Source organism: Scleropages formosus, chromosome 20 (genome assembly GCF_900964775.1).
Source record: "Scleropages formosus chromosome 20, fSclFor1.1, whole genome shotgun sequence".
Taxonomy (NCBI): domain Eukaryota; kingdom Metazoa; phylum Chordata; class Actinopteri; order Osteoglossiformes; family Osteoglossidae; genus Scleropages; species Scleropages formosus.
The window spans coordinates 15,060,997-15,114,754 of NC_041825.1; the positions used below are offsets into that span (position 1 = coordinate 15,060,997).

General features: G+C 40.0%; 2 protein-coding genes across 4 annotated transcripts; one reads left to right on the forward strand and one right to left on the reverse strand.

Moving 5' to 3' along the window:
• Positions 1–2,011: 2,011 nt before the first annotated feature.
• cox11 (cytochrome c oxidase assembly homolog 11 (yeast)) lies at positions 2,012–5,054 on the reverse strand. 2 transcript variants are annotated; one of them, XM_018762182.1, is made up of 5 exons: positions 4,856–5,054; positions 4,037–4,415; positions 3,486–3,641; positions 2,920–3,045; positions 2,012–2,249 (listed from the first exon to the last, which is right to left on the reverse strand). In XM_018762182.1, the coding sequence occupies exons 2-5, from the start codon at positions 4,367–4,369 to the stop codon at positions 2,067–2,069; spliced, it is 798 nt and encodes a 265-aa protein (XP_018617698.1). In that variant the 5' UTR covers positions 4,370–4,415; positions 4,856–5,054; the 3' UTR covers positions 2,012–2,066. The 2 variants fall into 2 exon arrangements, with proteins under 2 accessions (XP_018617698.1, XP_018617699.1); XM_018762183.1 differs by having other exon boundaries at positions 4,962–5,053.
• Positions 5,055–5,081: 27 nt separating this feature from the next.
• On the forward strand, positions 5,082–48,123 carry stxbp4 (syntaxin binding protein 4). 2 transcript variants are annotated; one of them, XM_018762180.2, is made up of 22 exons: positions 5,082–7,119; positions 7,827–7,943; positions 8,844–8,982; positions 13,431–13,504; positions 13,600–13,695; positions 13,780–13,849; positions 14,543–14,617; positions 17,777–17,865; positions 18,346–18,478; positions 18,766–18,898; positions 19,942–20,048; positions 22,512–22,716; positions 22,942–23,020; positions 29,027–29,124; positions 29,687–29,783; positions 29,962–30,095; positions 30,801–30,890; positions 31,797–31,862; positions 43,013–43,189; positions 44,368–44,484; positions 44,851–44,900; positions 46,610–48,123. In XM_018762180.2, the coding sequence occupies exons 4-22, from the start codon at positions 13,438–13,440 to the stop codon at positions 46,755–46,757; spliced, it is 2,031 nt and encodes a 676-aa protein (XP_018617696.1). In that variant the 5' UTR covers positions 5,082–7,119; positions 7,827–7,943; positions 8,844–8,982; positions 13,431–13,437; the 3' UTR covers positions 46,758–48,123. The 2 variants fall into 2 exon arrangements, with proteins under 2 accessions (XP_018617696.1, XP_018617697.1); XM_018762181.2 differs by lacking the exon at positions 5,082–7,119 and having other exon boundaries at positions 7,709–7,943; positions 29,962–30,086.
• Positions 48,124–53,758: the final 5,635 nt, after the last annotated feature.

Here is a 53,758-nt window from a genome sequence, read left to right on the forward strand (position 1 = left end):
TCCGCAATGCCACTCTAGGGCCTGTTAGCTACTCATCACAGTGATGCAGGGCAATACATTAAGTACCTTGCGCCAATGCACTGATTTAGTCTCTTTTCAGTAATCTCAATTACTTTTCTCCTGGGAAAATCAACTGGTAATGCTGATTTTGTCATTTTTTTTTTTTAATTTCATCATTATTTTTGACATTATAGCTGCACTTTGTTATGGGCTATGTTCAGCTGCTATGTGTGAAGTTATGTGCAGGAGTTAAAGTATTATCCTATCTCATTCAGGGTCACTAACTATACCTGAGGAACATCACATGAAGACGAGGAAGGCGAACCCGAAGACAGGAAGACCCCATTATCAAAGCTTTTACTCAAGCATCATGTGTGTACATGCAAACTTCTCCTTCTTTTGGTGTAATGCATTTTTTTGTATTGTTCCCTGAGATGTGTATCACTTTGCAGAAAAACATCTGTTGAATGAATAAAGATAAGTATAAACATATATGGAGAAGGACTCCTTAAGAGAAGGAGCCAGGGCATGGCTGAGACCTGCAGCCTTGGAGAAATCCAGACTGAAAGCACAGGTCTGCTGGGGGATCATAGGGTCCCCACACTAGTAACTAGGGGCAGGGTGATAAATCCATCCAAACAAGCAGAAAACCTTCTCATCTCACCACATTTTAAAAAGATGTAATTAAGTGATGGAAAACCATTTTGCCCCGTGTGCAGTAGCTTTCCAACTTCGTAAACCAACCTCATTTTAATGCATTTGATTGCACTGAATGCTGGATTATACTATCAAATTGTTCTTAAATACAGGTTAAAACATCACAAAACAGGAAGAAAAAATGTTGTTGCTGTTGGGCTGGGCTTAGACCCATCCAGGGCCAGATTTGAGCCCCCTGCTGTGGGTATCAAAAATAAAGAGCTCACCATGCCCCCTAGGGAGGTGGCAGGACAGCCAAGGGAAGGGCTCCTTGGAATAAAGCACATTCTGAGGTGACTGTCAGCCTAATCACAGATATCCTGTCCTTCCAGCACACTCTCTCCACAGGTGGTGTGGTGGATAAGGATGTTGAGTTCTGACCAAAGGATTCCCGGCTCACATCCTTGGAGAGGGAGTGTTATCTTGAAACTGACTAAAGCCTGTTGCAAGAAAATTTGCATTGAAACTGTAAGCTATGTATATATGAAGGGTAACTGGTAAAAGAAAATATGAAGATCAGGCAAAAAGTTGCAAAAGTAGCAAGATTAAAAATCTGATCAAATGCAAATTGTTGCAGATATTTTTCAATTATCCTTATACATTTAGACCTGAAAAGCTACAGCAGTACATCGCAGGCAACAGGTTTTTTTTTTTTCCCATGTAATACAGCATACGACAAATTATTGGTATCGGTTCTTCTCAGTTGATCAATCTGTAGACATACTAGGTTTCCAAGAACTGATCCATTCTATTAAATGTTTCAGGGTCTTCAGAAGTACATTTTCCTTTTAAATTCACAGAGCACCTCCTATTGGACAGTTGCGACTTAAAATAACCCATGAAAGACGTCTGAACAGGGACATGAGGATGACTGTTTGTGTAACATGGATAAACTGGACTGACAGCACTGTGATGACAATGGAAATTCATCAGCACCTGCAGCCCTGGTTAGAGACAGGTCCTCTTGGAGTGTCCCATGACTGACCAGCACTGTCACCAGGACACAAGAACAACAATGCACAAATGTGTGATCCTTGGAATGTTTATGCCCTTAATTAAGCAGTTTAATTAAACATAACTGGTCCAGCTCTAACAATATTTACACCAGCTGATTTACAGAATGTGTGGTAAAGAAGATGTTACTAACGTATTCAGTTCCAAGTTAAAAGACAAGGCTTTTCTAGTAAAAAAAAAAAAAAACAAATTAAAACTAGGAATTTTTTTAGAACTTTATCAAATTACTGAATAAACATCTAGGGGAGACATGCCATTTCATAATTGTAATTTTATTAAACAATATTAAACAAAAACTTTAAATGAACATCTCAGTTTTTTTCAGTGTTCACGTCCACTGCTCAGATTCTGGGTGGTCAGCTGTACCCAGGAAGGGGAAGTTTTTGTCCTTCCTTGGCTTCAAAAAAAGTGTAGGAGAGAGTGATAGTGTCCACCCTGGCCATCCTGGGATCCTCGTCGAACTCGGGATCAATGTAGAAGAAGACAGGCATATCCACTTCCTCTTGAGGATTCAGCCTCTGCTCCTCAAAGCAGAAACACTGAGGCACAAAGTACACATCTATTCATTACATTACCCTGTGCAATTTTGTTTGGGGATTAGAAAAAGGATACGTCCATTTATCCATCCATCCATCCATCTACCTACATTTATGTGCAAAGGCATTTTATTAATAATGTAAATAGTACTTTAAAAATCATGTAAAATTGCAGGGAAAGTTACTGTGCAAGAGTGGCAATCTGATCAACTTTTTTCACACAAACAGCTCATACTGAATATTTGCTAGATGTTTTCTGATAATTTACATTCAGATATATCCGTTTTTTATGGACAATAAGTAGAGGTTTGTAGCAACTGCCTCATTTTCCACAGCCCTTAAGGATGATTACTATGCATGCTTAAAAAGGTTAAAATAGACTCATCCAGTCACTGCTGATCCTTAAGTCAGCTGCAGGTCTGCAATGTTCCTTAAAGGCACCCTACACATCTTGCTTTTTGGTATGAGAGGCTGGTGGGGATGTTATTACACTTACAACAATATTACTTCTCTTAAAAACTAATTCTGAAAATTGTACACAGACACAAAAATGCAGTTTACTTGTCAGAGGGATGGCTAACTAGCAACTGACGAGGCCCGAAACAAATGTATCTAGAGAAACAGCTGAGATTGGCCCATTTTATAGAAAGAAATCTGAATTTAATGTTCATACCTGAATTTTATTGAAGTATTGTCCAGCTTCAAAGGGCACAACATTGTATGTTGAGATTCCAATGACAGGTTTATCTGTAGGATTCTTCGCTTTATAAAATGCCAGGGCAGTTTCTCCAGGTACCACCTAAAAAGAAACAAACATTATAGTGAGAGGTTACAGCATGCTTCAGTTATAATACACCTTTATTTTAATGTAAAAAGTGCATATTTAAGAATTTACATTTACAATTATATTAAAAAAAAAACTGGTAAGAAAAAGCTGAAAGCCTGACAGAAACATTCATAACAGCTGATTAAAAAAGTATTGATCCACTGAAATGTTTCCTTGAAAACATACATCTTTCTACAATAATTTGGAACTCAATTTAAGATTATTATACAACATCAAAACAAATAACTGAGGAAAAACATGTATTTTAATATTGCTATATTAAAATACCCTCTTTTTATTTATCTGAAAAACAAATAATAGAAATGTATCACTGGTGTGTTAATCGGGCCAGTGGAAGCTAGGATTCCGCTGCCCCTGTAGCTACTTCTGGGTTCACAAATCAAGTGCATTACGTATATCTCCGATTGCTGCGGTCTGAAGTTCCATTGCATGCTGGCATGCACGTCGGCATTGAAGGTGATCTTGATTACACGGTCCTTCACAGGGGTCATTGTCTCCACTTGATCTGAATCGTGACCGGACACAGCAGTCCCACCGAGCCCTGTGGTCTAGGATAAAGAAAGCTACTTTACACAACTTTTACCACTAAAATTATCGCAAAAAGAAGAAGAGGAACTGTACCAATACTGGATGAATAGCAGAGTAAAACTTCTATAATGGAAAGGAACTACTTTAAAAAGTACTATGATCTTAAAAAAAACTAATCACCACCGTGTTCACACTAGAGAATGTTTGGCATTTCTGCTGAACACTAAATTATTTGATGCAGCGAGAAAAGAGCTCACAAATATTAAAGTAAAAATAAAAACAGCTACTTTTGAATTGCCCTTTTTTTTTTAAAGGTTAGCGATGTTTTTCAAATCCCACACTAGAAGACAGTCGCCATCAGTTACAAAGTGGCAATTTTCTGGTTTAAAGGAAGCACTGGGTGCTTATAACACACCTGGCAGTACAACCTGTACAGGGGCACGGCTGCGTAGGAGAGGCCGATCATGCCAACTCCTGCCGCAGCAATGTATGTCAGGACAGTCTTGTTTCTCCTCCTCCACTCTTCGTCCTGCTTCTCCGTGTAGGGGTTCCTGCGGTACTTCATCCCTCGTACCTGGACACTTAAGCACTGGGAGGGCTTGTAGGAGAGCAACTGGTCCACACAGCGGTGCAGGCCTCTGGAGTTAACCAGGCTCGGTAGACCCTTACTACGGACATGTATGCTGGCGGTCTTTACCCAGCACACTGCGTCACGGAAGAACATGGGAAACATTGTGATGACTGGCATTCATGAACAAACTCCTGCAGGTACTTTGTGTCCAAAGCGTGCTCACCTGGAGTAGAAAATAAGAAACAAATCATCAGCGCTGACATTGTACCCTCAGCACATCCATTTATACTATGCATGAACTTCCACTATATCAATACCTTTATTGTTCCTATACATACAGAATGTTTAATTTTACATGTACACACACACACAGACACACTCTTGTGAGACCACATGCCGCAATTCAGTCTCCAGTCCTCCTGAAACACACGTCATTACCACTGTCATACTATAGACTATAGTATAATTATTTTAAAAATTAGGTTGCATTGCGTTAAAATCTAAATGTTAACTGTACCATTAAAATGAAGGTGACTAAACAGGTGAAAATAACCATGAAGCAGTTTATTAATACAAAAAATACACACACAAACACGTCACAACAAGAGTCTTGAAGTCTACATGAGCTCCTCAGACAAACATCTATTAAGACACACTACTAACCGAGATAAAACACTTGAAATGTCCACTAAGATGAGGAGTTTTAAAGTGTTCCTACGAAGAAATTTTAATATAAAACCAACAAAACTGAACATGGTGAAATACTAACATCTCACTTTGATTGAGCTAAATACCCTTCAGACCCATGTCAACGAACAGACACGGATATCCCACACATCAGCGTCCTACGTCGTTATTGTTCCGCCGAGGAAACGGGCTGCGACTCACAAAGGTTCCGGCGCGCTCACAGTCTTCTCAGTCACACGTTGAGCATCCTGAGGCATCGCGGGGTAACCGATTCACCACATAAACCATATGATATGGCATGTTTTTTTCCGTAAATTCGAGTTTACACAAAATAGTAAAAGTTAATACCCTCAGGGAAAATACTACGCGTGTTTCTGAAAAATTGTGTAAGTACCCATTAGAGAGTGGAACGAGATTGTGACGTCACACGACGCGAATTTCACACATACCTACATTATAATATCATCATGTGAACTGTACAAAACGGCAGTATTTTTACTCTGCAGTATTTGCTGAGTATAGTATGTACAGCAGTAACAGAGTACGTAGGGACAGAGAAACCTCTCGAAACCCTTTTACACTTTATTTACAAAAAAAAAAAAAAAAAAAACTTTTCAGCTTCTGTCACTGAGATGCGCTTCAAATGCACTGTAATCTGAAAGGAAAAAAAAAGTGTCCCGTAGACTAAAACGAGAGAAGTCAGGCCGTTCCACATGCAAGAGAAGTGTTCGTGTTGCAGCGCTAAGCTCGGACGGGGACAAGAACGACTCGTGGACTCCGTTCATTGCGGACTTTACTGGAACACTACAAGAAAATACTGTCGTCCGGAGTCCCTTCTTCAAAGACCTACACGCCAGTCAATCGTCGATTGGCGACCTTTCTCCGTTCACAGTCACCCTATTTATATTCCCTGTAAATCCCCGCAGTGGTTGAATACCTAATTCCATTTTTACCCACAACACAAATATTTACAATAAACTCGTTTTCCCGCTCAAACTCCAGTAACGCGGGTCGTTACAATATTAATTTAGACATTCCATTTCGCGTTTTCCTGCTGAACATTTTTTTTTTTCAATTATTGCTCTCTATATTTTTGATTAACTCATTTTAGAAAACAATTTCCAAGGCCACAACGGGGAACGGCACATTTTTCATCCAAGGCAACAAAAATGTTAAGCCGGACTACCAATCGCATAGTAAGCAGAATACAAATATTTCTCTTTTTTTCCCCACAAAACGCTTTAATCAAAACGGAGTGGTCGCTATTCTTCATACTGTGCGTTTAGGCAGTCCACAGGACACCGTCTGGAAATATGAAGTAAAATATCAATTTATAAAGCAATTCTATTTAAAGTGCATTCAGTGTAGTGTGTAAAAGGCGGGAAGAATACTGGCACACCATTGGTCGGAACATAATCAATTCCCTCGTCAGTATATGGCGCTTTTGCGCTTGCTTTTATATATACAAGCATTTTATATTAAATAATATTCATATATTTATATATGTAACGTTTTTTAGTCCGTTACAAGTAGCAAGCAAAAAGCGTCAGTTGTGACTTAGCAGCGCTTCACTTGCCGCAGCCTGACGTGCAAAGCTGCAAGGGCTCCGATTTTATTGACAAAGTCACACATTTGTTTGCACAGCGCCGCGGCTGCAAACGAGTAGATTATGCCCTGTTAGCTGCAGTATCAGAAACTAAACGAAATATTATGCGTTCAAAAGAGGTATGTCATACATTCAGTTCACTTTTTCATTTTCAGTAGCACCGGCTTTTCTTGCGGAATTTAACGACTGAGTTACCTACTAGCTACCGCCACGTAGTAGAAGTAAAGAAAACTTGGAGGAAAAATGTAATGTATTGAGGTGACTTTTCGATGTATTGTAGATATGTGGATTTCCCTTCCATCTGAACAATTACAATAAGCGAGAAGTGTGGCTTCCCAGTAACATAAAGCCTTTTGTCGAAAAAAAGCTCAGTTCAGTGCATCGCCTCAGGTACATAAAGCTGCAGGATTTTTACTGAAAAATTGGAAAGGGATTTTTGTTGTATTTATTTTGTTATAGTTATTCAGCAGGTATTTTTTAATATGATTTGATCTTGATTTTTTTTATGAAAAGACTAGTAAGAAACAGTGATTTGGGGCCATGGGGGACATTCTTTCAGGCCCCTGAATGTTGAGAAACATAGCTGCTTGTAACCCACCCAGTCTGTGTCTGATCCAGCAACATAGAAGATAAGGTATGACCAGCTCAACTGTGTTCACTGACCACTTTAACCACATTGCATGTGTGCGAGGTGCCGAGTCGGAGCCAACCCACGTGGTTTCCAAGGCAAGACAAGGGGGGAACAGAGGTGGGTTGCCAGGTCCTCCCTCTGCATGGAGGGAAGGCAAACACAGGGGCACTGCACACCCCAAGCAGGACTCGAACCCTAGACCCACCCCACAGCAAGGCATCGCCCAAACCCACCCCACCCTCTGTGCCCACCTTAACCAGCTCTAAATTCAAGGTGGTGCAACACAGGTTTCCAGCAGGGAAGAAAAGTACTGTTGCTTCCCAGGATTTGAACCTGTAACCGTACCAATTAGGCACTTCCAACATTTGCTTAATTTAGGCTATAATAAATAAATCGGATAAAATAATAGAGAGAAACAAATTAGAGAAATTACTTAAATTAGCACGAAAACTGAACATTTATTTGTTTAGCTAACACTTTTCTCCAAAGCAACTTACATGTGTAGGTTATTTACCCATTTATGCATCGAGGTAAATTTACTGGAGCAATTTTAAGGTAAGTACCTTGATCAAGGGTACTACAGCAAGAAGTGGGGATTGAATGTACAACTTTTGGATCCAGAGGCAGTAGCGCTAACCACTACATTAGCAGCTGTCCCCCAACTTCAGCAGGATGCACAAGCTGGGTGTTTGCTTGATCTGTTCTTCAAGAGCAGCTTTAGGTGCAAAGCCTGACAACCTGGAGTGGTCCCACCAGACCTGAACCAGTGACCTGTGGGCTCTGGTTAGAGCAGCCAGCTTCCTGTGCAATGATTCAGCCCTCTGTCTGTAAGTATCATAGCCTTTTTTTTTTCAGCATTACTTTTTTCAAGTTAAAGACACTAACCTTGTATAAAATACATTGCTTGTTTTGGACAGGATTTTCCCCGATTCATTCTTTTCAGTATGTTCCTGCAATGCATTAATAAACATTTAATTTTATTACAGAAATCTGAACTTACTTTACCCTGTTATGTAACAAGGGCCCACATCAATAATTTGATGAAAAGTCCTCTAAATCTTTTACAGAAGCTGAATTGATTTAATTAACAATAGCAATATTGTTATTGTACTGCAGATTATACCGTAGAAGACCTGTGTACGTGCACATTCTCAAGTAGGAGATTTAAGTATATTTAATTTTATTGACATGTATTCTTGTCATTTTATGGTTTATTACTTTTATTTTGACAAATTGAAAGGACGCAGTGCTTAGTTAGAAGTTAAAAACAACTTACAATTGCTTATAATAAAAATAACTTTGAAATTTTAGTCCTTAAGATGCTTTTTTGAATGACAAGTACTACTTTAATTTGAAAGGAATTAAAACATAAATGTAACAAAGATTTACCCTTTTTCATCTCTTTTCCCCATTCATTGTTTAATTTCATTTTTACTTACATACCGTACGCAGCATATACCTTAATGTGTATGAAAAGGAAAATGCTCAGAGTACACTGCAAAAGCATGATAAAAGGTGTAGCGGCATGGAAAATAATTATACACCATCAAAGGAATTAAGAAAATCTTTTTATTAAACTAAAATGATTACTTTGCAAATTTGTAAACGTTAAGCCTGTAATCACCGAAGCGCTCTTGAGCTGCATAAGAACCTGTCGAGGGCTAATGCCAGATGGACCGTTTTTCTCTGTTTTTGCTCCCCTTCCCCAATTTTTTTGTAATGCAAAGGGAGGAGATCATGAGGTTGGAGGCGGTGGCCCGAAGGTGCATCAGGGCGCGCTTCAACATGGGAGGGAGATCTGCAGCGGACCATGTGACCACGGCGGGAGGTGGCTTGGGGGGGTATCAGGAGAGATTAAATAGAAAGGTAGGCTAGTGTCTGTCGCTGTCTAGGCGGATTTCTATCTCTCGGTTACAGAGACCGACCTTATTTGAACCATCATCTCCAACAACTGGGTGACTTCCGTGCCTTTTTAATAATTCATAGTCTGCCTTCTGATTTGAGATGGCACTGCTCCCGCCGTCAGTAGAAGCCGAGCACTTTGATGGGCTGTCGTTGCTTTACTGGTATGTCGCCTGCTTTAAAACTCATTTGTCCTAGAAAGGAGGAAATTGTGAGGATGCTTTCGGCTTAAAAGCATTATGTGTTGTTGGTCGGATTTTTATTCCCTTTTTCTTTGGCATTATGTACCATTGAGTGCTAATGTTTTACGGTAGGTTGTTCAAAATTTTTTGCCTATAGTGCATTATTTGGTGTCACTAGCATTTGACACTGCAGTGTACAGAGAATGTGGGTTACGTGTATGTTTGTAAGCGCTTGTACAGCTAAGTAGGCTCCGATGCATGACTCGTCTGTCATAATCCCTTATCCCGCTCTTCCTAGTTGTCGTTTTTGGTATTTGATGTTCTCTTTTGAAAGGCTGAAATGCGCCGAGAGTCGCATCGACTTCACAGACATGTTGTTTATGTTGTGGTAGAGTCTTTTTTCATATGAAATTTACACATTTCATTACAGACACTGTTGTGGACCCTGTGGCAGCACGAATTTAGATCCGTGAGGAAGGGCACACTTATTTACAATAGTTTCATTAACAGGGCAGAGCAGCTGGGTGCGCAGCATGGTCTTGTGTTTGTTCTGGCCATAGCTTGACATGGCATGTGGAAGGTAAAGGCAGATTAGACGGTATTAAGTGATCAGTTTAATGCCCTGCATCTTACCGTGTTTTGCTTGCGTTACTCTTGCCGTCTAAGTGTGGGCAAAGCTAATTGCTATGTCCAAAGTCTGCACACTTCAGCACAATACATACAAACCAAGGGGCTCTTGGTTGAAAATTTGAGTAAGACCAAACCATGGACCTCAAGGTCAATTGTTATAGTAAAGCTCTGTGATATGTATTGCAGAAGTACTATAATTAAGTTAGTTGCATCCCTTCTTTCAGCACCTGAACACCACCCCAGTGGTTTCCTGTTTTGTTAAAGCTGGAGATATTTAATGTATTCTGCTTTCGTTTGTGTATTACCAGTTAATGCATTTATTTGCAAAACTTCATTGTTAGTGGACAGAAGACTTTCCAACAGGACTGCTACTTGTGGAGATATTGCACACCTTAGAGGTAATCGCATGGGATACATTTTCAGTGAAGAGTTTTGCTAGGGGTGTCAACATCACCGCTTACCTAGACATGGGTTGACCTTGAGGGAGGCAGACTGGTGTGTTCCACTCAAGCTTTGCTGATAAAATTATGTCTTTTTTCCGTGTTATTTTCACCTCCCTTTTTCTAGCCAAACGGTCTTTCAACAGGGATATTTTTCACTTTGGTTCTTTCTGGAAAATATAAAGAGAGGGAACAGTTTATTGTGCTGCCTTATCTCTGGATTTATGTTGTGCACTGCACTGAGAATTAAAAGAGAGTGATGTGAAGCCGCTCCATGAAATAATTTGTTATTTTGTGACACAGCTGATGTAAATCCTGTTATGCAGCTTCACACCTTTTGGCCTAGTCTGGTATTCTCAGACTAAATTGTGCCATCAAAGCATACAATAAAAAATTGAGACAAATTGCCAATCATGAGCATAGTTTATCTAAAGTCTTCAATTCATACATGTATTGGTTTTCTTTAGATTACCTTCCATGTGTCCCTGTAAACTAGGTAGGCGTCACAGGTATTCGTTGTCAGTGTTCTTATGTTTTTCATAATTATGTTTTATTTAATTTTTCAGTTGCTATATGAGTACTGGCATGTTTTTCAAAATGGACTCATTGAATACTTCGGGCACTCAGCAGTGTACCTTGCATAAGTCAGGGGTTAAAGCAGAGCAGAACTGGTTTTAACTGAAGTAGTAATAATATAAAACTCCAGACGAAGCAAAGAATCACCCAAGAGTCAGACAAGATAATGGAGTAGGGAGTAATTGTACGCAAAGAGGTCATTAAAGCACGTATTTGAGAATCAGGTAACCCTAATGTAACCCCATCACCTTGGTCAAAATCCCACTCAATCTCTCCTCAATCTGGCTGTTTAATCATCCTCTCAGACTAACTGACTAATTAAAAGCCACGTACTTATCCAGCAACTAGATGACTGCATCAAAACATCATGTGAGCATCAGTCTGTTGATGCCATGTAGGATTACTATGATGTCTTTAGCTGACATGTTTGTCCAAGGTAACTTAAAATTTTAGTTTGCATACTACATTTCTTACAATGATTTATCCTTTTATACTCCTGGATATTTTACTGAATCAAATGTACCTTGCTTGGTATTACAGCAGGAGTGGTATTTGAAACTGGGACCTTCAGACTGCAATTTGGTGGTTTCATCGCCTGTGTTGCTGATGATTAAAATTTGTAAAATTTGTCAAGCCGTAAGAGGTTGCAGTTTCCAGTGCAGAACTGAGGTGTCCCTTAAAATTTTGTTGCAATAAACATTTCATTTGACTGAATTCTCTCTAAAACACCTGACTTAGTAGTTATAAAGTAACGGAAATGGGATCACAGTTATTTTTAGGAATTGTGATTCCATTGTTTTGACTGTTAAAAGAACCACACATTATAATCTCCTTGAGAAATCTTTGCCCCTGATTTCAGTGACATTTTGAAAAAGAAATAAAAATGTTTGGTGTTTGGGTCCTTCGGGGTTTCTCCACAGAGATGTGCGGGGAACATTGTCTTCAGGAATATCCTAATACGTTTCATCAGCATTTACACTGGGGTTGACTGAGGACATCATAATATTGAGCAAACCTCTCTAAATTATTATGTTTAATCTTCTTTTGAATTATTTCCAGTTCAGTAGTTTTGTGTGTGAGAAAAATCTGTTTAGGTAGGAGATTTTTTTAGAAAAGCGTATGGAGATTACAATGTAATCAAAATGTTTTGTATTCACAACGAATTTCTCAGTTGTAGATGGAAGATGGATATATCAACAGAATTACTGTATTTTATAGGGTCGCGCTGTGTCACCATATAGGCACAAGTGCAAAGAACATGACTGCTGAAAACTATATAGTAAATTACTGATTTCAGTAAGAAAAATGATCAGTTAGGTAAAATGGCCTTGTCATTACAGGAATAAAAATAACATTAAAAGGACAAAATTAACAAAAAATTAAAAACAAGACATTCATGAAAATTGCCGCAGAGCTGAGACATTTCAACACACTTTTGTTCTATGAAGAGTGTTTTATTTTTTGCAGCACATGGATGTGATAAACTAACTCAGCACATTTAACCGTGTATCACTGCTGTGTTCATGGGGGCTTTTCAGCGCATTGGTTTGTGGTGAGCAATGTCCTAGTTCAAAGCATTTATCTTCTATTTCCTCCTGTCTGTTGGGAGGATTAGCCGCAACAGAGATCAGACACCTATCGAGCCTGACAGATTTGCCGCAACACAATATTATAAATGCGGCACCAAACTATAAAGCATAATTCCCTTTTTGAAAAATGGAAATGCTCCAAATAGTCTAGTTAACCCACGGAAAACCTTGAGGAGAGGTTCTCCCATTTGTATGTACTTTAACTGGACCAGAACCTCACCCAGAGTCCTGAATATAATAAACTGAGTGTAACTGCAATATAATTGTCATTAAACTTTAGTTTCTTTTTTGTTTTTGCCCAGGCAAAATCAGATGGACACAGTTCCATCATCCCAGATTTCCAGTTCATTTTAAGCACTGTATATAAGCATGTTTTTTTGCCACTGCAGCTTGCTTATTGAGCAGGGTTTTTGCATGGACACAAGCACATCTGTCAGCGAATGAGCGAGGGCTTGCGACACGGGAAGCAGCCCATGTCTCTTTTCGGCATGCTTGAACCCACCAAACCCCTGACCTTGACAGGTTGAGCTTGTTTTGCAAATGCGCTGCGTTGACAGCTGACAACATCCCGTCTTAACGTCACCAACGCCCATTAAGATGCTTTTCTGTGCATTTTTTTGTCTGTCCTTTCGCCCTTGAAGAGTTTGACAGATTTATCCAGTACTACTCAGAATGACAGACAGGCCCTGCCAGCAAAATCCTGTGGGATCTCAGAACATCAGTCTGGTCCTCAGCTGTGGTTTGACTTCTTGTGAAGGATAACATCTCTCAGGGAGGAATAACAATGTTTTGTTTGGACTGCCAAACATCACTTTTTCACCATCAATTACATGTTTGTTTGTACAGTACTGTTTATGCAGCAGCTATAGCGCTGTTGAACAGAGCGCTCAGATACTGAGTTCAGAGAAAATCTTCAGATGTAATTCAGAGTGTGCCTTTTTTGTGATTTTGTGTGGAAAGACAAAGTGTGCATCTTTTTCTCTTGTGTTTTTCAGGACTATAATGGGTCCCCATGGTATCAATCGTGCAGTACAGCGTCTGGAGTTTACAGACTGCCGGAAAGGACTGGGTTAGTGCTCCGTTAAATGACAGGCCCACATACAGAACAAGTCTGTTCTCACCTTACAGTTTACTGTAACCTCTGCTGTCTTCTCATTTATGCAGGTGTGAAAATCATTGGCGGTTATAAGGAGCTCACCGGTGAAGAGTATGGAATATACATCAAGAGAGTGTTACCTTGTGGTGTCGCTGCACAGGATGGTATTACTTATGTTGCAAGTACATAATGTCATGTATAAAATGCTTCTTTCAATCTGTAATTTAGCAATGAAACCTTTGTTACAGGTCGACTAAAATCGGGGGACCTCATTTTGGATGTGAACAACATGAGTTTAGGAGGGGTGACAAATGAAAGGTGAATATCATTTTTGATATCACTCGCTGTAGTGTTCGATAGTGTCAGTGTTAATTATTGTTCATTTTCTTTTGTAACAAATACTTTCTATGAGACAAGTAGATCTGTGAGAAGATGCCTAATGTTATACAAAATAAAAATAATAATAGAATACTGAAGTATGATTCAGTCTGTATATTAAAATGGCAACAAAATAGGGCAATAGTACAGCTATATCTATAAAATATGTGCAAATGTAATGCATAATTAAATGCAGAGGGACTTACAGTATTTGACCTGTTCTTACATCTGTGTATTTACTTGGGCAGTTTAGTTTTAGTACCTTCCTCAAAGATATGGCTGCAAGACCGTGTGGTATGGCAACCTTTGGGAGTCCTCAACTATCAAGCAAGCATCTACTCTAGTGTACTTTCCTCAGTCTACTGTGTAACAATGTTAAAAGATTTTAAAATAAAATCTAGGTCAGTTTAGTCTCCGCAGTATGGAGCATAGATGCAAACAGATCAGTTCTTTCCCGTCTAGTCGCTGGCTTCATTCTCATACTGAGTTACTTTATGTTCTGCTTCTCCTCACGTGCCCTTGTCCAAGTGCATGAGGTATACCTGTAAGCAGCAGGGCACAATATCACCATGCCTGGACCTCAGACTTTGCAGGCAAGGCAGACAGTAACACTGTATTGGTGTCACTCTTCAGGGCTGTGGAGATCCTTCGAATGGCTTCCGCCTCCAATCACATGTCCCTCCTGATTGTGCGTGACGAGGAGTCGAGGTAATGGGTCCAGAACATACAGTATGCTTCTACGGCAAGGAGGTTTCTTATTAAGGTGCAGCCTACAGTATTACACCAGAGTGTAATATGAACTACAGCAGTTTATTCCTGGCTTTAACAAATGCTCAGAGTGTGGTCCAACAGTAACCATATTATTAAAGACAACTGCATAACACTTGCAAAGTATTTTTTATATGAAATTACTTTATTTTAGTAGCAGTAAACTTGAAAAATGAACACTGAATGAAAACTTCTATTTTAACAAAACTGAATTGCGTTTAATACTGCATTTGTATTCTCAAAGTTCGTATGTCCCAAATTTCTGTACTAAAGAATTGATTGAAGATGAAGTTCTGTTCCTTCATCCTAATTTGCTCCAGACAGATTGGGAGACTACATCCGCTGCATTATACCCTTGAGTCTCTTCCATTTTAAAGGCAAAGAAAGTTGGAATTACTTCATTTTTGTTGCAGTATTTCTGCAAACACCATATTGGCTAAATAAGCAATTTAATATTATTTAATTGAAAACTTCTTGTCCGTGCTACATTTAATGCAGGAATGCAGTTGTTTTAATGATGTAAACTTATGTGAGGACGGATTAGTGTCAGAAATGCACTACCTCATGGAAGCAAAAAAATCTTATTCACATGGTAGTGTGAGAGGCTAACAATGTTATTTAACTTGGATTGCTTTTTACTTACATAATTAGGTGGTATGTTTTCAGCAGTGTGGCAATTCATTTGTCACTGGTGTTGAAAACCCTGCTTACCATGGCTCAGCAACGATACGGGAAATATCAAAATAACTTTGATTGAAAGGATTTATGGTATCTGTTTGTTCTACAGCTGTTCTTCGTGGCAAAAGATTACTTAATTGAACTGTCAGATTTTTGTTTATCAAAAAATTTTCAGCGGTCTGCATCATGAATGGCTGCTGTCCTCAGGTCACTATTTAATCTTGTTATTGGCTCATTAGCATGACCTGCTTAATTTTCTTTGATCATGCTAAAAATAGACTTTAAATACATTAGGCTAATGCAAATTGAGTACATTAAACCATTGGGAATTTGTCACTGAATACAGCCTCAAAAACAACCCAGGGTTTTTTTTTAAAATGATTCAATACACTCAAGCAAAGCAAAACCTATAAAATATGTAAACAATGGGGAGCACTATTGTATTTTAACTCATTTTAAAAGGGATTCAAATATTTTGTTGGTACTTCTTAAAAGTTCTTTATGAAAAATCTGTAAAAAAACTGCCAAATTATTAAATAAGTGTGGAATCCAAACTCATACAAGAACATGGCATACATTTTAGGACCTCCTCAGATGTCATTATCAAATGTTTAGTTGTTCCAACAATATTAACTATGACATGCCCGCAGTCTCACATGTACCAGACTCAGCCATCAGTCCTTTGTCCCATATCTCAACCCAGCCAAATTGAGATCAGGCATCACTCCTCCATGTTTTGAACTGATTGTGCAAAAGCTGTGTACATGCATGTCATTCTGTGTGCGCATAAAGGAAGTATGTGTCTGATAGTTCAACCATACAGGTGAATTCTTCACACAAAAAACAGTAAAAACTGTCAGCATGCAAATTCATGTTGCATGCAGTTGCCTTTGCCTGCTTTTACTTACTCATTGGGCACAAATCCTTCCATGCATAATGCAAACTTTCTGCACTGGACAATTCATATACTCTTTTGTCGCTTGTGAACAGTAGGTAAGGGCATAATACCATACGATGATTGACACTACTAAAGGTGAAGTGTAGACCTCGCTGATGTTCAATAAATTGTCAGTTAAAACTAAAACTATGCAGAAATCAGGAGCATCTAAAATGCTTTCCTAAATATACTGTTTGAATGCATTAGCTATCAGAAAACTGGCTCAGATAATGTTAATACTTGTCTTAAATAGAGCCCTTTTTTGATATTAGGTGTTCTGAAGCTTGATTTAGTCATCAGAATTAACTTAATTTTGAAAAATATGAATGATTAAAGGAATTTGATGACCATTGACATCACACAAATCACAGCATGTACGCCACAATGCATGACTGTAAGTACCTTTTATTGCATTAAAGGAAATAGAGAAGGTTTAGTCCCAAGATTTAGCAACAGACAGAACTTAACATAATTCCACCTCTACAAAAGTTAAAAATTTGTCTTGCATTTCCTTCTGACCTGTTTTACTGTAAGGTAATGGTACTCCTTCAGTTCAACAAAACTCCTTCCTGAGTGCCTAAGTCCAGCACTGACATTTAGGCAAGCCAGTTCTGCATGTCCAGATTCCCAGAACGCTGATATATACATGAAAAATTGACGTAAGGCTGGGTCAAAGTTTCCACCTTAAGTGCTGACACCAGGTTTCTATATTTAGTACAGTTGTCAAATGAGCAAGTAAGACAAATTGATTTATACAGAGGTGACAGTCTGTTACCCCTTGTATGTTACAAAACAAGATGCTCACCTGCTGGCGGATGCATTCTGACACATTGGGGGCACAGTTTTGCAGTGTCCAGATGGGGACGCTCACATTTTAAATTGAAAGATGAGAAACGGTCCCAAATTCTGGGTTGTTTTAATCTCATTTGGTTGTGTAACTGTTAGCGGTTCTGCATGTGTACTTTCCTCATTTCCATGTATGCTTTTATAGGGAAAAAGATTATTCTTTTGTATTCAAGCTTAGGTTGTTTTTGGATCTTCCAGTTTTTGTCACACACATTTGAGATTATGGAGTAAATCCCATTTTTTGTTAAAGACAGTTTTGTATAGTTCTTTCACGGTACTGAAATTAACTTCTCTGTATATGATTAGTAAACCAATCAAATTAAACTCTGCAAATCCATTGTTTGAAGGCTCAGCAAGAAGTTGCATTTCAGTGCAACTTCTTAATTTGTGATCATATTGTTAGCAAGAATGAATATGTCAGATTCATGATGGATAATGACACTTTTTCATGTTTTTGATTATCTTGTGGCAGTTTACAGTTTTTGTTATTAAATGTAAAGCAGACCTCCTAACGATTTATGAGTGATTTATGATTTTCTTTGTGGTGGGGGAGAAGCCAGGAGAGGGAGACAGAGGACTATTCTTTACATTCAACGAATACCACAGGAACTACTGCCTCTTGCATGTGATTGTTCTAGGAAGGAGTTTCTGGAGCTGATGGAGAAGTACGGCTCCAACAGCAGCAGCGTGGGCTCTGGAAGGAGCTCTCCAACACTGCTCTCCACAGGTGAGGAACGGGTGGCATGCTTGATCTCGTCAGATGCAGACAGATCCGCTCACTTTAAAAATGTTACGTTTAAAAAGGGAATGCATATACAGAAAGTTTCACGTAAAAATGTGATCATTTGGAACCTTAAAATGTGTACTTTCTCATCAATACCCACTTCTGCATATAATGAACTATCATCAAACTCAGACAATGTACAAACTTTGGCCATGTATATTTTTTATAAATATCAAAACTTGACCAGTTGTTACATTTATCAGGTTCTTGGAATTGCAATCAACATGCATCTTTTCCATGTCTTCTCTGTAGAGCACATCACCTGTTTTGCCTATATACTTTCAGAAAGATAACGTTAAAGCAGCCTTGGCTTTAAATGTTTCACTTGCTTTGAAACAGACTTGTGGGACCCGTCTTCCTCTTGATAGTTCATTTGGATTGATAGCAAGCTCTCTGAAATTCTGATGGTCTCTCTGTTTCCAGGGAAGCTGACAGACACCACATCGTCCTCCTCCTCCTCAAGGTCAGCCAGCCCGCAGCTTCAGAGCCCAAAGGAAGCTGGCTACCCAAGCAGTTCCTCAACCCCCACGGCTCCCACTGTTCCTCAGGTCTTCAAGTGAGTTACACATACAGGAACCATTATGGTGTGAGTGGTCTGTCTGACACTAGAGAAGGAAGCCGAAGACCCAGCCTCTGTCATAGAGAGGTCAAGCACGGAGCACCAAGTCTTCCACATCTTTGGAAGTCACATCCTCTAATAAATATATTGGTGCCCACAAAAGGAGACAGAAAATATCCATAATATTAGTCTGGGGACAGCTAGAAAATGATCCCTGAGCTGCTGTTTTTGAGTTCATCTCCATCACTGTAGCTAACCTTCATCTCTGCTTTCTTTTCTTTCAGTGACACTGCCATTCAGTTGATATGTGTTGCCAAGGGAACGGGCCTGGGTCTGGTCATCAGGGGAGGGGCTAACAGATCTGAGGGACCCATGGTGTTCATTCAAGAAATTGTCCCAGGAGGTGACTGCCACAAGGTGACTCTCTGTCCCCTTTCTCCTGTTAGACTTCAAAGAAATGCGTTGAAATCTGAGGAAGCAGATTAGTACTGAAATTCATCCATTTATGGTAAACCAAGGAGATATGAAGTTGTCACAAATTCATGTGTCTTTCTTAGATTCTCCGCTGATTATCAGCATAAATAGTACTTTAAGTGCTTTATTTTTTAATCCATTGGAAAAAATTGCGCATATTTTGGTTTAACAGCATGTATGGATGAATATGCAGGAAAAAGGCAAATTCCTTATGTCTCTTGTCTTTTACAAAAATTCAGTCTTTTGTACTGCTGCCTTTTCAGAAATCTTAATTAATTTTTCAGTGAAAGCATTTCAAGGGGCATACTTTTTTTTCATTCCACATCCATTTTCAGTTGTGCTTTTGCTTGAAAGAAAAACCAAGGGATACAAAAAGATTGGATCTAGCACCTGTATAGTTATTCCCTTAAAAACGTAACAAATGTCCTTTTCCATATGTTGAATATAATTTTGACATGGTAGTATTTTGACATGCTGCCACATGCCTTCTTATCTATCCAAATGGAAATAAGAGTAAAGAATGTTTCGGATGTTTTTGTGTGTTTATCACATGGCCTTGTGTTCAGATAGCCAGACTTTCAGTATACCGCAAAGTTAATTGGTATTTTGAAGCAAGAAGAAGTTTTACATTAATTTCAGGGTTATTCTTTATCTGGAGACAGACTTCTGAAATTTACTGCTGAATGTAGGCAAAGATGATGTTAAGTAGAAAGTTAAAGATCCAGTGTAAATAGAGGTTTCATTGTCCTCCTTGTTACAACGAGTCTTCAAGCATCCTTTAATACGTGAGATTTATGAGGACATCGTGCTTATATTGATGATCGAGTGGTTTAAAGTCATGGATGCCATTTTCTTCTCTGCTGCACTAGGTTTACAGTCAGACACTTTGTTTTTTGCAAAGTTCTGTGCTGGATTAATGTGTGTGTAATGTAAAAATGAAATGGCTTGTTTAAATGTGCATACTTTATGTTTACCTGTCTACATAGGATGGTCGACTTAGGGTAGGAGACCAGTTAATATCTATAAATAAAGAATCCTTCATTGGCGTGACTTATGAAGAGGCAAGGAGTATCCTGACACGAACAAAACTCAGGTTAGTATGAACTGACCTCTAAAAAAAAATCATAACTCTTGAATTTGGTTTGGGGGATTACTGTGTGTCAGAAAAGAAAGGTGTGTGTCTGTTTATATAGAGTGGCTTTTTACAGTTTCCTTTCTTTTTCGATTTCATGGTTTTTAATATGTATCATGATATTTTTTTCTTTCTTTATTGTGTATTATGGTATTTTCTTTCTGATTCTCCTTTCCAAATACATTGAAATTGTAGTCGGAAGCCAGCATCATTATTAGCTGTCACAATGGCCTTTTTTTGCACTGGCAGCTCTCCTCAGCACTGTTCCTGGGAGAACAAGCAGGCGTGTTCAGAACGCAATTTGCAACCCAGTAAAAATTCACCCCTGCAATCCAGCTTTGAAAATTTTCACCCCAGTTTGAATTACTTCTGAAAAGTAGTTAGTTATACCTCTTATGTTTTGATTTCAAAAGATGCTGTGTGAGCAAATTTCCACCAAGGTGGCCTCATTTTGATGAGTGCATAAGATAACACAAGCATGTGTGAATTTTCACATATCTATACGGCTGTATGCTTCCTAACATTTAGTAATGTTTTTCTCAAAGAGTGCAGTTTTTCCAGCATTTGTCTTGACGGTGATTAGTTACCGCAGGTATTGTCCTAACTGAGTCCAGTTAGCTGATTTAGGATGACTAGAAAAGCTGTTACCACCACATCCTGTGCATGAAATGTACATCCTTGTATATAGCTTTCCAGTGTATGTGTTAACCGCTTTATTGACCAACGGATCTTGCTAGAGGCTGATAAGAAATCCTCAAAAGGAAAATTATTATAGTACAGCAAGTGATGACAGGTTTAAAATGTAGTCTGTCTCTCTTAAATATTTTGCCAGTATGTAAAATTTCTAACAAAACTGCCTTTATCAGAACTTTATAATCTTTTTTTCTGTAAGTGTGCATCAGTTAACACTGGGCAATTTCTAGAACAGAAGTAACATTTTGGAAACAGAAGAGTATGACAGTAATGTTTCTAAAGCAACAGAAAATGATTGGTTTGCAGTGATTTATCTCATTGAAATGGATTAAATCTGAATTATATGAACAATGAAAATGTGTTTTATTATAATGATGAAAAGAATTAGTGAAAGCTGCAATTTTAGGGACGACACATATGTACACAAGTTTTAAGATTTATTATATATTTTGTATCGTCCAATACTCTGATACCAAGGTGTAAGAGACGAGGCAGGAGACAGGAGATGCAGTTGCCCATTGCAGTGGGCTTTTATTTGCCCTTAGACAGAGAGAAGGAAGGAGACAGGAAAGGGGGACCAGGGAACAGGTAGGGAGAGGCTTCGTGCTGGTCAGGGGGCCTGGGAGAGTCGGGTCGGTCGGGACGCGGCCTCGGTCTCTTCTCTCTACTACTGGGCACCGGGGAAGAAATAAGGAGTAAAATCAGCCCCAGCTGTGGCTGCTTTGCCCCTGTCTCCGCCCCCCTCCTCGGGAAGCCTCGGCATGCTACACCGGGCTCTACACGCTCTTGTGTAAGAACCTCCTGTAACTTAAAGCAGAACTTTCAACTTCACAGAAGCCTTTTTTTGTAACCCCCTGATATTATAGTCAGACTGAAAGAAAACTGAAATAGAATGGCTCAGCCGTAGAGGGAAATGACACACTACGTTCCACCACGCATTGCAGGCCTTTGTCTTTGAATCCTGGGACCTGTGTTTGGGAACATACCACAACAAGATCTCAACGCGACCAGACTGACAAGACCCAATAAAAAGCCAACAGTGGCTTCCAAAATGCTAATGTACACCTGTTTCTGGCGGCGAAGGTGCAGTAATACAATCCCAGATGGAGCGCCGCAGACCTTGCTATATGGTATAATTATGTATGACACCAATTTTCTTTAAAATGGCTCAAAATTAATTGTTGAGCCGCACTGCATCGCAAGCTGAGAAAAAAAGCGGAGAAAGACAAAATAACATGCATTTATTCAGTGTAATTGTCATCTTCAAATAACATTTCCGTTCGTGGAGAAGTTGTTGAGTCCAGCCCAAAGCCCTTGTCCTTTTCTGCGTCCCACACATTTACACTGCAGGCATTACTGAAATGTTGTTAGCACAACCATCTGGTGTTCATAGAAAGACATTTCATTTGTTTCATTTAGTTGTTTTTGCTATTTTTATCATATCCCCTTTCTTTGTGGAAATTGCAAACACTAATACTGTATTATCATTTCAAAAGATATCATTTTAAGTGGAAAAATGTGGTTTCTGCATATCCTTGCCCAAGATATTATCCAGAGTAACTGGTTATGTTGTTTCTTTTGAATTAACTTTGGTGCCATACTTGCAAACTCATGGAGGCTGCCATCTATATTTGTGGGATTAACGGGTGAATGAAATGCTTATGTGAGGCAGAAATTCTGTGTGTATTGAGCAGTTTTTGTGTAGTTCACTCTTGTTGTTTACCTTTGTAGACCAGACCCCACTGTTGAGATTGCTTTCATCCGCCGGAGGTCCTCATTCAGCTCTGCCAGTAGTCCGCAGAGCCCCATTGCCCTGCAACCTGCGCCCTCTCTAAACAGCCTGCCCATGAGGCCCACGGGGGTCGGCGTGGTACAAAGAATGTCCTGCACCCCCAACCCTGGAGGGGATACCCTGCCCTCAGTCCAGCTAAATCAGGTAAGGCTCAGTTTAAGTGCTACTGGGTTGATTTTCCTCCACACTTTTGTCCAATTTATTCCATACAAATGTTGCTTGGGTTGCCCAAGTGGACTTGCCCTTTTGCCTGGTTAACTGTAGACATGTACCATATCTATCAGGCATCATATCTGTGTTGAAGTTTGTATGATACCACATCCAGAGTGAGCAGAACCTGGCGTGTGAAAGTGTGTGTCCTCTCTACAGATTCGGGGTGTCTCTGTGAAGGCAGAGCAGACTTCTGTCACATCACCTGAGAGCACCACACCTGCAGAAGCCAGCCCAGGTAGTTTATGACTTACATTTCCAGTTTGTTGCACCCACTATATTAAAAATCTGAATAAGGAATTGGACCTTCTTCTGTCTGCTTGAATTTTTTTTTTTGCATATCTGCAAGTCTGAGTCACAGAGGTAGCAGTCAGTGTATGGATGATATGATATCGAAACCTATGCTTAAAAAGGAGAGCAATTATAATTCTTTGTTGGCTTAGATGTTACGAGTTTTGTACAATTCCATTTTGTACCATTACCTTTTTTCAGTGTTTTGAGTTTAGATTTTAGCCATTCCACTAAAGAAATTTGCACTTGCTCTATTTTACAGTGGACAGTAGTTTGTAAGTCATAGCATAAATTTCCAACAGGATTAATTTCTGAACTTTGGTTGGGTCACTCAGGAATACTCATCTTCTTGTCTCTGAATCAAGACAAGAAGACAATGTAGTTTTTGCCATTTTGTTTTGCGTCATTACTCTCTTGCTGAAGAGTGGATATGTGATTTTTTTAACAATAGATATCTTGCTGACTGAAACATGTTTTCCTGCATGTTTTGACTGTGTTTAGCTCAGCTGATTTTTCTCTTGAAGCCAGCAAGCTTCCTAATCCCTCCTGCTGAAAAACGTCATGATGCTGCCACCAACGTGCTTGATGATAGGAATGGTGACTATGACGGTGAGGCCAGAGAGCTCAATTTTAGTCCCAGAAGAACACAGATTCTTGACTAAATCTTCAGGATCAATCAAATTGCTTGTAGTAAATTCTGAGCCTGTTGGAATATCTCAAAAGTGGCTTCTGTCTAGCCGCTCTGCCGAGGATACCACAGCTTTGTGCTTCTGAAGAGACTGCTGATGTCTGGACAGGATTCCCCTTTACAGCCAGTGAGCTCTGTAGCCCTGTCAGTGTGGAAACCTGTTTCTTGTTCAGGTCCCTGGTGACTGCTTGTTTTGTGGCTGAACTTGGTAGGATGGCCTGATCCTGTAGTGTCTGGGTTATGCCATATTTTTCCGTTTTGTTAGAGTAGACTTAATGGTCTTCGTGGGTAGGTTCAAAGCTTTGCCAGACTTATCACAACCTTCGCTAGCTTCTAGAAAGTTATCAAAATGTTTAACTGGCAGTTTCTTGTTCTTGAAGAGAGCATAAATGCTCATGTGTACTATTTCATTTGTGAGTTATCAAGTTTACCTTTTTAATAGATTGAAGATGAATATTTATCAGCTCTATGTATTTTCATATATAAATCTACAAGTGCAAACAGTGTCTCAGCTTTATCCTTTCTGTAGTCTCTCCTTCATACTGCAGAGTTTAGGAAAGCTGATCCTTTTCAGTCGCGAGGTCTTAAGTACTCAAGGTGAATTTTATGTGGTCTGTTCATTTTTCCATTCTCAATTTTTTGACCATTCGGGTCAATGTGTTTACTGTGGATTCAATCACAAATTAGGCTGTTATAATGCTACAAATCCTGACCTTGGAGCAGACCTGCTGTGACCATTTAACTAACTATACGCAATTCTGTTACCTCAGGTGTACCTCTGTAAGGATTGTGCAAGTATATTTATAAATGACTTCAGCTGCTGAGATAAAGAACATAAACACAAAAGAACACCCCCAGCTGAATGAGAGAAAACAATTTGGTTTTCTCTAAAGGACCTGTAAAAACATGAAGACAATGTTCCCTTATGCTGATAGGAATTGAATTGAACAATGAAATGATGGCAAGGCATTGTTACTTTTCAAGTTTGAAGGCTATTGAGGAAATGTCTTTTCATGCAAAATGGGACAATCATTCATTTCTAAAATCAAAAATGGTAACTTGGGCTCAGGTTAATTAACAGAAAGAATATCAGAGGAAAACGTTTCAGTTATAGATAGGTGGGCATTGATGACATTTTAAAGGCTGGCAAAGGCCACATAATGGAAACCACTTTTCCTCTGCTGTCAGTGTGGGTGGAGTTGCCATAGAAACCAGGATCTCTGTGAAATTACATTAACGAAAAGGTGCTCCTCAGTCAATTTAATAGGTGTTGATCACTCTTTAGGTCAGGCAAATATGAATGGCACAGCACATGTTGAGTGAAGCCTTATTATCTGTGTTTGTGCCACAAAATTTCCTTTTCAATCCTTCCTTGCCAGACAGAAGCATCTGAGCACACAAGTCCCTGTATCTTCTTCAGAGAGGATGTCAGGAAAGACACATCATACAGCATTACCTAACATACCTGTGCAGCAGGTTTGTTTGTTTGAAATGTGAGCAGTTTGGCCTTGTCCGAGCTTATGATTACGATGAACCCTTCGGTATACCATGTTACATTTTGGAGTGTTACTAGTAAAATAATTGTAGTACATTGAAGTGCTGCTGGTTTCCTGTGCTGTTAGTTGTGTTAACCTTTATTTAGATGACATTTTTTTCCAAGGTGTCTTATCATGTGAGGTTTATACAGTGAGGGTCTTAAAATTCTATGTTTATCAAGCAGAGTAATTTTTATGTGAACAATTTATGGAGACTTCCTTGATCAAAGGATCTGAACCAGAATGGAATCAGAACCTAGGTTTCTCAGTGTCAAGGCAAGGGTGCTAACTAGTTCTCTACACATTACCAGTACATTGGAAAGTGTTAGACAGTCTAGTACACCCCCAGTACTCCCTGGCACGTTCAGCTGTAAGAGCTAGAAGGTAGACGCCTAGTCGTTTAACTTTTCCACAAGTCTTCAAAATGCAAAGCCTCTATACTTCTTATCATAACCCATTTCCCATGTATTTCAAAAGCTGAACTTGCCTTGGAACCATTACTGAATGGCATGATTCTCTTAATAAAATTCTAACATGGTGCTACAAAAAAAAGGGTGTGCATTTCTTTTTCTCTGTTTTGTACCATAGTTGTTTACTTCTTTGAATTCTTTATAACACCTTATGAAACTTTTTTCGAACTGCCTTTGTTTCCACTTTTCAGGCCAAGTGCTGAATGGCCTGTTGAGAAAAACATTCTGTATCGGCTTTAGCGCTCAGGACTTCAGGGCTTCAGGCTGGTTTTAGAAAACGTGCTGTGAGCAAAGAGCGGAGCGCTTGCGACCTTCTGCCTGGAATCGCTCTGAAAGCAAACTTCCAGCGGCATGTGAGAGCGAGGACCCCGTGGTCCGCCTCTGAAGGGGCCGCAGGCATGCTGGGCTTTTTCTGCACCGCCCTAAAGGGGGGGCAAGCGGCTATGGAGGACGCAAAGACGCTCACCATCCAGCTCCTGTGAGGGGGCGAGTCTGCTTGGAGGCTGCATTCCTCTGTGGAGGGGCTACTTCTCGGGTTTTTTTTTTTTTAACACGAGCTCGATAAAGAGCTGCAAGCGATATCTATCTATCTATCTATCTATCTATCTGTCTATCTGTCCATTTTTGCATTGAGAGATCATTACTTGTCTGAACCTCTTCTCAAGGAGAAGAGTAGAAATACAATGTTGGAACCAGGTTGTGGGTGCACAGTCCCTCTTGAATGTGAGATTAGCTGGACTCTGTTGCTTGGCTTTTTCAGACGATATGTCATCAACCTCCTCTTTGTGTTTTGAGTCACCAAGATTGTTTTATTTTTCTTCTTAAATTTTAAAGGGGTGAACCATTTTTGTATGTCTCTGAAGTCCTTACCAGAAATAGGACTACAGAAAACAAATGAAACCAAAAGTTTAATTGAAAGAAGTGTAAACTGTAATCTTTCAGTACTTTGGTTAGATGTGATTGTGTGCGAAAAGCCACTGCATTTGGCATGTTTTTATACACCTGCTGCATTTCTGTGTCAGTAAATTTTGATTAACACGTTGATTTTAATTTACTCAGCTAAGCACAGCCTATTTAAGCCAATGTGAAGTCAATTTCCTAATCTGCATTATTCATTTTCTCTCCCAAAACAGTTTAACCTACTTGACATCTGTGCTGCTAATTAGAAAGGAAATTACTTAAGTCTGTATTTACAAATCGGATGATTCAATATGCAGACTTCTCTTAGAACGATAATGCTCATGTCTGTAATCAGGAAGTTTTAGTTTTAAACATGACATTTGATGTTAAAATTCAGCAAATTCCTTTGGTTTGTAAAGATTTGCTGATATTAAATTAAATGCATGAAATTAAGTTTCATTTATACATTATTAGAATGTCATGGAACATCTAAAAAATAATATATTGAACTATCCTTAAAAAATGCTAATGTTGTTGATCACTGTTTTGTCGTTAGTCTGGTGCTCAGTAAGATTTCAGATCTGCCTTGAGGACTTTGTCATGGTCAGCTCGTACATGGCTATATATATATGTGCTTCACTCCCGTTTCAAAGTACCACTGCTGTAGTGCAGAACTCGCACATTGAACCAGGTACTCTGATAAGTGTGAATAAATGTGTCAGATCATGCTCCATTTAACACATGGCATCACACGAAGCTCGTGAAGAAGGCACTAAGCGCCTGGTCTCTATATTTAATCGGGCACAGATACATGTAAATTCATCCCAGCTTTAACTTTTGTGCGCTGCAGAAGTTGCTCACGGTCTGACAAAGAGGGGAGCTGGAGATGCAAGACAGATGGCGCGTGGCGAGATGCCTGGTGCAGGAAGTGGGGGAGGCGGGGAGGCGGGTTGCCAGACTGCTCATTTGGAAGGTGTCGAGCATTCTGCCTTTCTGTGAAAAAAAAAGAAAAGAAACAGTGGCGCACAGCATGCTGACACCAGAGGAATTCCCAAATGGATGTGAATTATGGTGCCATTTATCTCCACGCCTCTTTGCTCCTTTTTTTCCCTTGGGGCAGGCGTTGCATGTTAGAGTGACATGGGAGTATTTTCTCGAGTTGCAGATGCGTAGCGGTCCCTCCTGTGCCTGCTGTGGAAGTGTTGCTTGTGGTGTGATAGACGACGTGCTGAGTCCATGGGTGATGGAAAGGAAGGCCCACTGGAACACGTTTTTGAAAGCATAATCTCTCGGACAATTAATCAGGTGTCACGCAGCGCCTCGTTGCACGCACACTGCGCTCTTTTTTTCTCCATCTACGCCCTGTGAAAGAAATCACACAAGTTTTCCCGAAAGGTGACAAGTGACACTCGTCCCGTATCTGGGCCATCGAACAGTGCTCTCAGTAACATTTCACTTCAGACTGTGTCTCCATTTCTTGACACACCAAATGAGAGTGACGTATCCCGCTGATCCGACTTGTAACGTGGTATTACATTGTGCATAGTACTGTATATCCTTTGTCTCAGTCTCTAGCCAAGTTGGACAAAATTAATATCTGGAATGCAGCAACCATCTGTGGACTGTTCTTTGTCAGTATACTAATAGAAAACTAGTCCATGAACCTATTTTTATAATTCATTTTTCATACTGTTATAATCATCATGGATTAATACAATCTTTATTTGTCTTTATCTATATTAATACAATTTTTAATTCAAGGTGGCCTGCAGGATCTTATAGGTGAAGTCTTCACATTAAAGTTTGGAGCCATGCAAAATATTACACTGTTTCACAAAAGGTGGTTGGTTGGGATTCGAGTTACCCTTTTTGAAAGTGCATAAGATTTTCTCCCCCCGCAACCCTCCTTTTGTGCCCATAACAAATCATAATGAAAAAAAAAATAAAAAACAATTGGAATACAGCATAAACAGATACGCTTCAAGTGAAAAGAAGTACCACTCATATGCAGCATATGACTAATTAAAAACAAATCATGTAATAACATCCTGTTTATACCTGCTAAAAGCTTGATGCAATGAGCTCCACATGCTGGTATGTGCTTTTGGGTAGATACAGATCACTTAAAAATGGTAAGACATTTTGCATCCTCTCGGTGGTGGGTGTACAGAATTGGCAGGTACAAGGCGGTCTTGTGATTTCATGGAAGCTCCCTAAGGATGCTCCAAAAGGGAACTTCGAAAGAATGCATTAAAGTGTATCCCAGACATTTTTTCAGAATGTCCACTTTTCACCCGTTCTGCTCTCAGAGTTGGAAGTAATGACCATCATGCCTGATGTTCTCATGTTTGTGTCTGCAGATTCCACGTCTGCCACTCAGACGCCAGGTAGCTCAGTCACTCAGAGGAGGGCATCTCTGACCCCCAGCAGCCGTTCCAAGCTGGAAAAGCTAGAGCAGGTCAGCTCTTTCTTCTTTCAGCATTTCAGTTCAATGGCATTGTACATGTATCATGATCCTTGAGTCATAGGGGTCAGCCTGAATGAAAGTCACCGATCCAGGCATGATTAATGACTTGTGACACTGCAGCATGTCAGTTGAAGCAACACTCAATAACCTATTATTGTCTGATGGTCAAGCAGCAGAGGTTTAATCAGCTGGTTGGCCGATGTTTTTCTGGGGCACTCTGCTTTCCCAAGCCTTCCTTAATGTGGCAAAATCCATATCTTCTGATTATACCCGTAGAGTGCTGGGTCATGCCAGGACTTTGCACACTGGATGCGATGCATCATGCATAGATGCCTTTACTTGTAGATGATGAAAACATGTGCTTTGTGCAAAGGGTCATTTAACTGTGGTATTGCACCTCTCCCATCACCTGTACATTTCTGGGATATGCACGTAATGGTTTTACTTAGGGTGCTCACCATCTCACCATTAGTGATGGATGGCGGAACTGAATACTACCAGCCAACCTTAAGAACGGATGTGTGAAACTTTTGGATCGGGGCTGTGTTTTTAGGCTCTGGGGTACTTGGGAATAAAGCCCACAGAAGGACAGCGACAGACACTGAAAGAGCGACTGTGCATTGATCCAGCCTGCACTGTCGCCTGTGGAGGTAGGACCGAAAGCGCTTCTTCCTGTTTTTCCCTTTGTTTTAACAGCAAAGGAGCAGACCTTATCATTCTTGAACTTAGCTGTCCATCAAACAATGACACTGCTTTGCACAACATGTACCACAGTGTGTCACGGTGATGCATTGCACCAATATGCATGTGTGTGGGTCTTCTGCCTAGATGTCGAGGACGTTACTAAAGAGCTGCTCAAGTTGCAGAGCAACGAGTTCACGGAGTATCAGGGGGTAACCAGATTGGTGTCAGATGATATTACAAGCCTTTTAGATTCACCGGGACACCAACGGGTAGGTCCTGTAAGTCTGATCTACAGTGATTTTTGATTAATGCTTGATTTCATTTGCAAAACAGTACTTATTTTAAACCTTTATTAACATGTAATGAAATTAAACACAGAATTGCAGTGGGAACTGGATGTTTTTTATTCTTTAAAAGTAATTCAGTCCCTCAGGATATATGTGCCAGGATTCACACACACACACACACACACACACACACACACATACTGACTGAAACCGCTTGTCCCGAGGTGAGCCAGAACCTAGCCTGGCAACACAGGGAGCAAGGCTGGAGGGGGAGGGGACATACCCAGGATGGGATGTCAGTCTATTACAAGGCACCCTAAGTGGGATTCGAACCCCAGCCCCACCAGAGAACAGGCACAGGTCAAGCCCACTGCGCCCCCTATATGTGTTAAGATATATATGCTGAATTCATCAAAGACAGCACACCTCCCCCCCCACTGTTTACCTCCTCTGGGGCATGGACTGTACCTTGAAAGCACCCCTACTCCGACAGAGACATCATCAGAATTGAAGTGCAACAGAAAAACTGCTTACTGAGAAAGCAACACAGAGATTCTAAAGCAGGATTTGAGCAAATGTCACATGCTAGCATTTTTTAAAAAAAAACTATTTTTTCTGTCCAAAATTAGTCTCTCTTCTGATTTCAAATGTAGGGTTTTTCTGCTCTCAAGTAAATCATGGTTTGCTGTGTCGTAGATTTGTTCGTCAGACTCTGATGACCTTGAGGAGATGGAGCGATTGAGAAAAGAGCACATTGAAGCTTTGAGAGAGATCAAGAAACTGCAGGTAACAGAACTGGAAAAAGGCTTTACTCATTAGTGCATGAGCTTTTTCATAGTTTTATTGTAGCAAAAATATATTAAATAACTGCACATGAAAACAGATAATTTACTGAATTGTTGAAACCACAATGAAATTTGGGCAGTTAAAGAAACTGAAGCAGATTAACTATTTATTAGAATGTAAATGTGTATACATTTCTCCATGTACGTTTTATCAGAGTAATGAAAAGTAATTTTTGGTGCTTCCAAAAGAACAGCTACATCTGTTCAGTTATAATTGTTTCCTGTTCAAGGAATGAAAGTACATTAAATCTGAGTAGGAAGGTAGACTTGGTACCTGCACATTTAACATCAGATGGGAGACAAAAGACAGAAATAATTGAATATATAATTTTTCAAAGTGCAACCATATAAAGTTTCATGGAAAGGTCCAAGAAATTTCATGTATTTCTCAAATGTTGGAGATGTGTGAAGTCACACTATTTTATTTTTTATTGCTGTTGAACATTTTCAGAAATTTAATACATTGTCCACATTCCTGTTTTTCAATATTATCTTATTCCATATTTGTCTGCCAAAAAAACGCAAGCGCATCATGGTGCACACATGGTGTATGTGGCAGAACAATGATCTTTATCAGGTTTTTTGGTCCTGTAATTTTTACAATAACATTTGTCTGCTTTGTATATGTAAAGCAGAACTCTACATATATAAACTGTGTAAACAACACATACAACATATATAACTTAAATTCACGATTTATGTGCATAAATATGTACGGTATTTATATATAGTATATACTGTATACAGTATATATACATATACATATGTAAAGCTCACATATAACATCTAAGCAACCATATGCAACAAATATGAAATTAAACTTAAAATGGTGAATTTTTCTAAATAGGATCAGCTGTCTGAATCAGAAGGCCTCCATCATCAAGCGCAAGAAGAGCTGAAGAAAGTTCGACAGGTAACTACTGCGGCTTGTGCGCTTGCTAGTTTCTGGCCTGCGGTGGCCACGAGGGGGCGCGTTGCTCACACGCTGCCCTTTGAGTTGCTGCCATGAGGCTACAAGGAGGTCGTGCATCTCAACACCTGCTCATTAGGATGTTGTGTTTGCATTAACACTGAACAACACAGCATGGGCACTGGTGAAGCTGGGTAGATGGGGAGGGGCTGTGCCGAGGACCATATTTTAGCTGTTCAAACCATGACCAGAGTTCAGTGTCAACTGCAGGATTGTGGATGTGCGATTTTCAGATAGCAGCCATTTTCTTTCGGCACGGTGGAGCTTCACTTCAGAACACCATGTCAGGAACCTACCCGGAGCACGCTGGCAGTGTCAGTACTTAATTATCTTCACTTTAAAAGCATGAAGGGTTCTTTCCCTACATCTGAAACAAGTGGTACACGGTTTAGCGATCCTAGCAGCCTGCGTGCGTGGGAGATGAGTAGTTGGATTCTCACCGCGCTTGTATCCTGCAGAGGTGTTACATTGGTGTCAGGAGAGTGGAAAACGGGCCTGGCAGCCCTGCAGACAGGAAGCGAGACCGCTGTGGGTTCTCGCCCCGTGCCCTTGGCCTGCCGGTCGTGGTTGGCCGCCAGGGTCTGCATCAGGGTGCACGGAGCGGCATGGCGCCACTGGCGTTCGCACCAAGAGCCCTTCGCCAACCGGTGATGTGGTGAAGGTCGCTGCCTTTAGCGTGGGAGGCCAGGATTAAGTTCTCACTGCGGCTGTCCCCAGCGGAGGTGTTACAGTGTGAATAAATTAGTGAATCGAGCAGCAGGACACTTAAAAAGCAGTACTATTTGTGGTCCTCTAAATGTTGCCCAATAATAGAAGTGATACAGTCTGTCTTGAGTTGTGTTGTTTTTGTCATACATTATAGTCACACTTGTCTTTTTTACACTTGTTATTGGTTACTGTTTTTACTACAGTATTGCTCCAATAACACTTCCTATACTGTTGTACAGAAAACACAGAGAAAAAGATGCAAATATGATGCGATTTTTGGTTATTGTGGCTCAAAACTGATGGGTATCTAGTTGAAGGGCCAGCATGGTACATGAAGAAAAGGCTGTATTCAGCGGCGTAATGCCAGGGTGTGAACATGCTTCTGAATTAGAGGCCCGTGAGTATGTCGCTGTTCTCGTCTGCATAAACCTCTTCTTGAAAATTCATACAGCTATCATTTTGCAGTGACTGAAATATCAGGTTGTAATGGTGGTATTTTAGACCTGAAATGCTATGGAAAATGGTACATTTCGGATGCTGTGCCCACTGCAGTGAAGAAATACAGTTAGAAGCTCTGTGCTGCAACACCTCTGGGACAGAAAAATCCCATAGGATATAAAATATAAGAAAAAACATTTTTTTGGCAAAGAAAGTTCAGTATAGCAGTTCATATATTTAATAGTTTTTTCTCCAGGATCTTTACTTTCCATGAAGGGAAAGCTTTTTTTCATTATCTGATCAATTTCACTCGACAGGTTCTGTCCTAATTTTTAAACAAAAAATGAATTCACCCTGTATAAGAACTTATTCAGAGAACCCTGAATAGGAGCTCTGATAGGTAATAATTTACACAGCTTCAAAGGTTTTAAACATATTTAAATATACCTCTTAGGACCCAGTATGAGGTGTCACACAGCCTGTCTGAATGATGGCAAGTGCTTGTTCTTTATGCACTAAATAGACTAATTTGTGCAACGTTATTCCTTATTGAGGCCATAGGTTCACCTGAGAGTTCAGAAATATGTGCACAGGGGATGAGTAGGACCATTTCGTAATCTGATCTTAAAAAAAAAATCTATGACTTGCTGCCCTGTACAAAGGTTTTCTAACTTCAGCTGATCTTCTCAAGATTTAATGTGTGTCCCTATGTTTTAAATGCCCTTTAGGGACAGCTGGTGGTGTAGTGCTTAGCATTACTGTCTTTAGACCCAAAGGTTCCTGGTTCAATCCCCACCTCTGGCTGTAGTACTGTTGGGCACAGTACTTGCTCTAAATCACTCTAGTAAAAATTACCCAGCTGTATAAATCGGTAAATAATTGTAAGCTTGTCACTGTAACATTGTAAGTCTCTCTTGAAGAAAAATGTCAGCTAAATGAATAAATCTAAAGCAGTATAGATCTGAAATATTTTACAAGGTGGTAGAAAAGAACACCTGAGAAAAATGTATGGCTGTCCTAAGGGAGCTTCTTTTCTGTTTCCATGAAGTACTGATAACTGAGTTAAGAAAATATGAACAATATCCCAGAATGTGCAATTTCTATCAGTGCTTTCATGCCAATCAGCTGTTTAATGTTGTAATTTACATTTTCAAAATGGTCATAGCTTAGGTTGCAAGTGAAGAACTGCGAGCAGATGTGTTTTTGGAATTTACACTTGACGCTGCTTTCCTCAGCTGCCAAGTGAAGTCATTATATATCAAATCTTTTCAGCTGTTTCATCTGAAGTACAGCTGACATCACACACTGCATTTCCCAAGTTTGCCTCTTGATGTAGTGCGTAATTACCTTGAGGTCAGTATAATGTTTCCTGAAATATAAGACAATATGCAAGATCTGACAAGGCCATTAACAACTGACCAAAGAGACTAGCAGCAGGAACAATATAGTACACATGTGTAACTGCTCCTAGTACCCAAACTAATGCACAGGCAGAGATGGAAATGGGCTGAAGGCGAGCTGAGTCCATAATGCAAGGAGCCCACGCACGCCCTCTGGGAAACAGCCCATTGCTAAATGTTTCGTGGCCCTTATGCGGTTTGCGGTCCCATGGTTCTCAGAATTCTTTCACACAGCAACAGTCCCAGTCGCCTTTCACTTTGTAGCTGTGCAGCACTGTGATGTACTTGAAAGTGTACATTTAATTGTAGGACTGTTAAAGATGAATTAAGGAATTTCCATTAGGAAGCTAAAGAACTCTTGTCAGATTGTTCAGAATGAAAAGTGTCAGATGTCCCTTGAAAACAACTAAGTAACATGACTTTGTTCTCAGCTGACAATTTTAATTTTATGTATTAATAACTAAAATCTTTGATAAAGTGTAAGACTTTGTGAACAAAACGAATTATAGTAGCTGCTGCAATGAAGCTTGTTGCTGTGTATTGGACTGGATGTGAATATAATATATAAGCTGGAGAATTTGAGAACAAGCATCCTGTACAGTGTTTGTGTTTTTTCATAGGTTGCAAGTAGTGCAGGGATTAGGGCTGCTGCTTTTGGCCTTGAATGTTACAGCTGTGAATCCCAGTCCCTGCTGTAATACCCTTGAACATGGTACTTAACCTGAACTACTCAAAATTTCCCAGTTGTTTGAATGGGAAAGTTATTGTAGGTAGCCATCATTGTACATCCCTTTGGAGAAAAGTGTCGGCTAAATGTAATACTGGTGAGGTTTTGGTTGTTTGACCCGTGTATACCTGTCATGTGGGTTTGAGGCAAGAGCTTGTGGTTGTATATATTTAGCAGGGTATTTAATAAGCTTGCAACAGGCTTTGCACTACTAGCCCTGAGAATTCTTGGCTGAACTGCTCTGGCAGGGAGGGGAAATCAGAGATGGAGACTTGACATCTTTTCTTCTGCTCATGGGGTCGGAGTAACCCAGCTCAGCCTCTTGGTGCCGGTTTATCCACTGGGCCGAACCCCTTATGTGGCAGCTGCGTTCACAATGCACCACTGTGCTGCCTTTGTTCTGTTACTGTTGCGTAAAGTCGGGCCACCTCTGAAGGAAAAACCGAAAAAACACATTAATGCGGAAGGTTTTGTTGGAGAAAATGTCACAATTGACCTGACTCAATTGCTGCCTCCTCCAGATTGGCCCCCATCCCCACTTCCTTCAGTATCGCGCTCCATTATTCCCGCCAGAGTGGCAGGCAGGCCGAGAGGTTTCCATCAGACCTGGAATAATGGAGACTGTCACATTCTAGAATCTCTAAGTCTTCAGGGCCAGACAGCCGCTGGCAGTAAAGACTGCGACATTTCCCCTGTGACACAGGTCAAGTTGCTCTTGTGCATGTAATTAGTGATTCATGCCATAAATTATGTTGTGTGATTATTTTTAAGATTTTCTTGTAGTTTTTATTTTATGTATCTTGGAGATTTTTTAATATGTGCAATAATAAATTTTTAAATATGTATTTTATTTGAATCTAGCTTTCTCATTCTATCATTTTATCTGATACAATTAATCAAAATCACCTAATAGCTTTCTCCATTTATATTTCCCTGGATATGTACTTAAGTAATAATAAGTGCTTTGTTCAAGGTTGCTACAACAGGGTTCCTCTTGGGGCTCAGACTCAAAACCTTCGGAATACAGATCAGTGACACTAACCACTACATTTCCTGTATAATTTTGATAGCCATTTGATCCCTGGAAGTAATTTGCTATCAGTTTTTATTAATGTAGTTACTGTTAATTCTGAAAAAGTTAGGGGAAAAAGTTCCAAATTTTAATCAAATACTGGTATTTCTATAGGCACAGTACTACATGGTTACAATATTTAACAATTAGTAATTTGGCTGCTCTAAAATAAGAGTGGTTGTTTAAATTGCCCCTGCACTTGGAGGTCCTGCAGAAACGTCATACAGTACAGAAAGAGTCCTCAACTGCCTTTTTAAAGTGAGACCCGTTCAAGGGAGCCCAGTCACCAGAGCTCGTTGCTGTGATTAGGCTCTCTGATGACCACCTAGCTCAGGTAGAGTATACTTAAGGTACACATTATAACACCCACTGAAACAACTGCTGCAAGTCAACGAGGCTACCTTTGCTAAAGCTGCGCATAAATATTTTACGGATCCGTGATTTGCTGTGTTCATCGAAAATGGGTCTGAGCTCAGAAAACTCATTTGTCTGGTCTGTTATTTGGAGAAACAGCACAGATGAGGCCTGCCTGTGTGGAAGACACTCACCTCTTCACTGAGCAGGAGAAGTAAAGTGTCTCCGTGATATGACAGCGTAACCCTTGTTAAATATCATTGCGAAAGGCTCAGGTTAATGTTCTGAAAGGCCACCTTTTTTGTGCCCTGTATGTGTTTACGTCTTTGTGCTTAGGCTGGCATGCACCTCAGGAAAGAGAAATCACTTTTGAAAGGAAAGGGAAAGTGTGCCTTCAGACTGATTTACAAGTTACTCACTGCAGCTGTGACACATGCCTTATGGGCAAAAAATTATAACTTAAAAACCACGATACTTTATGATGCAGAGAAGTACAAAAAGAGCGAACCACATCAGGGCCACCACATTCGTCTCTTTCTTATGTCTTGGTTCTTGAGCACTCATGTAACCACACATAAGCCTTCACTAAGTGAGAGAATTATTGTGTATAATTTTGGTTATCCATTTGATTTTCTTGTATGTTCAATAATCTAGGGCACCTATGGGTTTTATTAATGTTAACACTGGTTATTGTTTTTGTGCGAATCATGTGTGCCACCAGCTGTCTGGGGATGCACGAGGAGAGAAACCAAGCAGTAATGAAGCATGACCAGGTAGTGATGTCTCAAGACTTGATAGTTCACATACCAGTTCATAAGTGATACAGAAAATCTTCATAGAAGTGAAACAGCAGGAGCCCAGGAGAACTTGAGAATAAGTGTAATATAAAATAATTTTTTGGTACACTGTCTTTCATTGTGTTTTGTTTTGTTCTCTTTATAATATAATACCTGCAAGTTCAGTTGAGTTTAGTTCCATGTTTTTGAGAACGTATTATAAAGGCATTGATTCAACACCTGCGCTAAGCATGACTAAAGTAATTGAAACGTGGTCTGCAAAACAAAAAAATGGAATGAAGTTGTACCGAATTCAAGTTTTTATGAGGCATCCAAAATAAAAAAGAGTGCGGAAAAATAACACTGCACCAGGATAATACATAATACATTCACTGCACAGTAATGGTTCATTCACAAAATATTTACCTGATAAGAATTGTATTTTGGGAAAAAATAACATCAGCAGGCTGCACTGTGGTAAAATGATGCCTTGCAGTTGTGGAAAACCTTGCTTCTCTGGACCCCATTCCCAGTGAGAGAAGGGAACACTGCAGATGGAGTTTAACCCTATTTATAGTGTGATACAAGAACAACAGTGCGGTGTAGAATAAGCTTTACAGTTTATCATAAAACTATAGGGACTAGCTGTAATGTGAGACTTGTTTTAAAGAATTTTAATGTTCCTGGTTTGCCTGGTTTGCCAGCAGTTTTTTTTTTTTTTACACCTTGAGGGAAAAAAAATACAAGTGCTCTTCATTTTTATGTGGGAACAGATGGGTTCTGCCTGCATTGGAAGTGCTGCAGGTGGTTGTCTAAAAATGACCACTTCAGCGCTGTGTATGCTTCTCCAGTGACGGCGTGTCATGTCAGGTGACATGCAATGAAAAGGCACCACGTGACGTTAGAGGAGGCGATGTTCTGCTCGGGCATACAGGAGGTTACTTCCTTGTTCCGTGTGAGCCTGTTTTTTTCTGTGTCGCCTCTATACGCTTTTATAAATATGTTGGTGCCTTTTTGGGCTTATCTGCAGGGAGTATCACTTTTTCCTGCTTTTTTCTTCATGTGAATGATTATGGGGGGTGCGGTGGTGCAGTGGGTTGGACCACAGTCCTGCTCTCCAGTGGGTCTGGGGTTCGAGTCCTGCTTGGGGTGCCTTGCGATGGACTGGTGTCCTGTCCTGGGTGTGTTCCCTCCCCCTCCGGCCTTACGCCCTGTGTTACCGGGTAGGCTCCGTGACCCCGTATGGGACAAGCGGTTCTGAAAATGTGTGTGTGTGTGTGTGTGTGTGTGTGTGTGAATGATTATGAGTAGTTGTGAGAACTTGATTTGCTTAATAGCAAAAAGTAGTTATGGTGAAGAAAGTATTTTTTCATAACTAGGCCTGTTGTTGACCGTGTTGAGGAGGTGTGCCATGAAAGCATAAAGCATACGGAGGTATTTTAGCTTATTTTATATAGTTTAGGCACTTGGTGGATATTGGGGTCTTCAACTTTGCATCGGCTGTTAGCGTAAAATCATTCTAGCTGAGTTTACTACAGCTTGTTAAATGAGTGCAAAACCCACGGGTTTTTCATTTTCAGTTGCATGTAATTTCTGGAAAAAATGAAGTTTTCACTTTCTGTACGGGTGGGTCCTGTAACCCCTACATTACGTACTCAGCCAGTGGGTGTCCTAATTGGCTTCCAGTAACCCTGTGCTCTGCTATTAACTGAGAAGGGGGTAACACAGGCTGTCTCCGGTTCCCTTGGAAACGACACAAGGTTTTGGATGTGTGTGTGTATCACACCATCATGTGTAGGTAAATTGGTCTGTCCTCACCAAAGCCTATTTTCCTTCCTGCTGCTCCAGCAGATAGTCCCACACAATTCAATGCTGAACAGATAAGTTAGAGATACTTTTACAAGCCCTCAAATTCAAGTAACACCTGCTTAAACTCTATTTTACGGAGATGTGTGAGACATGATTGTGTGGATTTTGACTTATACTGGATTGTTTGACAAAATAAAAAGGTGGAAAAAAAGTTTAGCAGAATTTCTCTGGTGAAGCGCTGTCAATTTGGTTCATTTCACTGTGCTTTTAGGGTCGGTTTTTCCACTCTCCATTCACTTAAGAGCTCAGAAAAAGAGTTAAAGGGGCTTGATCAAAACAGTAAGTTGGAACACATGGTTTTTTTCCCTGTCTGGAGCAAAACTTCCTGCACTGGACTATCTAGCGCTCTGGTTGACTGCCTGTAAAGCACTCACCAATCTTGTATGAATTAAACTTACTGGACCGGAGAAGTCAATGGGGTGACCTTTAGAATGTAAGTCTTAGAGGCCATTGATGATATTAAGGGAGTGCTCTTTAACAGGTGAAGATGAAAGGCCACAATCCTGCCATGACTTGCAGCTTATTCTGTCTTGCATCCCGTTTCATCATACTTACAGGTTGAGCTTCAATTCCCAATGCACCCATATACCTTTCAAACACACTGCAAACTTATTCACTCGGTCATGGTCAAATTTTTAAGAAAAAGGTCATTGTCAGATGTCTTTATTGTTCTTTTAGATGGTTCATGCCAAGGTGTAATTTTTCCAGACCCTCTTGCTTGTCTCAAAATAGATGAGTGCTTTGTGAAACGCTCAACCCTGACTTCTGGTATGCAAACTACATGCCTGCTGCACGCAGCTTCTAAGCTGTAATGTGACTGTGATAAAAGAAAAAACCCATGGAGAATACAGCCACATTTCAATGTAAATATGTGGCTTGTGAAATTACAATTCTTTATTTTCCATTAAAGGACTGCAAACAGTTGCTGTAAATGAATCCCTTAATTGACTTCTTTAGATAACTAATGAAACACAGAAATTAACAAAGGCTCAGAAGCTGCTTAGTATTTGAAAGTGTCACCGGCTAATTTCTGTTATTTAATGAAACTCACAGTGTGCAGTCACAAAAATATATACAAAATACTGAACATAACTGTGTCTTCACAACCATTATAGAAACATCAGGTGTAATTGGATTGCTGCTTTTATTTTACAGATAATCAGAAATGCTTTTTTTTTCTTGCATTGCTTGTAACACATTAACAAAAACAGTTTAATGAGTCTGTCTTGAGTCAGTTAGTGCTGGTTATTTTTGGGTAGAATTATTATTTTTTCTGATCAACTGTTCTGCATTTTAATAGAGGATAACTGAGGAAACAGATACAGGAAATGACAAAGTCACACTTAACCCCTCTCCCCCTGCGATTTAGTCATTTGTATTGACGCTTTGAGAAATTCACATTTCACATGTTGTACTGTCTCCTGCTTGCATGTCTGGCGTTCTCAGGTTCATTTCCGCGAGAGCTGCAGGAGTCCACAGCTAACAGACTCTCAGGTCTGGATGAGATCTGTTCCGTGTTGAGCTGGGTGAAATGAAAAGAGGAAAAGCAAATGTTCTGAATTAATTAGAAGCATCTTTTTTTCCTCACCTGCTGTATTTCTTTTTCTGCCACTACCCACCTAGCTGTAAGAGGCATTCAAGACTGTAAAAAAAAAAACAAAAAGGCCCACTTGGCTCAGAAAATAAAGGGAAATGGATAAGAAAGGAAGAAAACAGTCTTTCTCTAACTGCAATAAAAGGAGATTTTAGAATGATACTAATAATCGGCTAAGTGAAGTGAAACCAGCAGGGAAAAAACATCAGCTTCATCAAATGGATATCATACTACTGTATATCCATGTCCTGCTAGGGTTGAATCCTCTTCAGCCCTAACTGCTCTCTCACCCACTATCCAGACACAAAAAGAAATAATGTTCTCTTCATCGTGTTCATTGTGTGGGATTAACTCATAGAAACACGGATGGATTTCTTAAATACTGAAGCATTACTAAAAAGTAGAGAGAACCCTTCTACAATAATGAATTCTCACTTGTGTGAGATCCACTACCATCTCAAGTAGAGAGAGGCACCCAACAGCTATGCTGAATCTCAGGGCGGAAGTGTATGTGTCATGGAAGATGTCAAAATCTTAATATTACACCAAATAAAGGTGTTGCCTTTAGACACCATAGAAACTATTCAGTAGTGAAAAGCCTTCAGTCTTAAAGTTTTCCCTTTAAGTAAGACAGTGCTTCTCTGGTATGGTTCATCTGCATTAGGTTGGTCTTAATGGTAATTCCCTATGTATTTTTGCCCTTTTCAAGTCTTACACTGAAAGTCTCTGCTTTGTATTTGTCACAAATCCAACCACTAATGAATGCATGAATTAATACATCAGTGCAATATTAGCACAGTATTCTCCTAAAGAATAACCCACAAAATACACAACAAATGACAATGAGAAATAAACATGCAGATTTATAAAATATTCTGAAGCACAACAACCAAGGCATAAAATGCTCAAATTAAATAAAAACATATATATTGTATGTTAGTGTCAGAACCAAATTCTTGCATTTGACTAATTCTGGCAATGTCCAAAATCATTTAAATAAATTTGAATAATTGTCATTTTAAATATATTCTATTAATAAATAAAGGAGTTTTTAGAGCGAAGACATTTTTCACACTACATGGGTTGCTGAAGGTTGCAGTTTTCACCTAAATCATTCACTTATTTTACACTGAATAAAAGTTCTTAAGGTGAAAGGTGTTCAGTAGTTTCTTCCACATCATTTGTGTTGGTAGATGGGAAGCTGATTTCTCCCGTAGATGTTTTAAATTCTGATCTTATTTGTAAATAAGATAGAAAGTCTTAGTTGGACAGGCTGAAACACTCTCTTAATTGTTCGAATGTATTAAAAGTTTCTTGTTCAGATAAATCTCCCAATATTGAATAAACCCGTACGTTATGAATTCTTTAAGGCTTTAACTGTTACATTAAAAACTTCTTTTTTGTTGGATTATAGCTTGTGGGGATTTACTTCTTTTGAAATCAAAGACTGTCGAGAAAAATGATATAACGGGGTTCTTAATATGTTTGAAGCTCTGTGAGATGTGTCACATTTTTCCATGATAAAAAATGTCAGATTGTGTATTCTCCGAAAATTCTTAGTTGTTTATATTTTTCACTTATGTCCACGATTCCTTGCTCTGAAGGAAATGTTTCTGTTTATTAGGTATAACACTTTTCTAAACATGAATATAATTTGTTTGCTTTTTCCACGAAGTTTCCCAAACATTAGGCCAGTTCTGGAAGCAGTTTGCCATTTAAGTGCAATGGGATCATATACACATCATATATGGTATGTGAGGAGGGATGTTCATCTCAGTTGTATCTGCCTCACACCATATGGGCAAAGACAGGCAGATCTTTCTACCTTCCTGCATCTTCCGTTTGTCACCGAATTGAGCAATCTGCAACCTTTATCATTCGAGAAATTCCTACTTCAGATTGTTAGGAGACCATTTAAAAGGACAATCGGCAACATCAGTGTTGCGGCAACACATATTAAGTGGCGCATTCCCTAATTAATATTATATAGTGAAAGACTGTAAAACTGCCATTCTGGTTAATACACAGTGAATGGGGCGTAATGAAAGGCTGGAGGTGCAGCTCGGTGGTCTTTTGCCCTGCTCTAGCTGGGAGGGCCTCACCACACGGCTCACTGGGGCGCTTGCCTGCCTGTGCTGATTTAATTGCTCCGCAGGAAGCAAAAGGCGCCGTGGAGGAGACCAGGGCCCTACGGACCCGGATCCACCTAGCCGAGGCGGCCCAGAAGCAAGCGCGCGGCATGGAGATGGACTACGAGGAGGTGATCCGGCTGCTGGAGGCCGAGATAGCCGAGATGAAGTCGCAGATCATCGATCAGCCCGCGCACGCCAAGGTGAGCGCACATTCCAGGCGCTCAGGGTCCTCGCTGTCCGTCCCCCGTCCCCCCTGTACCCTCCCTTTCCCGCAGCTCCGGCTGCATTCCCATATCCAGCCCAGCTTTTCCCTCTCGCCTGTTCCCTGTAAAGTAGGTCACTGTTTGCTTTGTATTATTCAGTAACTGGGATGATGTGTAGGGAGGGTTTGATGTGAACGTTGTGACGTCTATTTATGCATTTATTTTTAGGTTTCTGAAAATCTGGCCGACACCCTTATAGGTCATCGGAGCGTACAACTTCTGTACATTAAAAGACTAATGTCTGGCACTAAAATAAGAGTCATGTATCTTGTCTTTTTCAGATAGATTGTGTGTCTCACTTAAAAAGTATTTAATTTTCTAACTCTTTTTTTTTTTTTCTCTTTTGCTTTTATCCACATTGAAAGTCCTGGTCAGTCTCCCAATCCTGATGATCCCAACTTAACTGAATAAAAAAATTCTCATTTTAAAACTTCAGAGAATTTCAGCTTCACCGTTAGATACTTTTTTTTTTTTTAAATTTTGTGTACCCAAATCCATTTTACTTTTTAATGTTAAATGATGCTAAAAGTGGATTTCCTTCGTTTCTCAAGGAATTAACTGTTATATAATAAATAACCCTATAAAAAACAACTGGCTAACATTACTTTTGATATTCATAAGGTAGAATACAGATAATTTTACTTTGGCCGTGGAACCAGTGGTATAAAGGCTGACAGCAGTTGTTCTTCTGCAGTACTTACTGTTCCTGAATTAAAACATTTTACTGTCCTTGTGAGACCTGCCTATGCACTGTAGTCTTCCATCAAACCGACATGTTCTTATACACTTGAAATATCTGCAAACGTTGTTTCTGCAAGCATAAGAATTATTTTAATTGCTTGAACATAATATGTAGGCTAAATAATAAAAAATATTAGGGTCAGCTTTTGTTTCTCAAGGCATGCCACTAAATAAGTGCTACATTTGGATGAGTCATTCTGCTTTTCTCAGTATTATGGGCATTAAAGATATCTATCATTTGTATTACAGGTGCTTATTCCATTTTTCATTTATGTTACAACACGAAAAGGGAGATGGTCTAATTCATCCGTATGAGCGCTCATCTTTGATGCTCTGCATTTCTTTTTAGAATTCCACACGTTTTGTTTTCACAGGATGAGATACAGGACCTTAAAAAGAGAATCGCTCTGCTGGAATGTCAGCTGCGCAAATCAGAGAGTGTGAAGAAGGGGTTCGAGGTCTCCATAGGCAAGCTGCTGCACTTTGTGGAGGTATGTCTTTGAAAGCATGGGCTGTCCTCTACGTCCGTGCTCTCCAAGGGTGGAAAGGAGGGCCTTTCCACGGGCTACATTATTGTCATTATCACCTACTCACTAACCAGATATGTTAGCCATTACAATTTAAATAGCTTAAATTTTTACATTTGCATGTCTAAATAGCTGGATATTTATTGACACTGACCTTGCCCAGGGTCCTTTCTGAGATTTTAGCTCTTTTTTGACAAATCCAGCCCATTGGCCTAAAATTCCCCTCTTTATATTTAATTCTTATGCAATGATTCAAACAAATTAGAAAAGAAATAATGATAATTTTAGCCCTCTTCCATTTTTATAATTGTATGTGGTACATTTTCACAGATCATCCAGGACTTTCTTGCAGAGAACCAAGGCTCCCTTAGAAACTATTGGTAAGAAATACATGTTGTTACACATGTGTGATGTGTCGGGGGTTAAATGCAGGCCACCCAAGGTTAACCTACATAAGAGTGTTTGTTTTCCTTGTAGTACTGTTGATACTTGGAAAATAACATGACAGCAGCACCTCTCTTGAGAGTGTTGCTCTTTAAACAGACAAATTACTTGTAAATAATTTAATCTCAACCCTGACCCAAATTTGCTGAGTATTAATTGCTGAAACCCTGTATTTTCAAGGGATCATGTTTTTTTAAACAAGCAACCAGAAGGTTAGCGTGACACACATTTCAGCCAAATGTCTCTGAATTCGGAAAAGGATTTATACCAAGAAATGTACACAGTGACTTGTTGCTACTGGCAACATATTATTGAAGCTGTTTGACTACACTCATATCCCACACAGCTTTTGTAGAAATATGCATATATTGCATATCTCTGTATTTTACAACTGCACCTTTCTCCCCCTATGCTGGGAAACATGATAACTATGAAGTGCTGTGCGAGTGAGTATGTATGCGTGTGTTTTTAATAAGGGTAGTGCTTACACGGTTTAAAAGTAGTTCAAATTCGTTATTGTTTAATTGGTGTTTGGAAATGGCAATTTTGCCACTTCTTCAAGAGTCATTTTGCAAGGTGAGAAAGTGGAAAGCACTCTGCTGGTGCTGTCAATGCACAGACGTGGTTCCCCATTCTCCTTGAAAGCGCTGAAGAATAAAGCGACAGCCCCCGTGAAAAGACTTGTCACGGCCTCACCTGGGCCTGGCAGTGATTTTAACAAGGCCTAATCAGCGGGCCCCATAGCTCATGCAACCCGTGTGTGAACTTGCTGCTTTGATGACCCTGACACCTCTGCTGGAACCAGACCCAGTCTCACTAATGAAGACCCCTGCCATCACTGGATACCCTGGACGTTTAACCCATACAAACCTTGTGCTGTACCGACCAGACTGGGCCAGAGTACTCCAACATGGAACCCCTATTGAACATATTATGTAATAATTTTTCATAGCACCAATCTGTCTCAGTTTGTTGTTCTTTTTTTTTTTTTTGCTCTCGACTTGCAGCAAAGCCTACAAGTGCAAGGGCTCATAATAAGCATGTTTTATTTGCGAGAGTCCCAGTTTTCAGAGGAAATGCTATTCATTGTTGCCTTTGTTTTCAAAAGCTTGACTTGGAATGCTGCCAGTCGTTTCAAACTGAGCACAAATGAAACGTGGAAATGGGAAAAAAAGAAAAAACTGCTCAGGAAAATCAGAGGATTGTTGTTCGTCAAATTCTCAGAAATAACTTTTTAATTGGGAGAATCTTTTTATAAAAGAGGCAGTTTTGTTTTGGCTCCGGTTAGTGTTGTTTGTCAAAGGCGCAGCTGAAGTTACTGAACGGAGCCCACACACAGACAATCCGCAGAACATGCACTGTTCAGATGCCAAGAATAGGTGTGTGTCCGGACGTGGTCCCTTCCTCTGTACAAAACAGAAGGCATCGTGCAGTCAAGATTGAATGTATTCTTGAATTTAAACAAAAACTCAGCTAAATTGCCCATAATGATCATCTAATTACGGAAACAGGCATAAAATGTGTGCATATTAGTCGAACTGGAAAAAAAAATACTGCTGTTTCTCTTTTTACTGACTTGTGTCAAATGGATGCGTGAACTTGTCCTCGGGGTTAACCTCATCAGGTTGGCGTTCTTGTATTGCAGTCCCACTAGTGACACGACGGTCAGCTCATCCCAGGTGCTGGTTTCCAGAGCGACGAGAAAGGCCCCCTGGACGGCGTCAGCACTCATCATAGAAGCCAGGGAGCTGACCCGCTCTGTGAGAGCCATCCTTGAGGTGGACTGTAAGTGAACTCATTGTGCACACTATGTCCTCTTGCATGCTGGAAAAAACAAACACACACACACCCCAGACAACCGCCTGACTTCCTATAGTTCCTTCGTGAGCCAGCTAAAGAGAATTTACCCTTCTTCTGTTGCAGTTAAACCTACAGTTCCATTTTGAAGAACTCTTGTCATTTCCATTACCTTGTGTTCTGACAGTTTAGCAGGATTTAGCAGTTTAGCAGGATTTATGATACATGTCTCTATGTGTTTGACTGGTTCTGTCTCCAAAACTGATTATGGTTTCCTTTTTGTCATCAAATGATAAGGAAGAAAAAGAATGGTAATAAAATCCCAAAACAGTCTTTGTAATATCTGCTGTATAACCTGTTAATGTGGGAGAAGCCAGCATCCTGTGCTCTTGAACAAAAACACTCCATATATTCTGTGTGAACATTCTTCTTACTGCAGTTCCTTATTTCAGGTAATGCAGTCTCTGTGTTGACAAAACTCTATGTTAAACATTCACTGTGAGTGTTTTTTGAAGCTCTACACACAGTATGCTGCTGCTTCTCCAAAACTGGTCCTGAAGTTCTGGTCCAGAGCCAGTGGCTGAATTTTCACCCATAATGGTTCAATGAGTTTCCTGTGTGAGTCCAAGGCCTGGGTCTGGGCTTGTAACCACCACCTACCTGGAGACCCACAATGCCATTTGGGCATTGTGGTGGCCCACGGCACCCTGCATTGCCACATTTCCCTTTCGCTGCCAATCCCATACTCATACAGAATTCGGGTGTGATCCCTCTACACCTTGAGCCTTTTCAGTCAGGTGGTCAAAGCACATGATACATAGATAAAGAGTTGCTTATGTACTCAGTATCAAAGTGTTGTTGCTAAAAGACAAATTAAATGCCAGGAAGGTGCATGTGCCCCCTTGATGTGTTTAAAACTCCCAGTAATGAGCTGCCAAAACTGTAATGATTGTTTTCACGGCTCATAGTTGATTTGTAAAGGAAGCGAGCCGCTGAGTGTCTGCTAGATGCAATTCTGTGGATGTGCTGCCCGTGAAAGTGGGTCAGTTCGAAATGGAAGCACAATGAAAGGTGCTTTTCATTGTGACCAGTTGAGCTCTGTTGATCTAAATCATTTCAGCAGTGCTAGCGTTGCCTGGATACAGTGTTTAGAATGTGAAATTGTCCCTGAAATATCTGTAACGCATGTAGACTTACAGTTTATATACATATACACCTGTTCTCATATGTCCCTGTTTAAAAGAACTTTACAGGAAAAAATGACAAGTAAAAGAGCGTGAAACAGTTCACTTTTGTTGAATTACACAACAAACGTAAATGTTATTTTTTTGTGTTTTCGTAATACAGTGATAACATTTCTTGTACAGCTCCAACTCGTAAATGCTTTTCAGTGGACTGTTATTCATCAGTTCAAAGCTATTTATTTTTGAAGAAATAAAAATGTTTGATGCAAATGAAGGAATGTTACATGTTGCATGATATACAAAGGGAAATAAATTTTAAAATAACATTGCATGTACTTCTGATAGTAAAAAGATATCTTACATCAGAATGGTTTATGCGTCTAACCAAAGTTTGATTCTATGGCTCTAGTTTGACAGCACAGAAGGGCGCTGTGTTTGCCAATATGTCACAGACAGTGTGTGATTTCTAAGGCTGACCCTCCTACTGGTGCAACATTCTGAAAGCACCCAGGTGAGCAAGTTTCATAATGTGCTGCCATCAGTGTAGGGGTGGTATTTCTGAAGTGATCGTGTGTCTTGAATATTCCACTAGCGGAGTGCAAGTGTCATGAGAAAATTGTCAAAATCCACTACCATCCACAGAAACCCGGTAATGGGAATGCTCCATTATGGACAGCTTGTTTCACGGAAGAATAGAGCGCATGGGATAAGTTTTACATTCAAGTTTTACTGTGCTTAATGCAAAGTAGTAAAAAATTAATCAGCTCTAGTTTTTTGTTTCAAAATCAAGTGACAAATTTCAGTTGCTTTGATCATACTTAAATTTATATTCCAGTATTATCTACTTATTTGTTTGCATTCTTCTACATAATTGCTCACATTATTTATTTTTTTCCCAAAAAAAATATATAATTTTAATTCTGGAAGCAGCTGATTATTTGGTACAATTCACAGTTGTCTGGTTGGTATAATAATAGGGATTCATTATCAAATAAAATGAAAGCTTCTAAACTTTGTCCACAGTTCTCAAGATACATATTCCTGTGGACATATTTCTGTGTTTGAAGCAAATGTACAAAAATACTTTGAAAAAACTCCAATTAAATAATAGTGTATCTCACCTACACTTTGCAGACCAGGCCTTCAGGCTCTATTGTTACGCCCTCTTGGCAGCTCTGCTCAAACACATCCCCAATATCACCTGACATATTTTGGCACTTTTTTAAAAAGACAAAATCCCGCTTTGTCCTTATACTTATTTGCCAGGCCAAAAATGTTCTGTTACAACACACAAAATTAATTAAATTTGCACAGGCCATCCTCTGGGGTATCGTTCCCACTGTCTCATGAAACCTGCATATTTGACTATGACGCCCAAATGTTTTTCACTGTGGCTGATAAACGACAAGTTTTATTGTCGTCAAACTAGAGCCCTGGATCTGATTCAGTCTACCTCAAAACAGGTTGCCATAGTAATACCAAAAAAACTGAACCAGTAGCAAATTTAAGGCAGTTTCACTTTTAGTCACAGTTTATCTCCACTGAAACAATAAAGTAATACTGCCTTAATTTTTTTCAGAAATTGGGTTTGAGGATTTCATCTTGTCAAAACACTGTGCGAAATAGGTCCTTTATCAGTGCAATCAAAGAGAGCGTTTATGTACCGTCACATCACAGTCTTTACAAGTCAAAGGACAGAACATCAGTCACTAACAATTTTGCACCTTTGCAAATATTTGGCCAAGAAGAAAGCTGACTTTTGAAGCTCATGCAGATACGTCCAAAGTTCTGATGGTTGTCCAAAGTGGTTTCTACCTTCTGGTCTCAGTGTGTCCGTCTGTTCCTCCTTACACGTGAACTGATTTCATGTCCCGCTTAGTACAAATGCAAGGAATGAACTCAGATACTGCTGTAAGTCATTTTATTTTGTACATTGCTGTTGGTAGAGAACATGCCAGCACTTAAAGAAATCCATATAACTTTATTTGCTTGTATTTGTGTCCTTGTATTTGTCTAGTACAGATGCCTTGTATTTGATCTGACAAAAACTGTATAGTGTGTAACACTGCCAGATGGTTGTGCAATGAATGTACTTACTTATCTGGAATTTGTACATATTCAAGACCGGAAATGATCCTAAATAAAGTCTTCCCTCAAACGTGGTTGTTTATTTTCAGTTAGTAACAAATAATTCTTGCCTCTTTCTTTCTATCACTCTCAAGTTTGGAATATAACATGCTGTTGTGGTTCTGTTTCGTATACTGGATGGAATGCATGAAGAAAGGCCAACTAAAAGACATAAATACACACTTTGTCTTCCAAGTTAGTCTCCTGAGGTTCTTGGAAATTCTTGCCCTAGTCATCCTCTTCCGTGTTCTCTAGGAATGAGGAAGACTGCCTTCTGGCCCTGCCCTTTACTGTCAGGTCCATGCATCGTGGCCTGTAAGAGGCAGCAGCTCACACCGATTCTTCCAGAACAGTGCTCACAAAGCCTGACAGCGGACAGCCTTCAGAAACTGGACTTGCCCCCTCTCAGGAAAGTGGACACATTCTAAAAGTTTTTAAATGAAGTGGTAGTCAAAGCACACGTTTGCAGCTGTTTTGCAGCAAGATCATAGTTAAGCATGAGCCATGTAAGAGTTATACCGGGTGTTTAATTTTACACGGTGCCTTAATTTTAAGATATCAACAGACTGTGTGTTTACCACAGCAAACCTTTAGGGTATCATGCTGAAAGCTATCACCACCCTTTACATTGCATTTATGTAGTCATTGTCCTGCTTGCTGCTGTTATCGTTATCATACATTATGATATAGGAAAAGGAAGCTCATAAATGGCAGGAAAATTATAGGAGCTAATTATCACTGCCTTCTAAAATTTCACAGAAATTGATAAAATTTTCCGTTCCATTCGGCTGTTTGAAGTACAATACAGGAACCTGTAAGGTGTTTTTATACAATAGCCTTATGCATTATACAGTGAGTGCATTCATTTTCTCAACATTTGGTGCAGCAGCTGTAGGTTAATTTAAAATGATTCTGCTGTTTGGAAAATTTTTTACATTGAAACCTGTTCATCCCAGAAGGATGCTACATGCAGTGAGCACGATGCTGACCGATGTACCTCAATTGCCGACCTGTGTGGTTCTTGGGCCTCAGGATGCCTTTTGAGGGGTTTCTTTGTCACGAGCCGATGTTGATAGATGTGTGGGTACTCCCCACTGTGGCCTGGCTGGATTGCGGCAGCAATAGCAGCAAAAAATCTTACATGGTGCACACAGCCACAGTTCTCCACAGCCTTGTGCCAGAACATGGCTTTCCTATTTGAAGCTGTGATGCCGCTCAGCTCATTTGCTTCTTTGACAAATGCCGCTACTTCCCAAGGCACATGACCACAAATGGCTGATTCTCAGAGCCATTCAGAACCCCTGCAAATCCAGGAGTGTAATGCTGTGTGCACAAATGCACCATTAGGAATGCTGTTACCTATGTCGAATAACAGCTTCTTGTTGATGATCTTTCCATACAGGCTAGCACAGTGCTTCCCAAAATATTGCATATACGCATACAATTTTAAATCCTACCTTTCACCTTGAGTCATAAGCAGTTGCTTCTGTTATTTATTAATTTATCAGATGCTTTTCTCCAAAGCAGCTTACAATGTTAAGCATACACTGGCTTCAGAACTTACGAACATTTATTCATTTCACTGACACTTTTCTCCAAAGTAACGTACAGTCTTAAGGGACCAACAGTTATTTGCCCATTTATACAGCTGGGTAATTATTATTTATTTATGTTTTACTGGAGCAATATAGGGTACGTACCTTGCTCATGAGTACTACAGCAGTATGTGAGCTTTAAACCTGCAGCCTTTGTATCTAAAGGCCACTATGCTACCAGCTACCCTCACATTTGGGCCTGTAAGTCCATCTGTAATTTAATTTGTTCTTACATCCCATACATTCTTACATAAGTCCCTTTTACTACTAATCCACAGTCAATAAAAGCTTAGTAATACAGACATCTCCCAGCTTATTCACTCATTGGTTCTGTAAAACCCACATAAAGTTATAATAAATAAAAACATTCTTTGAAATACATTTCATTATTTTCTTTTAAGTTCACACAACATTGACATTATAATTAACGTAAAATACTGAATCTATAATTTCCACAACATTGTAATTCATTTCCATAAGCCTGTGCCATATTTTTCAGCTTCTCGCCACTTTCAGCTTCATTTATGATCTATACAATTAAAGGTAAAGGGTTAATAATACAGACGTCCTTTGATTTATTTACTGCTTAAGTTCTGTAAAAGTCTTGGATGAAGCTTTAATATGTAAAAAAATAAGTAATTTACAAGCTCCTATTAAATGTTTATTGTTGACTGCTTAATTTCATGAAGGTGTAACTTTCATGAAGGTGTCATTTTGTCATTAGTCACTAATATCGCGAACACCAGACGTGAGCTGTAAACACCGTTAGCGAACTGAATTTAGGTGGTCCCGCACTCCTGTTCTGTTTGGATGTGTTTTACTGTCAGCTAATGGTTTGGAGCACAGGACAATTTCACTTTACAACAGCCAGAAGCTTCACATAAAGGATAAGTGAAGAGAGCACTTTTATAAACTGAAGCCAAGATGGGATAGCTCACACGATCTTACCAAAATAGTTTACCGTGCGCTACCCGTCCTTGCTTCAGTTTACATCAACTAGGGGGTTCCGAACACCCAAACCCTTCAGCTGATTAGATTAAATTGAGTGCATCTTCTGTTTTTTCTTTACTCACACACACACGCTGGCTGAAATCACTTCTCCCAAGCAGGGGTCGCGGTGAACCAGAGCCTAAGCCAGCAACACAGGGCACAAGGCTGGAGGGGGAGGGGACGCACCCAGGACAGGACACCAGGCAATCAGAAGGCACCCCCAGCAAGACTCGACCCCCAGACCCACCAGAGCACCAGGACCCAGCCAAACCTGCTGTGTCACCGCCCTAGATGTTGCTATAAGCAACAAGGGGAGGAGAAGCCCAGGCATCTCACCCACCCAAGGAAATAGAAGCCAGTTTGTGATGCTCTGGCCTCCTCACCACAGGTGGCCAGTTTGCCATTGCAGGACTGGTGATATACAATATTTTTCAAAATATGATACTGTTGCCATTTCAACCGCTGTTATATTTCCTAGCGGTTGAAAAGGGTTTTCCTCCTCACCACCGTCAGCGTCTGTTCTGAAAAGCCCTCCTTCTTGTCGGTAGTGGAAAGAACACACAGTTTTGATTGTTTGCAGGTTGTACATGCAGTCCTATGGACACAGACACACACACACAGACCGAGATCTGGAATGGCAGCTGACAGCAAGCAGTTGTGCCAGAGCTGGTGCTGTACGATTGACCGACAGAGAGAGCGAGCGAGCGCAAGAAAAAGCCTCTGTGAGCTGTCTGTCAGATCGACTGCCCTGACAGCTGTGAGCGAGTGAGAGAGTGTGCTCCGAGAGAGCAGGAAGCCGAAGGGGGGGCGTTGACCGACAATCCCACCAAGACACGTGTGCAGCCGTGTTTGCTTTTAATGATCGTCGTCTTGGACCGATGGATGTGATGACAGAGGAGGCCGTTTTTATTACTTTCGTTCCCCAAAAGCAACATAAGAGCTCATTTCAGTCATAAATAATAACCCATCTTATAAATATCTGTGTATTTTTTTCCATTTCTGCAATCTGCATTCTGACATCCGTTCCAGAATCATTTAGTACGTATTGTATTAATGAAAACTTGTCAACAGCTCTGTGGAAATGGGTCAGGAAGGGGTGGA

What these genes read in the sequence shown, in the direction of transcription:
- cox11 (XM_018762182.1), bottom strand. Translation starts at nt 4,369, where the DNA reads ATGCCAGTCATCACAATGTTTCCCATGTTCTTCCGTGACGCAGTGTGC. An exon ending in CGCAGCAATCGGAGATATAC is followed by an intron (nt 3,046 to 3,485) that starts GTAATGCACTTG and finishes GTTTCTTTTTAG; the next exon opens with GTGGTACCTGGAGAAACTGC. An exon ending in AATACTTCAATAAAATTCAG is followed by an intron (nt 2,250 to 2,919) that starts GTATGAACATTA and finishes TTTGTGCCTCAG; the next exon opens with TGTTTCTGCTTTGAGGAGCA.
- stxbp4 (XM_018762180.2), top strand. Translation starts at nt 13,438, where the DNA reads ATGGGTCCCCATGGTATCAATCGTGCAGTACAGCGTCTGGAGTTTACA. An exon ending in TGGTGTCGCTGCACAGGATG is followed by an intron (nt 13,696 to 13,779) that starts GTATTACTTATG and finishes CCTTTGTTACAG; the next exon opens with GTCGACTAAAATCGGGGGAC. An exon ending in GTGCGTGACGAGGAGTCGAG is followed by an intron (nt 14,618 to 17,776) that starts GTAATGGGTCCA and finishes TGATTGTTCTAG; the next exon opens with GAAGGAGTTTCTGGAGCTGA.